The sequence below is a fragment of the Primulina huaijiensis genome, chromosome 10 (assembly GCF_012295235.1).
Source record: "Primulina huaijiensis isolate GDHJ02 chromosome 10, ASM1229523v2, whole genome shotgun sequence".
NCBI classification, from domain to species: domain Eukaryota; kingdom Viridiplantae; phylum Streptophyta; class Magnoliopsida; order Lamiales; family Gesneriaceae; genus Primulina; species Primulina huaijiensis.
Window position 1 is genome coordinate 13,816,327 of NC_133315.1, and position 72,089 is coordinate 13,888,415.

The 72,089-nt window shown below is 36.1% G+C and overlaps 5 protein-coding genes and 1 long non-coding RNA gene across 9 annotated transcripts in view; 2 read left to right on the plus strand and 4 right to left on the minus strand.

The window, feature by feature from the left end:
- Positions 1-574, minus strand: part of LOC140986175 (VIN3-like protein 1) — a 4,927-nt gene extending 4,353 nt beyond the window's left edge. For both annotated transcript variants that reach the window (XM_073454233.1, XM_073454232.1), the window contains exons 1-2: positions 427-574; positions 259-313 (exon numbers count right to left, since the gene is read on the minus strand). The gene's annotated coding sequence lies outside the window, so the exon portion shown is untranslated. The remainder of the gene's footprint in view (positions 1-258; positions 314-426) is intronic.
- Positions 575-19,992: 19,418 nt separating this feature from the next.
- LOC140986872 (uncharacterized) lies at positions 19,993-23,347 on the plus strand. 2 transcript variants are annotated; one of them, XM_073455257.1, is made up of 6 exons: positions 19,993-20,275; positions 20,355-20,414; positions 20,576-20,688; positions 21,239-21,307; positions 21,946-21,997; positions 22,974-23,347. In XM_073455257.1, exons 1-6 carry the CDS (start codon positions 20,042-20,044, stop codon positions 23,097-23,099), a joined length of 654 nt encoding a protein of 217 aa, XP_073311358.1. In that variant the 5' UTR covers positions 19,993-20,041; the 3' UTR covers positions 23,100-23,347. The 2 variants fall into 2 exon arrangements, with proteins under 2 accessions (XP_073311358.1, XP_073311357.1); XM_073455256.1 differs by having other exon boundaries at positions 19,997-20,275; positions 22,971-23,347.
- An 889-nt stretch (positions 23,348-24,236) lies between these two features.
- On the minus strand, positions 24,237-28,611 carry LOC140985793 (uncharacterized). Its single transcript, XM_073453725.1, has 8 exons — positions 28,343-28,611; positions 27,715-27,830; positions 27,492-27,610; positions 26,901-27,063; positions 26,624-26,824; positions 26,457-26,513; positions 25,911-26,174; positions 24,237-25,572 (listed from the first exon to the last, which is right to left on the minus strand). Exons 1-8 carry the CDS (start codon positions 28,493-28,495, stop codon positions 24,369-24,371), a joined length of 2,277 nt encoding a protein of 758 aa, XP_073309826.1. The 5' UTR covers positions 28,496-28,611; the 3' UTR covers positions 24,237-24,368.
- Positions 28,612-30,131: 1,520 nt separating this feature from the next.
- On the minus strand, positions 30,132-54,165 carry LOC140986447 (tubulin-folding cofactor D). The gene is made up of 17 exons (XM_073454701.1): positions 53,896-54,165; positions 52,414-52,961; positions 51,893-51,995; positions 51,188-51,364; positions 50,529-50,720; positions 50,194-50,310; positions 49,011-49,115; positions 45,798-45,968; positions 45,475-45,690; positions 43,562-43,760; positions 42,372-42,577; positions 42,061-42,285; positions 41,391-41,942; positions 41,053-41,316; positions 40,350-40,394; positions 31,313-31,498; positions 30,132-30,676 (listed from the first exon to the last, which is right to left on the minus strand). The coding sequence occupies exons 1-17, from the start codon at positions 54,088-54,090 to the stop codon at positions 30,383-30,385; spliced, it is 3,795 nt and encodes a 1,264-aa protein (XP_073310802.1). The 5' UTR covers positions 54,091-54,165; the 3' UTR covers positions 30,132-30,382.
- A 1,803-nt stretch (positions 54,166-55,968) lies between these two features.
- LOC140985658 (uncharacterized) lies at positions 55,969-59,323 on the minus strand. Of its 2 annotated transcripts, XR_012176817.1 has the most exons (5): positions 58,870-59,323; positions 57,564-58,781; positions 57,329-57,459; positions 57,136-57,211; positions 55,969-57,052 (listed from the first exon to the last, which is right to left on the minus strand). It is a non-coding gene; the product is annotated as an uncharacterized lncRNA (long non-coding RNA). The 2 variants fall into 2 exon arrangements; XR_012176816.1 differs by having other exon boundaries at positions 55,969-57,211.
- Positions 59,324-68,187: 8,864 nt separating this feature from the next.
- Positions 68,188-72,038, plus strand: LOC140985590 (DNA repair protein RAD51 homolog 3). Its single transcript, XM_073453446.1, has 9 exons — positions 68,188-68,455; positions 69,413-69,517; positions 70,312-70,434; positions 70,570-70,603; positions 70,690-70,760; positions 70,862-71,088; positions 71,183-71,314; positions 71,425-71,491; positions 71,796-72,038. The coding sequence occupies exons 1-9, from the start codon at positions 68,344-68,346 to the stop codon at positions 71,972-71,974; spliced, it is 1,050 nt and encodes a 349-aa protein (XP_073309547.1). The 5' UTR covers positions 68,188-68,343; the 3' UTR covers positions 71,975-72,038.
- Positions 72,039-72,089: the final 51 nt, after the last annotated feature.

Below are 72,089 nucleotides of genomic sequence, written 5' to 3' on the forward strand. Positions count from 1 at the left end.
CACTAAATTTTGGGCCAGGACATCATAACAAGAAACCAGTAAAAGTCCAATGAAAACTCATAACAAGCCCAGCTGGAAAAAGCTTATTTGACGTTCTTCCACAAAGAACATGACACAACCACACAAACTTGAGATAAAAAAAATACCAAGAACATGAATAAAACAACAAGTTCAGCCAAGGAACAACAGAATCAGCTAAAATACATCCAAATCAAAAACCCATCAAACAAACTAATTCCAAACAAAAAAGAAAATCACCATGGAAGGCCAATGCTGACCCGTTGCTGCAGCTCTAAACTAAGGGCCTAAACCCCTGCAGAGACACTCAAAACAACAACTTTCAGAAGCCAGAAATCCAGGAAATTTGCAGCAATAATAATGCTATTTAAAAGGAATTAGAAAACAAACACCATACTNAAATCATACCGCCGCGGCTGGCGGGTGGTGTCGGAGTCTCTCTAGGGCATAAAATTGAGGTACATGAATGGGAAATCGGAACAGAGATCGGGAGAAGACAGATCGATTCTGACTGTACATGTGAAGACCAGATCCAATACTATACCTTTATTGATTTATTTATTAGCACACATTTTTTCTTTAATAATAATAATTTTCTATCTAGCCACGCTATTATTCCACAAATACTTTAAAATATATCTAAAATAATAATTAAATATATTATTAATTTTTGTGTGAAATATAATTATATATACTAATCTTTTAGGACAAACTATTAATAACTCTCCATTTCCAAAGATAAATTTGGTCTCACTCTATATTCCTTAAAATATTTGTTTGATCTCCTTAATCATTTAAATTTTTCGAAAATATCTTCTATCTTCATAATTATTGTATGTGATATTGTTATACCAATCGAACATGTTTTAAAAGCATATAGTTCAAAGATATACAGTTATACAAAGTTTCCAACCTATATATCATGTTTCAGATGTTTGATTTATTTTTTTAATAAATGGCATATCATGCTTTTGTATAATAAATTGAATAGTTTACTACTTTGATGGGACCGACGGGTTGTATCCACTGAGTTTTATAAACTGCTTCCAACAGTCCTCCAACCACACATACACAATAGATGGTTCTTGACGTAGATTTTTTCAACAGCAACTGGCACAACTTTGTTTCATTTCCTACATCATGTTGTATAGTAAAGTAGTTCGATTTGAAAATAATATACGAGATGAGCAATAAGTCTTGTTCTTTTTATTCAAACATACAATTATTAATACATATTAACCTCATGTATGAAGAATAAACTTGCTTAGCTACTTATAATAGCTAGAATATAACACATAAACTTAGAAAGAGAAATACTGCAATCTATTTGAAAGAAAATGAAGCTATTGAATGATTCCTTCATCTTTCTTCTGCCTTGGTATTTATAGAAATCTTGGTGGATTTGAAATCCAGATTTCAAATCTTGTAAATTATTTTGTCAGTTGTGGCTGACAACATCTTGTGATTGTGGTCCCTTTAACCACTAGTTAGCGACTTGTCTTTATACGTGATTGAGTGGTTCCTCTTCCACTAATTATTGGAATCGTATTTTAATGGTGGTCCATCCTCCACTAACGGAGTGGTTGAATCACATGCCTACTTTATCTTTTTCGATAAATCTTCTGCTTTTGTATAGTCCCAAATAAATTATTTTTTGTGTGGTCCTTCACCACTTGGTCATGTTTCTGCAAAATACTTTCGGCCAGATCTTGGCCGAAAACCTTTCCCGAATTTTGGTTCTTTCATGTTCGGATATTCTGGACAGATGCTTTCTGACTATCTTCCTACATGAGCCATATTACAGAATTTTCGACGAGTTTCTTTGCTCCTCGGTAGTCTTCAACTCCACAGAAGATTATTTTCTTTTCAGATAGGTCTCCTGCAAAACTTGTTGTTTTTTTGTCGTAGTATTTGACAGAAAATGTCGATTTATAGAATTATGATAAAACTTAAATAAAAATTTGACTTTTTATATCTCGGTTAGACAAACCTATAGACTTCATGTTCTTCTGGTAGATATGTCATTTTCATTTAATGACACAACAAGAGGTGTTTCTTCGGTTGAAGGATATTTGATAAATTTTTGAATATTTGTATATGACCTTTTTAGCTTGATCAAATGAAAGGATTCATATTGTAATGTACCGTAATTTTTAAACATACTTAAAATTTGCGGAAAAATAAAAATTTTTCTTAAATGAAAAGAAGACTAGACTATCAAATTAGACAGTTTGGGAGCTCTGTCATTAGGATAAACTTCTATGCCAAACCTCTGAATCTCTGACTGAAGAGATCTCTGCGCTGATAGCTGTGCTACGAATGCTACTTTCCATCTCAAAGCATCTGCCACAACATTAGCTTTCATTGGATGGTAACTAATTTCACAATCGTAGTCTTTTACCAACTCCAACTACCGTCTTTGTCTCATATTCAGCTCTTTTTGCGTGAAAAAGTACTTGCGATTCTTGTGATAAGTGAATATGTGACATTTCTCGTTGTACAAATAATGTATCCATATCTTCAACACAGAGACAACGGCAGCTAACTCGAGATAATGAGTCGGGTAGTTCTTCTCATGCACCTTCAACTGTCTGGAAGCATAAGCTATCATCCGACCATGCTGCATCAATACTGCTCCTAATCCGAGTTTAGAATCATCGGTGTATAACACAAAATTGCCTTGCCCTAATGGCATGGCCAAGACTGGCGATGTAATAAGAGCTTCTTTCAAAGTATCAAAGCTCTTCTGGCAATCATCAATCCGTACAAATTTAGCATTCTTCTTGGTCAATGAAGTGAGTGACACTGGAATCGAGGGAAACCCCTGAATAAATTTCCTGTAGTAGCCTGCCAAGCCTAGGAAACTACGGATCTCTGACGCGTTTTTCGGCTCAATCCATTCTTTTACTGCTGCAACCTTAGCTGGATCCACTTCAATACCACCGCTAGAAATGATATGTCCAAAAAATGCTACTTTCTCCAACCAGAAATCACACTTATTGAATTTCGCAAACAACTTGCGGCTCTGCAAGACTTGCAAAACTGTACTCAAATGCTGACTGTGCTCCTCATGGCTCTTTGAGTATATAAGGATGTCGTCAATGAATACTAGGACAAACTGATCTAGGTAGGGCTGAAATACTCAATTCATTAGGTCCATTGTGGGGACCCGGACGCTAATTTAATTCTTAATCATTCTTTGGGATTCATTTGGATCAACTAATACATCTGGGTCTAAATTGTTTTTTTTTCTTTTACAACTATAAATGCGGAACATATGTGAATCAATCTGATATATATAAACATCAAAATCAAAATCAAAAGTACAAGTCTTCTACGAAATACTTTCAAATCAAACTAGGGTTCAACAACTACATATCAAGTGTTGAAAGCTAAATCTACATCAAGTTCGGAATCACCACTTTATCTCGATCTCTCATCCTCTTCTCGACCCTGATCATGTCCCACCTGTTGTTATGCACACATACAAATACAACAACAGCCGGATAACTCCGGTGAGAAACATATCCCAGTATAAAATAAAGAAACATGCATTTCATATACAAAATCATGAATATCTATAAAACATGAATCGTAATCTACGAAACATAAATCACTACAAGTCTGTAATTCAATTCTTGACTCGACTCATCTACTCTAGGGATCCCGGTTGAATAAGAACATAAGCGTTCACCTACTCTCCACAGCTAGATTCTACGATGTCTAATATCGCAATAACACAAAATATGTAACAAATAATAATTCCTCCAATACATAAATTTCAACCCTTGCTGGAACATAATAAAACTTACGTCCTTGTGTAGCCTTTGACGATAGAAACGCAGTACCAAACTCGGATTGAAATTCCAACGGCCAGATCTTGCACAAATCACAAATCTATGATGCAAGGAAGGTGGAGGATGTCTAGGAGGATCTCTCGGTTCTTTCTTGCCAATTCTGAAGGGAAATGAAGATTAGATACTATATATTGCATGGGAAGGACACTTGTCTTAGTCTTCTTGATTCTCAGGCGGCGCTCGGGCGGCCAAACTTTACCGCTCGGGCGCGGAATGTTCTGCTCGAGTGCTTAACTTGTTACACACTGGCGCTCGGGCGGTAATTTTCTGCCGCTCGGGCGCCAGACGTTCTGTCCAAGTACTAACCGTGTTCTACACTGGCGCTCGGGCGGTCCTTTTCTACCGCTCGGGCGCCAAAGGTTCTGTACAAAAGATTAGTCTTGTGATGTACCGACGCCTGGCTTCTCCACTCACGTCGTACTTTAGCTCCTGAAATCTCATTTCTGTCAATTAATTTCTATCAAATCAATCTCAAATTACAGTGATCAAATCTCAGGCCTTACAATTCTCCCCCTCTAAGACACGATTTCGTCCCCGAAATCACAGGCAATCGTATCACAGGCAACACTCATATATAAGAAACGAAAATAACAGAAACTGAAGTAAGAACTCACATCAGTGGAATAATGCTGGGAATTTCTGTCTCATATCTGATTCAGTTTCCCAAGTTGCTTCTTCAATGCCATGACGATTCCACTGAACTTTCACAAGCGGAATAGTCTTTGTTCTGAGCTGCTTTTCTTTGCGATCAAGAATCTGGATCGTCTTTTCAAAATAACTCAGAGTCTAGTCCAGTTCTGCCTCATATGGCTGAAGAATATGTGAAGCATCTGGAATGTACTTCCGCAATAAAGATACATAGAAGACATCATGTATCCCAGACAAAGAAGGCAGTAATACGAGTCGATAAGCACGATCTCCTATCTTCTCGAGAATCTCATATGGCCCAATATATCGTGGAGACAACTTTCCTTTCTTGCCAAATCTGACAAAACCTCGGAAAGGTGAAATCTTCAAAAATACTCTGTCTCCTGTCTCAAATACCAATGGTCTTCGTCGACCATTGGCATATTTGGCATGTCTGTCTTGAGCTGTCTTCATTCTCTTCTGAATCAGCTTCACTTTCTCAGTCATATCTCTTATCATATCAGGCCCAAATTCAGGTACCTCAGAGATATCACCCCAATAAAGAGGGGATCTACACTTCTTACCGTACAATGCTTCAAACGGTGCCATCTCTATACTCGTCTGATAGCTGTTGTTGTACGAAAACTCACAAAGTGGCAATGAATCTTGCCAACTAGTGCTAAAGTCAAGCACTACAGCTCTCAGCATATCCTCCAATGTCTGAATAGTCCGCTCTGACTGTCTGTCGGTCTGTGGATGATATGCGGTACTCAGATGCAACTTCGTACCAAGAGCCTCTTGCACACTCTGCCAGAAGTGCGAAGTAAATCGAAGTTCACGATCTGATACAATCGACTTCGGCACTCCATGCAATCTGACCACTTCTCTGACATAAATCTCTGCCATCTGGTCATATCTGTACGTCATTCTATAAGGAATGAAGCATGCTGATTTGGTTAAATCGGTCAATCACAACCCAAATCGCATCACAACCTCTGGAGGATCGCGGTAACTGCGTCACGAAATCCATGGAAATGTGGTCCCATTTCCATTCTGGAATAGATAAACTCTGCAGTAGACCTCCTGGTTTTTTCCTTTCTGCTTTAACCTGCTGGAAATTTAGACATTTAGACACAAAATCTGTGACATCTGATCTCATCTGTTTCCACCAATACTGTGTCTTCAGATCATTGTACATCTTTCTGCCACAAGGATGAATGCTAAATCGACTACAATGCGCCTCTGACAGAACATGCTGTCTCAAATCGGAAACATCTGGCACAACTAATCGATTATTCACATATAACACATCATCACGAACCTTATATTCTGATCGATGTCCAGCTTTGACCATAGCAATCGAATTCTGAATGTTCTGATCAATTTTCTGTGCTTCTTTGATTCTGAACATCAACTCGGGTTCAACTTGAATGGCATACAGTCTCAGAGACTTACAATCTGTTTCAAATTCTAATCCAGAAAGACAGCAATCTTCAATCAAATTTGAAACACCAATCGTCGATAAGGATAAAGAACATACCTTTCGACTCAGTGCATCAGCTGCTGCATTTGACTTCCCTGGATAATATTTGATTTCACAATCAAAATCTTTAAGCAAATCAAGCCATCTTCTCTGTCTCATATTCAGTTCTGACTATGAAAACAGATATTTCAAGCTCTTGTGATCATAATAGATTTCAAATTTTTCACCGTATAGGTAATGTCCCCATAGCTTCAATGCAAATACGATAGCAGCCAATTCAAGATCATGAATCGGGTATCGTGTCTCATGTGGCTTCAACTGTCTCGAGGCATAAGCAATAACATGACCTCGTTGCATTAGAACACATCCCAATCCTCTGTGAGAAGCATCGCAATAAACCACAAAATCACCAGTACCTGATGGGATAGTCAATCTCTTCTTCAACTCAAGGAAACTTGATTCACATTCTTCTGACCAAACAAATGGTGCATTTTTCTGAGTCAGCTGAGTAATCGGTTTCGCAATACTCGAAAAATCTTTGATGAATCTGCGATAATAACCCGCTAAACCCATAAAACTGCGTATCTCTAGCACAGATGTCGGTCTCGGCCAACTGATCACGGCCTCAACTTTACTAGGATCGACAAAAATCCCATCTCCAGATATAATGTGACCCAGAAATACCACCTGTTTCAGCCAAAACTCACATTTCGACAGCTTTGCATACAGTTTCTCTGTTCTCATAATCTTCAATACAGTTCTCAAATGCTCAGCATGATCAATCATATTCTTTGAATATATCAGAATATCATTGATAAATATAATCACAAAGTCATCAAGATATTTCTGAAATATGCGGTTCATCAAACCCATAAATACTGCTGGAGCATTCGTTAAACCAAATGGCATGACAATAAACTCATAATGTCCATACCTGGTTCTGAACGCTGTCTTCCAGATATCAAAATCTCTGACTCTCAACTGATGGTATCCAGATCTCAGATCGATCTTGGAATAAACAGAAGAACCCTGTAACTGATCAGATAAATCATCAATACGAGGCAAAGGATATTTATTCTTTACCGTAGCCTTGTTCAGTTGCCGATAGTCAATGCAAAGTCTCATTGACCCATCCTTCTTCCTCACAAATAACACTGGAGCACCCCAAGGAGAAACACTCAGTCTAATGTATCCCTTGGCCAGTAAATCTTCTAACTGCTCTTTCAATTCTTTCAATTCAATTGGTGCCATTCTGTACGGAGCTCTAGAAATCGGAACTGTACCTGGTACCAATTCAATGCTGAAATCTATCTCTCGAATCGGAGGCAATCCCAGAATCTCATCTGGGAAGACATCAGCAAATTCACACACCACTGGCAGGTCCGCCAATGATGGACTCGATTTCAGTAAATCAACTGAATAGACAAGGAACCCCTCTGCTCCTTTCTGTAACAATCGAGTCATAGACATAACAGATATCAAAGGAATTCTAGATCTAGAACCCTTACCGTAAAATTTCCACTCATCAGCCATGTCAGGTCTGAATCTCACAATCTTGTGGAAACAATCAACGGTAGCTCTGTACTTGGTCAACATATCAATACCGATAATACAGTCAAAATCAGACAACCCAAGCACAATACAATCTAACTCAATCTCATGCCCTTCATATTGCAATGTACAATGTTTAACCGAATTCACAGATATCAAATCTTTCCCCAACGGAGAAGAAACAGACACTACAGCAGATAGGGACTCAACAGGTAATGCATGACTCAATGCAAATCTCTCAGATATAAATGTATGAGAAGCACATGTATCTATCAATACGTAAGCAGGATAACCAGAAATAAAACAGTTACCTTCAACAACATCGTCTGGTGCTTCCTGAGCCTGATCCTCTGTCAAAGAAAATACTCTGGCCTGCTGTCTAGGAGGTTGGCTAACTGTCTGGAACCATTGGAGCTAGAAGAACTGCTGCCAGACTTCTTAAACTGTTTCTCTCTGGCTTTCAACTGGTCTTTCTTTCCACTACTGCTGCTGCCACTCTCAAATCTGGGAGGTGGTTGCTGTGGTCTCGGTGCTGTAGGAACATACGAAGCTCCCTTCTGCCTTATCAGGCCAGCTTCAGCTCCCTTTGCTCTGTTCAAGGCCTCAGCAAAGTTATTCGGTCGCCCGGTGTTCACCAATGTAAAGATCTCAGGATTCAGGCCATTAATGAACTGGTCAGCAACAGCTTCATCACTTTCAGCCACGTGTGGAGCAAAACGTAATAAGGTACTCTTCAGTATTCAACTGACCCTGTCTCAAATTCGCAAACTCTGCGCCCTTGTCTTTCCTGTACGATACTTTGAAAAATCTGTGATAGAATTCATCTTTAAAGACCTTCCACGTGAGAGTCGTACCTCGATGCTCCAAAGCTCTCTTTGTTGTAATCCACTAATTCTTTGCAACGTCATGCAATTGGTACCCAATCAGTTTAACTCGGCGCTCATCAGTGTAATCCAATGAATCAAACAGCATTTCGATATCATCTAACCAACTCTCACACTCAACTGCCGTCTCAGTACCCTTCAGAGTCGGTGGATGGAACGACTGAAATCTCTTCAACAAGGTTTCCATCGGTTTTGCTGTCACATCCATCGGATTCACAGAGGTACTGCCCTGTTCTGGGATTCTTCGAGGAGGCATATCTGATTATCAAAAGGGTTAGCAATCAAATCTGACATATCTGTCTCAGTCCCCTTCTGATCATCTTACCTCTGATCAAGAATCGGTTCTGATTCATTCTCAACTAATACAGGTTACCAATCAATTCAGATAATCAGATAAACATGTATTAAGCAGTAAACATGCTAGCACATCAAAGCAGGAAAGAAAACTCAATCTACCCCGCTCACTAGCTTCTATCTATAGGAACCTACTGCTCTGATACCACCTGTTGTGGAGACCTGGACGCTAATTTAATTCTTAAGTATTCTTTGGGATTCATTTGGATCAACCAATACATCTGGGTCTAAATTGTTTTTTTAATGCGGAACATATGTGAATCAATCTGATATATATAAACATCAAAATCAAAATCAAAAGTACAAGTCTTGTACGAAATACTTTCAAATCAAACTAGGGTTCAACAACTACATATCAAGTGTTGAAAGCTAAATCTACATCAAGTCCGGAATCATCACTCTATCTCGATCTCTCATCCTCTTCTCGACCATGATCCTGTCCCACCTGTTGTTATGCACACATACAAACACAACAACAGCCGGATAACTCCGGTGAGAAACATATCCCAGTATAAAACAACGAAACATGCATTTCATATACAAAATCATGAACATCTATAAAACATGAATCGTAATCTACGAAACATAAATCACTACAAGTCTGTAATTCAACTCTTGACTCGACTCATCTACTCTAGGGATCCCGGTTGAATAAGAACATAAGCGTTCACCTACTCTCCACAGCTAGATGATGGTACGTTCTTATTCCTAGACTCTGGTACTCTATATCGAATATCTGCAATAGAAGCCGATCTGCTCCTAAGCACATCGATATAAACCAATGTCCAATAATCTGGCACATCTGCCAGTTTGGCACCTCTGCCAAGGACTCGCTGATTAATCCATGCTTTCTATAAATCAATAGAACAAGCATATCAATGCAATGAATTCAAATATCTGAAACACTAGCAAATAAGTATGTGGTTTTAGGGAAACTCAGGTCATATCTGACTCGAGTTATCAATCCCGATCTCATATTGATTTATACATTTCTTTTCGTCGATCAATCTGGCTCTGTTCAGTCTTCGAAGCCTTCAATCCCAACTCTGGAATAACAGTATTGAGGAGTACAATATCATAATACAACCCAACACAAGAATTCTCAATCAAATCAACTTTTGACGGCATAACGGCACAATATCGATATCCCGGGCAACTCAGACAATATGCGATATCAATCAACAACTCATAACCCTGTTTTCGATTCTACGATGTCTAATATCGCAATAACACAAAATATGTAACAAATCATAATTCCTCCAACACATAAATTTCAACCCACGCTGGAACATAATAAAACTTACGTCCTTGTGTAGCCTTTGACGATAGAAACGCAGTACCAAACTCGGATTGAAATTCCAACAGCCAGATCTTGCACAAATCACAAATCTATGATGCAAGGAAGGTGGAGGATGTCTAGGAGGATCTCTCGGTTCTTTCTTGACAATTCTGAAGGGAAATGAAGATTAGATACTATATATTGCATGGGAAGGACACTTTTCTTAGTCTTCTTGATTCTTAGGCGGCGCTCGGGCGGCCAGACTTTATCGTTCGGGCACGGAATGTTCTGCCCGAGTGCTCAACCTGTTACACACTGGCGCTCGGGCGGTAATTTTCTGTCGCTCGGGCACCAGACGTTCTGTCCAAGTACTAACCGTGTTCTGCACTGGCGCTCGGGCGGTCCTTTTCTACCGCTCGGGCGCCAAAGGTTCTGTACAAAAGATTAGTCTTGTGATGTACCGACGCCTGGCTTCTCCACTCACGTCGTACTTTAGCTCCTGAAATCTCATTTCTGTCAATTAATTTCTGTCAAATCAATCTCAAATTACAGTGATCAAATCTCAGGCCTTACAATTCTCCCCCTCTAAGACACGATTTCGTCCCCGAAATCACAGGCAATCGTATCACAGGCAACAATCATATATAAGAAACGAAAATAACAGAAACTGAAGTAAGAACTCACATCAGTGGAATAATGCTGGGAATTTCTGTCTCATAGGGCCTCTTGCCCTGTCTATTATTCTCGATGTCTTTCTGGTCCTGTTCAGCCGCCAAGGCTCTAGATACAGCAACGGCATAAGTAGTACGACCAGCCCCTCGAACATCACGGCGCAAGATTGGCCGTAAACCGTCAATAAAATGCCTCAGCTTCTTCGGGCATCATTAGCAATTAGGGGCACGAAATGACACCCCCTCTCAAACTTCCTCACAAAATCTGTCACGCTGCTGTCTCCCTGTCGCAACGTCATAAACTCCCTAGTCAGATGAGAGCGTACTTCTTCAGTGAAGTACTTGGAGTAGAAGACTTCCTTAAAACCATCCCAAGACAGGGTCTGTAAATTCACCGACACAGACGCGCTCTCCCACCACAGCCTGGCGTCCCCTGTCAACAAAAATGTGACACATCTAAATCTGTCTGCATCCTACAGTTCCATGAAAGCAAAAATCACCTCGATGGACTCAATCCATCCCTCAGCTATCTTCGGGTCAGTAGTCCCCGAGAACTCTTTTGGTTCCATCCTCCTGAACCTCTCATATACTGCCTCTGGCCTGGGCCTCGCCCCTGTATCAACTCCAGTATTGGTCCCCGCAAACTGTGTGAAGAACTGAGTCACACCTGCATATCTGGCGGTGGGCGAGGAGGATGGGCCCTCTGCTCATCCCGAGCCTCTCTGTTCTTTTCACCTGCTCCTCGAGCAATGATACGTCTAGGAGGCATACTATTCCAGAATTTACCCAACGTAAACCAACATGCAATAACATAATATTCATAATATAAGATGCACGTAAATCGAATTTAAACATGTACATGCTGAAATAATGACTTTGATGCTTACTACATGAAGGAATTTTAAAACTTTAACTTACAGATTTGAGGCGTGACTTCGTGAGCTTCTCGCAACTGGCAGTAGGCATAACTATTTACAAGAACACCACTCTGATACTAACTGTAACTGAAACGACCTATACTTTTTTTTATATCATAAATCATAAACTCGAAAATACTAAATAAAATAACTTAACATTTTCATAAATCATAATTAATTAACGTTTGAAATCTCAAGTGCATCAAATAAAATCCTAAATCATCAACTAACTAAACTCCTAAATCGACCTTTAAAAAGATCGATTAACAACAAAATAAAGCATAAAAATATTTCTAATAAAATCATTAGCATAAATCTTTTATCTATCTAGGTAGTGCGGAAATAAATGGCCTTCGGGTGTGTACTGCAGCACTCGATCCACTCAATCGTCACCGCCTCCCATAAATCATCAAATCATGCATCATACAAACCTAGTGAGTCTAATGGCTCAACACGTTTAAACATGAGTAGCAAATAATATATATACAATCACAAACATTTAAAAATCATACTTTTATTTTAAAAAAGCTTTTAAACATAAATAAATCATTTAAAAATCATTTGAATTTGAAAATACTTGATTTGATACATGAGATACTCATAATACGTAATAGAATATTGGATATTCGAATATGCAGCGTAAGTTCATCAAGTGTTGATCTTTCTATGGAAGATGCATTTGGATAATATATTCATCTCATTTAATATTTTTTTGTAAAAAAAATCTCAAATAAGCATGGAAATTTTAAAGTACTCAGTTTTACTTGAGAAGTACATAATTTCAGATTGCTAATACATGATTTGGTACATGAGATACTCATAATATGTAATAGAATACTAGATATTCGAATATGCAACGTAAGTTCATCAAGTGTTGGTATATGCAATGTAAGTTCATCAAGTGTTGATTATCTTTCTGTTGAGTGCGTGCTAGAGGAACGATGAGGTATATGATCTTTGATTGCGCTCAAACTCTTTAAGTATGAAGGACTGAAATAATCGCACTGTTGAAAGCTTGATGATTATGTACCTCGTTGTTATTTTTTTTCTTGCATACATCCAGCTCTTCTTATATAAGATGTCATTCCAACGGTCGGAAAGAGATGAGTAACATTAACCTGTAACCTTGAAATGATGTGTCACTATCAGCTGCAAATACATTAACCGTTCCTTGAAGAGCTACTGCTGAGTATCCTTTTATGGCAACTGTTTTTACTATCAGAACTTGTAGGATATGGGTAATATTTCTTTTCTGGGATAGTGACATAAATGCATATCAATATTGGGACTGGTGTAGAACATGATTGACTTGTAGCGGTGCAAAACCATTTGAATGTCCTGAACCGGTCAGAAAATGTCTTTCATTAAGTGAGCAATAAATAGCTCTTTAATGACTCGACATAAAGTCTTCGAACAGCTGATTGGGAAAATTGAACTTTTTCTGCTTCAAACGGTTGAATGGTAGGCGGTCTGAAATTCAAGTAGTTGAAGACTATGCGGTTTGAAAGATAAGACGGTTGAGCTGGTTCCTGTTATACACAAAAGATTGCAGTTGTTTCCTGAAACAGTTAAGTGTTGTTTTGATTTTGTTGATCACCAAAACTCTTAGGTAATTTCCTTAACAATTTCCCTTTTTTGGTGATGACAAAACCCAGCTGCACTACTATACAACAGTTTACAGATAGTTGCAAAAGGTTAATAAAGGAAAAGTTGTATTTCATTGAGTGAATAAATTACAAACTCCAGTTGAAAAAGAACATAAATCAAAACATCTAAACAAATACAGTACATTAACCTTTCTTCTGTTCTTTGATCAGTTTAGCTTGATCTGCTTTGGCACGTTCTGCAACCCTTATTCTAAGTGATTCTTCTGCTCTCAAAAGTTCCCTTTGCCGTTCTCTTTCCCCCTTTTTGACATCACCATGGACAAGGAATTGCATGATTTCAGTTAGTTGTGCTGTTTGTCATCCAAATGCACTTTCCATGGAACGACCAACACTTGGTAAACTTACGTTGCATATTCGAATATCCAGTATTCTATTATATATTATTAGTATCTTACGTACCAAATCAAGTATTTGCAATCTGAGATTAGGTACTTATCAAGTAAAGCTAAGTACTTTAAAATTTTCATTCTCAGGTGAGAAATGTTTTTTTTTTTTTTTTTTACAAAAAAATTATCAAATGAAATGAATATGTCATCCAAATGCATCTTCCATGGAAAGATCAACACTTGGTGAACTTACATTGCATATTTGAATATCTAATATTCTATTAAATATTATGAGTATCTCATGTACCAAATCAAGTATTCGCAAGCTGAAATTAGGTACTTCTCAAGTAAAACTAAGTACTTTAAAATTTTCATACTTAGTTAGGAATTTGTTTTTTTAAAAAAAAAAAATTTACAAAATTTTTTTTAAATGAGATGAATATGTCATCCAAATGCATCTTCAAAATTTTTTTTAAATGAGATGAATATGTCATCCAAATGCATCTTCTATATAAATACCAATACTTGGTGAACTTACGTTGCATAATTGAATATCTAGTATTCTATTATATATTATGAGTATCTCATGTATCAAATCAAGTATTTGCAATCTGAAATTAGGTACTTCTCAAATAAAAATAAGTATTTTAAAATTTCCACACTTAGTTAAGAATTTGTTTTTTGTTTTTTTACAAAAAAAAATATTAAATGAGATGAATATGTCATCCAAATGCTTCTTTTAATGGAAATACCAACACTTGGTGAATTTACGTTGCATATTCAAATATATAGTATTTTAATACATATTGTGAGTATCTCATTTACAATGTCAAGTATTTGCAAACTCAGATTATGTACTTTTCAAGTAAAACTAAGTACTTTAAAATTTTCATGCTTAGTTGAGAATTTTTTTTTTACAAAAAAATATTAATGAGATGAATATGTCAGCCAAATGCATCTTCCATGAAAATACCAACACTTGGTGAACTTACGTTGTATATTCGAATATCCAGTATTTTAATACATATTGTGGTATCTCATTTACGAAATCAAGTATTTGTAAACTCAAATTAGATATTTCTCAAGTAAAATACATATTGTGAGTATCTCATTTACGAAATCAAATATTTGTAAACTTAAATTAAATATTTCTCAAGTATTTTATTACATGNAATTTTCATGTTTAGTCAGGAATTTTTTTTTTTACAAAAAAAAAATATATATATTAAATGAGATAGATATATCATCCAAATGCATCTTTCATTGAAAGACCAACATTTAGTGAACTTATATTGTCTATTCAAATATCAAGTATTTTATTACATATTATAAGTATCTTATGTACCAAATCAAGTATTTGAAAACTCAAATTACTGAATTTTTCTTAATGCATAAAATTAATATTTCAATTTATAATATTAAGTAACAACAAATTTGGGTATCACTTAGGGAAAATAAGTACTGGCAGCCTCTATCCTATTTACTTTTAATTCACCCAATTTGGGAACCAATTTCTCCATTACAGAAAAAATTTTGTTGGAGAATACCTTGAGTAACCTTCTTTTACAGTTGGTCCAACATCTCCATCGTTATCATCTGTATTTTCTTTGGTCTTTTTAGTCTTCGTCATTTCTAATCCACGTAAAAAAAATTACAATGTTAACTGTGAAATAATTTGACAATGTTACAAATATATAATAACTCACCAAAAGTCACAATAATATGAACAACTAATCAAAAAAATTATTCGGTAAAAACATAAATAACTCACGAAATTAGACAAATAATTCGGTCAAAACAAATAAATCATCTCACAAATCTCAAATTATCTAACGAACTTAGACAACTAATCATCAAAATTAATTCTCCATAAAAATATATAATCAATTAATTCCATGCCAAGGTCTTCAAGAATGAATATAGTTCATGTGTTTAACAAAGAGAACACGAAGCTTGAAATAATGTTAACCAACATTGTTCTAATATCATTCTGTCAAACCAAAATAACCCATTCTGTCAAACCAATCATGACAAAACAAAATTAACCCATTCTCAGTAACTATCATTCCAAGCACATTCTCTAAACTAACCCATTTTGTCAAACAAAAATTGTTCTAATACCATGATAATGATCTTACATGCAAAAACACTTTATGGTTCCCAAAATCATGAAAGTTAATTCCAACATTCGGTAAAAACAAAAAATTCAAGTTCAGAATAATGCGCCAAAATTTATTAACAAAAAATAACCCTAAAATTGAATTTTATCAAGCATATTGCCTTGTTCAAGCTTTTCTGCGCAAATGATGTTTGTCTGAGCAAATTTTCTGGCGTAAATTCAAGATTATTTGCACAAATCGCAGCCCTAAACTTTGCTTGCTGCCATCTTGAACTCTCACTTCCGAAAATGTCATTAGTTCTCGGTGATGGGGTGCTGATGGTTTTTTTTGGGGCCAAGCAAAGTGTTTAGGACAACGGCGAATAAAAACGAACAGAAAAGGGGTTGTGAAAAAATGGCGAGTAAGAAGGGAGGAGAATAAGTGCGTACAACGTAATTTGTTACAAGAGAGAGTTTCATCCGGAAAGGGAAGAGGAAGACAAAGTGGATGTGAGAAAACTCATTAATAATTGGGATTTAAAAAAAATGAAAAAGGGTAAAAATGTTAAAATGGTTGAAAGTGGGAGTAAAAATCATTTTCGAGTTTTGTCAGGTATTAAAACACAAAAAAGAAACATGAGGACTGAATCCTAAATAATACACGTGTAGATGTATTTTTCTGCAAATTACGAAGATTTAATTGAAAATCCTTGTAATAATAAAAAAAAGTAAATTAAAAGTAGTCACTATGGGTGTGTTTGGTTTGAATGATAGGATAACTAAAGTATTAGTAATTAAAGTGATTAAAAATTAGAGATAATGATAAATAACATAGTGAGATAAAATATATGAAGTTTGATATGATTTTAAAATTGTGGATTAATTTTGTGCATTATATTGAAATGACCAAAATATCCTCACTATGTATATATAATTACCTTGTGGGGACCCGGACGCTAATCATGTTCTTACTCATCGTTGGGACTAATTAATCAATTATAATAAACAGGGTCTAACATTTTTTTTTAAATATAATATCAAATGCGGAACGTAATGGAATCACTCTATTATACATATCAGTATAAAAGTAAAGTACAAGTCTTGTACTATATACAATCATTTACAAACTAAGGTTCAACTACTAAATATCAAGTGTTCAACCCTATCTCAGATCAAGTCCGTAGTCTCCACTCTAATCACGATCTCTCTCTTCACCTCCTCGACCCTGAACCTGTCCCACCTGTTGTCATGCACACATACAAACACGACAACAGCCGAATAACTCCGGTGAGAATAAATCCCAGTATAAATCAACGAAACATGCCATCATACAAACAATGTAAAAGCATGTAATAGATATTTGTAACATGTATCAACATCTTAAACATAACCAATATAAAATCGTCAATCAACTCATGACTCCATGTCTCAGACTAGACTCATTCCTAGTCTAGGGATCCCGGTTTCCAGACGTTGGCATTCCATATCGAATATCAGTAATAGAAGAAACTCCAATTCTATCCACTTCGATATAACCAAACATCTGGTGTCTTGACCTATCCGTCACAGACTATGGCATTTTCATCAATATACTATCCTGTGACAATGTGCAATGTGCCAGTGACGATTCCATCACTATTCGGCACTACTGTCACAAGATCACTCGTCTAATACTCGTCTAATACATGCTTTCTATAAATCAATAGAACAAGCATATCAATTCAAATCAATACACACAATAACAATAAGTATGTGATTTAGGGAAACTCAAGTATATCATACTCGAGTCGTTCTCCCGGTACCACATTGACTTATACCTTTCTTTTGTTGCGGTTCTGACGACGTTCCCGTCTGGAATTCAAAGTCTGTCAATACACGATCTGGCAATGGACAATATCAATTAATCCCATATCAATATACTGTTCAAATCAATACCAATCTGATCAATCTGGATTTAACTCAAAATCAACGGCATAACGGGACAATCTCGATATCCCCGTTAAGACAACATCAACAGATAACAGTTACAATCTATAATCAATATCCAATACAATCTGTAATTCAACCATAATCCAAATCTGTCCAATACCACTCGATATAATCTGAAAAATCATAACAAATCCGTAATCAATCTGTTTCTTAATCTGACTTCGATTCTATGATGTCTAACATGTTAAGAACATCATATATGAATTTTATTCAATTCTAGCAATAGCATAATTTCAACACATATCAAAACGTAACAAAACTTACGTCCAGTTGTAGCCTGCGTCGATAGGAACATACGTTCACATTTGGCTACCGAACACCCCGCGCATATGCGCGCCAACTCTTGGCGCATATGCGCCACATTCTCTGGACTCGGTACATGGCAATGCACCTCTTCACGCATATGCGCGCCCTCAAGCCGCGCATGTGCGCGCAAAGTTCTGTCCGCGCAAAAAGCTTCTCGTACAGCTCGCGCATATGCGCGCTATCTCGTCGCGCATATGCGCGAGACCTTCGGGTCTCACACCCTACTCAACTTATGTCATTCCAATTCCTTCCTCGAAGTGGTCCGTCTATCATCCGATCAATTTATAATTTAATCAATCTCAGATTACCGTGATAAAATCTCAGGCATTACATACCTAACCTAGATATAATAAACAGAAAATAAATAAATAATAGAAAATAAAATAATAATAATAATAAATAAATAAAAATTTTAAAAATATCCGATTAGTTCTTATTATTTTTTATTATTATTTTCTTATTATTTTATTACCAATTCATTTCATTTCATTATTATTATCTTTTTTTATTAATCTTTATTATATAATTATTTCTTATTACTTACAATTACTTTGTTTATTATACATTGATCATTTTTTATTATTTGGTTACTAATTCATTCTTATTTTATTAATTATTTTTCTTACGACTCGTCATTGTTATTATTTATTAAAAAAATATTATTTATTATTTATTATTAACTTTTTTTATTATACAAATTCTGATATTAATATTAAAACTTTATTTTTTTATTTTCTAAAATTTATTTTTTATACAATTATTATTCTCGTTATAATTAATGATATATTCTTTAATCATTAATTTATTTTTTTATTATTGATATTAATTTGTATCTTCTCATTTATTATTATTATTATTTTACATCTTATTATTTATTATTATTATTATTTTGAATAATATAATTTGAAAAATAATTAAAAATTAAATATTGAGTAGTAGTAAATCCGTTAATTGGGTTTAAGACAATGTTTAAAATTGTACAATTATTTTTTATTGTATAACCTTTTATATTTTAATATTTATTTTGAATTTTCAATTTAATTACAATTTTCTAGTTTCTCTATTTGTTTTTGTATTGCGTAATAAAACAAATGGTAAAAAGTCCTAGTTAAATATTATATTAATTTATAAAGAATAAAATAGTAAAAATACATGTTATCATGAAAACTGTAAAAGTAATCAATCACTTGACGAAGAAGGGTTTAATTATCTCTTTTTTTGTGTGTATAGTGCGGGCCACATGCGGGCCTCGAAGATAATAAAAAATCTAAAAATCATACCAGACAAATGATTGTGGATAATTATTTATTAATCAACCTTTTATCATTCAAACCAAAACTATATATATAATATGTGTATATGTATAGGGGTAAGCAAGATTTCGGTTAAATCGAATTAACCGATCGAACCGAGCCAATTCGAAAATTCGGTTCGGTTATTTCGGAAATTCGGTTTTTCAATTAAAAAAATTCGGTTAATTCGGTTCGGTTACGATTTTCAAAATTTTGAAATCGGTTAACCGAATTAACCGATATAATAAATACTATTATTTCATAAATTTATATTTTTTTAATCAAATTTTATATATATATTAATTTTTAATTTTAAAATCAACCCTAATTCTAATTTTAATCAACCCTTAATTTTAAAATCAACCATATCAATTTTTATATATTTTTAATTTTTAATTTTTATGTTTTTAATCCATATATAATTAAAGTTGAATCACAATTTTTTTTAAAACTAATCGCGGTGACCGAATTAACCGATTTTAATTCGGTTCGATTTTCGTCGGCTATGAAAATTAATTAGGTCGGTTCGGTTATTGCTAAATATTTCGGTTCGGTTTGGTTATTGCTACCGAACCGACCGAATGAGTATGTTTTTAAGTATAGAAAACGTTTCTAGCGAATGACAACTTATTTAGAAAACAATAGCCAACACGATTTTAGTTTCTAATCCGAAACCCGTAACGGAGGACTTTTTTTCTTCAAAAAATGAAACGAACAAACGAATGGCACTACAAAGCAACTTTCTTCACTTTGCAAACGCCAATTCAATTTCCATTCCTCGAAGAACCCAATCACGGGCCTCGCTTTCAGTGCCATGGGAAGAGCAAATTCCTCCAAATGCTGTCCTCCGAAGGCGTAATCCTTCGTGGCGGGGAGGTTTCAGCCTCGGAGTAGACATGGGATTTTCCCGAACCGGACTGGCACTTAGCAAAGGCTTTTCGATTAGCCCGTTGACGGTATTCTCACATTCATTCTTGCTGTTTTCGAATGTATATGAGTGTGTTTTCGAGATGGGCTCAGTCCATTTTGTTTCAGGTTTTGGAATTGAGAGGGCAAAAGCTCGAGCTACGGCTTCTTGATATTGCTGAAAACCAGGTCAGGGTTTACAGGATTTTGCTTCTACATTTTTTGTCCGGGATTTTTTTAATGTTTTTCCTTTGTTTTGCATTTGTTAGTACTGCGTAATGTTATCGCGAATTTAGTGTCCATGCGATTCGTGTCTGTGTAAAAATGTTTATTTTATGCGCATTGTTTAGGAAGTTGATGAGTTTATAGTGGGGATTCCTAAGTCTAGTGATGGTAAGGAGACAGAGCAATCGAATAAGGTGCGTAGTGTTGCGGGTAGACTTGCAGTTCGAGCAGCAGAAAGGTATATTGCCTTCTTCTTTCGTTTTCGCAGGGTATTTATCAGATGACAGTTTTAGAAGGCGCTGAGACAGTGCCACAACATAGAGATTCAACTGGGGTTGTAGTATAGTGTTATGAACTGGGACAAACTTATAGTTTTTGAGAAGTTTCGCATGAAATTTAATATTTTATATATTCAAGGAGCCAAGCCCACTCACCCAATTAGATCCCTCTCCTGACTTGACATGTATGATTAGCTTTTAGCTCAAAATTGTCAAATTGCAGAGTTTTTGAAGTATGTTGATTGAATGTCGTGAATGATGGATAGACCTGCTTTGATGTGCCAGTTCTGCAATTTCTTGAGGTGTATTTAACTCAGTATAGTTAACATGGCAATATTTTGGGATTAAAAATGAACTTTAAGTTATTACTTACACGCTTTTATCATGTTAACTTTACTGTACCCTGCATTGCTTTTGTATCTCTGACTAAATGATTGCTGGTCCTACTAATCTCAATTCATGCTATTTAGAACATTGTTATATCGACCATAAGCCTCGATTTTGTACCAGGGGATGGAGAGTATACCTTCAGGATGAGCATGGAACATCAACAGAGGCTGTTGACCATATGATTGCCCAGTAATTACCTCTTCGTCTTGGTACTTGTCATATTGTTTTTGCCAAGATAGGTTGGATATGTTTTTCCTTTGGTAGGGAAGTTACTTTGCAAGAGATCGGCTTGAGAGAATCTCAACCGATAACTTTAAAAATTGTCTGCTTAATCTTAAAAAAGGCTTGTGTGGTGTGGTTGGCTCCAAGAAGATTTTCATAAGAAAACTTTTCTCAAGTAAAATAGTATTTGCTCTTAGAATAAATGCATTTTATTTCTTTTTCGAGAATTTGTGCTAGATTTTGCAATATCCTTTGTTATGAGAACTTGAAGTTGAATCTACTAAATTAGTTAACTATTTCCTATTTGCAAGTTTATTAGTAAGCAAAGAGATGCTCAATGCACTCTGGATTTAGCCTTCATGCACCCCATTGAGGTGGAGTAGAAGAAAGGTTAAAGATGAAGAGCAACTAACATTTCCAATTACGGAGTGTGATTGGTGAAGAAGGGCAATTCACTCCCGCAAATTGAATTTATGTTGCATATTTATAATAATTTTATTATTTTTTGAGTTTTTTTGGTCACCGTGGAAATTAATGGTATAAATTCTTTATTCCATTTAAAATCTAGACGACAGCATATCTTATTGTTTGTCTCAAAATATCAGGGGTCTCAGTAAATCTGCTCGTCAGGGGAACATTGATGCCTATGCTGCTGTGGTGAGCAGTAAACAAAATCATTCTCTTTTCATATTATTTCATCTGTATTTGTCCTTGATTACTTCATATATATTTCATTTACAACACCATTATTCGTGTACTTTTTTTCCTTTAAACTAACTAAAACCAGTAAATATGGCATAAGAAATTCGTGTGTGAGACGTGTTTTATATATTAAAAACTATTTTTTTATTTGCCGGAATATCAAATTTAACAAATACAAGGTATGAAGCTTCATTTAATATCATGTGGATAATGGTTTAGGAGAGGATAAGACCATCATCTCATCATTTTGTATCATGATGAGAAGGGAATAGGAATGAAATTGATTTAGACAATTAGTGTCCTAAAGTTAGTTTCTCAGAGGTGTCATCGCTTAATAAATGGCATAGATTATCTTGAATATAATTAGATCAAACTAATTTCACTCACGTGGACTAAAGTTTGAATAGTTTTATACTTGAGATTAAAGCAATTAGTCATGGCGTTACTCAACCTCGCCCAATTTGTCAATTACTATACTTGAATCTGGTTCTCATGTAAGCTTTTGAGTTATTCAAGTTGAAGCTTGAAAAACTCCAATTGTTTGAAATGTGGAAATGATTACCTTTCCCTTTTTAAGTATTTAATGAGTTTTTGAAACAATAATTATAAAATTTTCCGGATACAGTACTAATTTAAACAAGATGGAAAAGTAAACCAAATAGATCAATGTGAATCGAGCTCAATGAGCATGTGAACGTCGGTGGAGATTTACTTGAGCTCAATTTGCAATCTTGATGAAAACAAGTTCAAACCGGTATCAACTTTGTTGAGCCACTCACAACTAACACCCGTAAGACGCAGCTCTTTTACACCTCTATATCAAATGCCTCGAGTGAGATTGGTATTTTCTTGTTGCACGTTGGATGGTACAATTGTCATAGCCGCCCTTTCAGCACGTGATCGATCCATTTCCTTCCTTTGATTGCAGAAGGTGCTTGAGAGATACTTTTCAGATTCAGGATATGGAATTGAACTTGTTGTTCCGAAGCAGGTTGAACTCCAAAACAAGCTGCGCAAAGGTCCCCCAAAGGATACCGATTTTTTTCCAGAGGAATAAAATGGTTGATTATGAACTATATGTGGTTCTCATGGCAAAAGGCAGCTGCAATGTTTATTGACTCTAGCTAGTGTTTTGGGGTCACAGCAGTCTAGTTTAACTTGGATAGATGCAAGTAAATAACTTGACTTCTTTCTGGTCATGTAAAATTTTGAAAGCATTGGAAATTCTGTTTCCAGGGTTTGCAAAAATATGTTTTCTAATGTATTCAAGAAATTGTGTTGGAATGTGATCTATGTTTAGTTTTACCTTCTGGTTGAGAAGTTCTTTTAGATGTCACACGATGTAAGATCTTATATGTTGCGTTATTCAATTTTCACATATTTTATGTGTTATGATTTAAATTTTCAAAAATAAAGTTTAATGCTTTATAATGTAATATGATAAAATGATTTTTCAGGAAAATGTGAAATATAATGGTTTTGAGAAAAAAAACGTGAAAATCTATGTATTTTTGGAAAACAAAAACATAGATTTTGAAAAGAAACCAAACATAACATATGTTTCTTGCGATCTTTTTTGTTGTATGATTCCCACAACCAACATTTTTTAACACGTCGTGCAATGTTTGTCTAGTACGACATATATGACTAGCATAATTTGTAGATTATGCTATGTTAGCCAAAGAGTGTATCCAATATTCCAAAAAGTTTATCCAATTCGAACCGAATATTAGCGACCGTGAATTCCATCGTATAAAAGATATCTTTAAGCAAACATAAGTTCAATCCAAATAAGATTTTCGATCATGACAACAAATTAGATTAAAAAAAACATTATATTTATCATTTGGTATTTTTAGTGTCAGGAATGCACGACTTTGAAAAAACTTCTAGTAGATTCCTTCCAAATAAGAAGGGAAGAGTAGAAAGATTACACTATATTCGGAAGTCCACAAAATATTATTGCCTATTTATTTTCTTCATTTTGTTTTTATAATATTCCTGCTTATTCGTTTTTTTCCTGGAATTTATTTCATTTTTTGGTACGGTTGCTCATTTGAACTTAGAACAAATAAAGTACGTGACAGCGATCAATTAAAACTTTTTCCAGAGTGCAGCTGCGGACAAACATGTTCTTATACATATATAAACAATACACAATAATCCTAGAATGAGATGTTTTTAGAAAGACAATGAATTCTGTCGAACAACAAGAAGTTATATATTACATGTATTTCACAACCAAACATGAACACAATTATTTTCATGGATGCACCTCTCAACAAATAATGTAATTGTAAAAAGAATGAACTTCTACACAAAAGAGCTAAAACTTCACTGCTTTCTTGATTGTCTTGATAGACGATTTAATGAAGCTGTTCCTGGCAGAAGCATAGTATTCAGAGTCATTGTCATCAAGCACCGAAGGTTTCTTTCCAATGCAATCCACTCTCTTCTTCATGCCTTCCAAGATCAAAGATGGAGAAGACGGGAATCTTCTAAGCTTGCTTTCCTTGCAATTCTTTCCCTTTCTCTTATTCTCTTCACCACCATCACTGGTAAAGGAAACCGATTCTTTTACTTTATTTCTCTCTTCGTCTATACGGTAAGGAGGGTTCTTAAAGAGACTGTTGTCACCTATGTTCCTGTCAAACATGTTGTTCTTTTCCATGTCTTCTTTACTTTTACTTGATGACACTGAGCTCCTAACTTCTTCCATTTTACTGACCTCTTTTAAAATCTCAGCCTCCCTTTTCTCTGAGACTAATTGCGGAACGATGACTAATGCGTTGGTTCTTGGGGATATGGATCCGGCAATATGTGGAGAATCATCAGCATCACCTTCTGTTGTGTTCTTCTCCAGCAGAAACTGCATCCATTTATCTATATTCCCCTTTCCACGTAGTTTTCTCGCCTCTTCATCCTCATCTTCCTTTGGTTCATGATAATCGGGAAACTGAATATTGTGCAACTTTGTCCAACTATCTAGCATCTCCAACTTTTCGCCGTTCCCTTCTTCAGTTTTGCTGCCATTCTCTTCGTTGTTATCTCTATAAGGCTTCAATATTTTAATATTGGTAACGATCTCTTCTGTTCCTTCAAGTTCTTCTTTTTGTCGTTCTTCGCTGAGCAGTAAACTCTCTGTAGAAGCTCTCTGCTCCTCTTCCAAGAACTTCCTTAATTCCTTTCGTAAAGTGGCAGCAGATTTAACTTCTGGCGAACAGAGAGCCTGCTCGACCTCTTTTCTCAAGAAAGTATTATTCATTCGAGTCTCTTTTTGCTGCAGGTTTGGCTCGTTTCCTGTCAAAAACCGTACAATCTTGTTATCATCCTCTTCACACATTCTTGACCTTTTCGGTGTCTGCTCCCATTCGGGCTGTATCTGTTTCTCTAGCTCATCTCTTTGTTCATACTTCCTGTAGAGTTCTCTCTCAGCAGAATCACAAATTGCTTTCTGTGCTCCGAGTCTAGCCAAAAGAGCACTGCTTGCTGCTTGATTTAACCTCACTTGTTCTTTGTAAACAACACTCCTACAAAGATAAATATTGACAAAATCCAGACCGTCACCTTGAGACTCATGTATTTTGGTTTTATTAAGGTAAACTACTGCAACACCTCTCCTTCAAAATTTGACTCACACAGAAACTCTCTGTTTAAATAATTACAACACCGCCTTGAACTTACACCCTAATCTTACATTTATGCCCCTTAAAGTACGTAAACCTTTGAGGATGTGAATGTGAGGTTAGAATATCCTCAACATGCTGTTGTAAATATTATCAAACATCGAGGGCAGTTTTTGTAATCAAGCCAAATTTCAATGACCATAGCTGTTGTAATTTACGACCCTTGTTTATAACAAACTTACTGGTGCATGGCATCTCGAATCATCTTCTCCAGCATCGCCCTATAGAAAGATTGTGCCTCGGCTACACGTCTGCATTTCTCGGCCCTCCTTTTTCTCTTCATCAGCACCAATTCAAGGTCGTGTATTGAAGCCTTCTCTTCTTCAGTCTTCTGCTGAAGCTCATTTACTTCATCATCTAACTTCTGTATTTCTGCTTGTATTTTTGCAGTTGCTTCTCTGTATTTCAAAGAATCTCTCGCTGTAACAATGGCTTGATATGGGTTGAATTACAGAGAACAAAGATTCAAGGCCCAAATCAACCAATCAAAGTCCAGTCCATGATCAAGCACTTAAGTCTCGGCCCATCAAGAAAGATACGGATAGATGTGCATCTCCAAATATAACAGATTAGATTGTCTGTCACAGTAGTTACAACAGAAAAATCCATGTGTCATGTTTTCATTTGTTATACTTGTTATAAATCAAGGATCAACAGTGTAAACAAATAATACACGATGAATAAACATATTCCAGCTTGATCGCATTTAAAGCTTTTCTATCTGGTTGCTCACCATTAATGGATCTTCATTTTCTTTACGGACGAATGGTTGTACTTTCCTCATAGTTGACACAAGAAAAAAACTATGTGAAACGAAACAAAACTGGCACGGCATCTGATTTGTCTGTATATCTGTCGGATCATATAGCCCAGACCTATTATGGGAGTACTTGATCTTGACCTTCTGTTGGCATCTAGAGATTTCAATGCATTGTCAAATGACTCCCTTCGGGAGAGAACGACCGCTGCTGGAGCCAGGCCTAGTTTTTCTTTCGTTTCGGCAAAGTGTTGTGGAAAAATGTGAGATTCAACAGTCTGAGTGGCATTTATTTCTTCACTTTCACCATCTGAAAACAGCCAAGAAAATGCTCTATTCCTGGAAAACATGAAATATGAGCTCGTACACTGGGACATAACTCCTTCTCACTGTATCAAAGGTCGCATTTACAAACCTGAAATCTGATTTGGATGAAGCAAAAATGGACAAGAACTGGTTAATAGATACGCCCAGTTGAAAATCCCACCAAGGAATGAGATATTCCAGCTTGTTATCCTTTCCCTTGCGCACTTGCCATTGTAATATTCTAAGGTTGCTAGGAACAGTCAATCCTCCTCCTGTATGATTCGATATTACATCAGTGTACTGATTGTCTGAAATGTATTTCACTATCTCAAGAATATTAGATTTACATAACCAACTAAATCGGCATTTATAAACTCTTAATATTCGAAAATCCATCGTAAAATTAATTTATCCCAACAAGCCAATGAAATTTATTATCACGAGCTTGAAATCCTTAACTTCAACTTCATCCATTCAAATACACAGTTCACATTTGTTGAACAAATTTGAGCATCTTGAAATTAAAATCGACTGGCTAAGTCCATCATGAATGTTTGGATGCTAGGAAAAGCTGAGAAGTTTCTTTCAAATTCCTTCAAAAAGTTGTTTAAAATCCATAGATTTTCAAATCCCTAATTTTAAAATTCATTGTGTAATTAAAATAAGACCCAAACGTAGTTCTCGAGCAAACAGAAATTACTTGAGCAAGGAAACCAATGATCAATCTCCCATGCCAGAGGAGAAGCAGAATCAGCATGATAATACAAAACATTTCCAAATGGATCAACTCGGATTATTTCTGGATCAAATCCAGCATTCCTGGAATTATTAATGGGACATTAATGGTGGGATTCTCTTGAATTCAAAAATATATATCATTCTTGATTTTGAAATAATATTCAATAAATTGAAAAATTCTCTACCCAAGATGATTGAGCTGTTTCCACAGAAGAGACACAAAAATCTTTGGCTTGGTTGTTGGTTTTGCTTCCTTGTCAATGATTGGGAACATCTCTTCCAATTCCTTTACTCTTAATTCCTGCAATCCCCATGAATCTCAACAAAACATCCAGCAAAATCCCCCGTAAAGTGGAATGATTTGGGATTTTTGGGTGTCGAATTTAATCAAGTATGCTCCACAAAACCAAAAGAAAAATCATGGCATCTACCAACTTAAGAGGGCTAATCATCAAAGAAGATAGACACATACCAATGCAAAAATAACTTCTAAAGCTTTCGAATTTGTGAAACTATTACACATCAAATCGTACGAGTATCAACGGATTGAAGGATATGATCTCACATATTTCAAATTCATAATTCTTAACCCTTTGCATTTATAAAGATATTTTTTGAATTATACACAAGTTTAAACCTTTCCTTAACAATATTGTAGTATCCCTCAACTCAAATTCTTCCATCCAATCACAACCTAAAAAAGTTACAATCTTGTTTTCTTACTCAAAAACTGGCATCTTTCTCTCCAATTAAAACCTGGGTTTCAGTACGAAGTAAACAACAGAGAGAGCAAAAAATCACTCAATCAGCTACCTCTTGCTGCACCAAAGTATACGGAGTAAAAGTGAAAGGGGGGCCATTGCTATACGGCCCGAAACTCCGATCCCGACAGAGTTTCGCATAGGCTCTTGGGTAGCCCAGGCCTTGATCTATGCACATCTCTTCTTCCGTAAACAAGATATCCATGGCCGCAATTTCTGAAATCTTGTGTCCTCTTTAATAAAAAATTTCAGAACTGAAAACAAAGGATTTTTTCCTGCTGTAGAAGTACAAACAGAGGAGAAAAGCTGTGATCTTTGGGTGTTTTGGTGAAGCAGAGTGACAAGTTAACGGTCGTTTTTTAAAATTTTTAAAATGATTTTTTTTGGGAAGTTAATGAAAAATCCCCAATCAAAATATTTCTTTTGGTTCACTCTCTAACCACAAAATTGTGCTACTATGTCATACAAAATGTGGTACACTTCATGTGATACTAAAAAAGTACCTAGGGACTGAACACAAAAAAAATCGACGGCTGGAGACTGAAGGGCAATTTCCCGTTTTTTTTTTCTTTGTTTGACTGTTTCAAATGCCTAACGGCTACGTGCGCTGACCCACACACCCCCTAACAACACTTGAGAGACTGGAAAGACCATTTTGCTCCTGAGAGAATGATATTAATGTTTTTTTACATGTACATACAGAATAATGATACTGATGTTTTATTATATTGTTTTTTTCACAGTAAAATCTTATAAACTTTATTAAGAATGAGTGAGATTGTCAATTACAAGATTAACAAACCAAAACGGAAAATTCACTGGCTCCCATACAAAGGAAGAGAGGGAAGAAATAGCAAAAAAACGTAAGTGATTGAGCAACCACATTGGTCGATTTACTTATGTGGTTAAAGTGCATGTATGCCTTGGTTGTATCCAATAAGGTTTCAAATTTCGGTGGCATTTGCTCCAACGTTGCTAAAGTCTATTTCTGAGTTCAAGACGACTTGTCGGAAGAAAATCTGTGTTATTTCATAGATCTGTAGCTTGTGATCTTATACAATCTGCACCCTTCTTTATTATTATTGTTACTCATTTTAAAGTTGTCTGATTTCTTTTTTCGTCTTTACAAAGACAACTAGGATTTTGATGTGATACACTCACTAAACAAATATCTTTTATTTAAAATATAAAAACATTGAGTCGTCCAAAATCTAACCTAATCCTAATCATTTTTAACTCGAAAAACTATTTTTCAAGCACAAGAAACTTCTATGAGACTATCACACAAATAAATTTTATGAGAGATTTTTGAACTAACCCGATTTATAAAAAAAATATTTTTTATATCGAAAGTAAAATTTTTAATTGCAAATATAGATCGAATCGATATGTCTCACGAATATAAATTCACAAACTATTTTCAAGTTATAACTAAAATTACTCATGTATCCTATTCACCAGGTGATATTGTAATGCCCCGAAAAAGTGAGGTGCTCGGGAAAATAAATCAAACGTTACTTTTTTAACAAAGATTATTAATAATTTAAAATTCATTATAATTGTATTATTTTCAAAATTTATTTGAAAATACATGAAATCAAGTAAAGGCATGTCTGTGTATTCTAATATGCGTTTAAAAATTGATTTTATATGCACAAAGTATAGAAAAACGTATATTTATATGATCAATGTATGCGGCTATTGCATACAAGCAGAAGCAGGCTTCTTTAGGTTGACTTTCGTCAAAGATATACTGAAAAATTAGTGGATTTAGTTAACGAGAAAGTTGGAGAGAAAAACATCGGGAAAATAATTAAAATAATTTAAAAAAAAAATATTGGAAGGATTCCAGAAAACCCACATTCAAACCAGAAATATCATAAAGATGTCTATAAATTCTCAGCCAAATACAAGTTTTAACCTATAAACAAGTTCAATATTATGATGTTTCATTTGACTAATTTTACTCCCAGAGAACGAAGCATTTTCAAGAACTTGGATAATGTTGCAACTGAGGAACAGCACAACAGACAAACAGGCAGAGCCTTGGTCTTGGACTACGTTGGAATCAGCATCAACCACGCGATAGATCCTAAAATCCAGCTGACCCTACCAACGATGAGTACAAAGCATTCTCATCTGCAGTTTTAGGGGTCTGATCCATAACCCTTTTGGGTTCTCCACGGCCTTCCTTTCCCATGACATAAGAGCTCACTAGATTTGCCATATTACAAAGCTGCACCTTTCTGTTTTTTGCTTCTTCTGCATCACCTTCCCAGCAAGTCTCAGTTATAATTTCAACAGCTCCATCGACTTTGTCATCTGCCACTAGATTTCCATTTTGCAGAAGGACCAAGTACGCTTGTTCAGCTGCAGACTTCCGAATCTAGAAGAGGGGAAGTAAAATCTGATGAGCAAAGGGGCTGGTTAACCAAAGAGAATTTATCATACTTGTTTCTCAAGCATTATATTTAATTCCACAACCTGAGTTGGGGTTGAATATCCGAATCAAACTCTATTGTTGTCTTTAATCTTGTTTTAAACCATATCAAGGAGGTAAAAGCTCCACTAGAACACAATACTCACGTGTATAGTTTATATAATATGTTAGAAAAGAGTTCCTAGACCAACTTATTTAGTGTGATTTCTTCCACAACTGGTTTGTAGGATTGAATTTGGCATGACGATAAGCTAAAAGTGACAAAACTATCAGATGAGTAGTTCTCAAAAAATGTAACATATAAAAGAACTGGTGACGTAAAAACAATTCAAAAACATTTAAAAATAAAAAATAAACATGTCGATCAAATTTGAGTAGCTTGTAAGCGCCAGTTCAACTAGGGATCGACTCAAAGAACTCAACTCAACCATCAAAATTGTCATACCATATAAATGTACAATGAGATTCATGAATGATCTAGTGGGTATCATTTGGAATAAATGGCCATAATGTAAGATCAACAAGTTGCGCTTTATGCAATTATTAAGAAACAAAATAACGTAAAGTCTGAGTAGTACAGACCTTTGGATACCGGTGGGCTAGGAAACTCAGTAGATCTGCAAATGCCCTCACGTTGATAGGATCTAATATTGAAGCAACATATCCAAGTATAGCAATTCCTGCATACAACTTAGAGAAGTCCTTTGATCCTCTCAGCTCTGTCGCAAGAGAATCCAAAACACCTAAGCAAAAGACTGGAGTCTGGTCCTGAAATTATAATATAGGATGCATTATTATTTGAGTCGTGCATACTCGACTGTTCATCAATTAAAAAGCCCCGTTAAAAACTAAATTGAGGACGAGATTAATGACAATAGACCGAAAAATTACAGGACGAGCATAGTTATTAAAAGTGTGTGCCTGGGTAAACAAGCGTGCCTCCGCCTAAGCGCGAGGCATTCGAGAGGCGCAGAAACTTGCGCTTTAAAGAAGTGGACTGATATTTTGTAGTTAAATAAAAATTAACTCAAGCTCAACCAATTTTGAAGCTCAATTAGCAAAGTTCATGACTAATTAATGATAAAAAAACCTATTGTTACTCATTTTGCAATATCAAGTTTAGATGTTCTCTATGCAAACTTTTGTTGCAATCTTCCCCCTATTGTCAGTCATTTTATTGAATATCATTATCTACAATGTTTCAGCTCCTTCCAGTATCACCATGATAAATCAAATGGTGTTTTTTAGTTGAATAAAAAAAAAACTAAAACAGAAAAAACAAGAAGACATTTTTGAAGAAAGATAAGCCAATAATACAGTTCACTGTAACACAAATATGTTTTCCATCACAAGGTAAATCCTTGTCATTCAATGATCTAATTTCTTCTACACTCATGACTCACCGTTATTTTGGAAGATAATGATGATATAGTTGAAGAAGATGAAGAGAAATTTAATGATTTAGATATTTGAAACTTTTTTCTTAATATATTATGAATTTATGACTACCTAATGAATTTTAGATGATTAATGTTTTTTTGTTATGATTTACGCTACATTATCTATTGATAAATTTTTATATATATTGTTTGCATCTTTGTGACAAATATTTAATTTATATAATATTATAGTGTAAATCATTTTATATACAAATGCACTTTCCTTCGATAAAGTGCGCACTTCGTCTTGCGCCTTGTGCCTCAGGCTCCAGGATACCTTAGCGCTTTAGTGCGTCTTGCGCCCTAAATAACTATGGGGAAGAGACCTAGTTGGATGAGTAGAAACAATTTCAAATTTCACAAGGAACATCATTTAAGCCCAAGTCTTTCTTTCTAAAACAAACTAGGATTATTTCTCTAGAAGGATTCAATTTGGATGAAGTATTTGAGTTTGGATTTCAAAATTATACGAATGTTGTACGTGCGCATTTGAAATATGTACTTGATACAAAGCTTAAATTAAGAAAGGATGAATTTGAAATCCCTATAAATCAACACATGCATACAATCAGAAACAGATTCACAATTATATATTTCAAATCCTAGTTCAAGTTAGTCAATCAAACCTCACCCAAAGGCCCGCATTCCGAGTTATGGATTTGAGTTACATGGGTTTAAAATCATTATTCAACTCCAGTGACTGTTTGTCAACAAAAACGAAGGTTTTAAAAAGCACAAAGTATGACAAAGTGTTATGGTAAAGTATTAAGCGTATAAACTCCAGCATGCTTGGCCGAAGTTCAAGTGTGACAAAGGAACTTTTTATTTCTATATAATTTTAATTATCTCAAACCAAAAGATAAATAAAAATAATACATAAACATAATAAAACTAACTGAAATGCATAAAAATTTAATATTTGGAGGAAATTAATGAAGTCAGGTCCTTTTAGAGGAAGATTTTCAGCTTGTTCAAAAATCAATTTGAAAGTTTTAAGAAATTTCATTTACTAACATTTTAAATTACTGTAATGTTATATTAAAACTAAAAAACAGATGTTTGATCAGATATTTTTTTTAATAGAAAACTAGAATTTTATTATAATAATGATAGAGTTTACAAAGTTAGTGGATAAGCGATCCACAAGACAACGCATTAATCAAGGATTTAGAATGACTTAATTATCAAATAAAATTCCAATCCCTAACTAGGTCCGATATGAGCAAATGATGAAACTGTGGCATGTTGGTCGTCCAACTCGCTACTCTGTATTTAATCTTCTCCCAAACTTCTTCCCACGACTCCTTTTTGTCATTGAAAATTCTGATGTTTCGCTCCATCCAAATCGACCAAAAAATACAGTGAACAACTATGTACCAAAAATTCCTACGATCCTTTCCTTTGAGAAATCCCGGCTCCATGAGAAACATGTCTTTCGAACTGCTGGAGAAAGTCCATTCGAATCCCAATTCTTGCATGACTTTAATCCAGATACGTGTCGTGAAAGAACAGTGCAACAGTAAATGGCATCGATTATCCTCATTTTCCTTACATAAGCTGCAGCATTGTGGACACAGAACACAGCGAGGCCATCTTTTTTGCAAAACATCACAAGTCTGCAATTTCTCCAAAGCGACGATCCAAGAGAAAACCTGAACCTTATGTGGGATTGGTACTTGCCAGATGTTAGAGTAGTAGGTGAATAAAGGAAAATTGCAGATGGGAAAAAATGAAGAATAAAGAGAAGAAACAGAAAAGACTCCAGAAGGATCCCCGACCCAAACCCGAACGTCCTCAGAACCCACAGTCAACCTAATTGAGTCTAAGACACCTAAAAGATGCTGAACTCTCCCAATTCGATTTGGTTAAACCCTCTTCTGAATCTCACATCCCATTGCCTGATAGATTGACCTTCAGAATCGATGACAGCATAAAAATTGCTAATTGGCTTATTAATAGACGTTGAGATAAGAAAGAGATGAGGAAAACGCTCTCGAAAAGACAACTCACCCACCCACTTATCCTCCCAGAAACAAATAAGATTCCCCCCTTTGAGCACCGTCTTAATCAATAGATGACAAGTCGAGTGAGAACGAGAGATAAACTTCCAAGGACTTCTAAAGGTCGAGTTCCTTGCCCTCCTGACTTCCCACCCATTATCTTGAAGTCCATAAATACCTGCCAAGACTTTTTTCCACAGAGAACATTTTTCCACGGCGCACCTCCACCACCATTTTCCTAAAAGCGCCAGATTCCTCAAACGAATATTACCCAATCCCAGACCTTCCCTATCTTTCGGTTTGCACACCTGTTCCCAATTGACGAGATGGCAATGTGTATCCCCATCAACACCATCCCACACAAAATCCCTCATCAATTTTTCCATTTGCTTTTCCACCCGATTCGGTACTTTCAAAAGAGACATGAAATAAATTGGCATCGCACTTAACACTGATTTTATCAGTGTTAATCGACCGCCTCTTGATAGAAATGACTTCTTCCAACTTGCAAGTTTTTTGGACATTTTTGACACCACTGGTTCCCAAAACTCAATGCTTCTCGGGTTGCCTCCCAATGGTGCCTCAAGGTATTTTATTGGCCACGGCTTTTTTTTGCACCCAATTGCTGACGCCAACCCATCAACCTCCTCCTCTGAAAAGTTCAACCCAACACAACGCTTTTTTCCAAGTTAATTTTAAATCCCGATTTGGTGCAGAACAATTTTAATAAATCCATCAGATTCATCATGTCTATCAGATTCGACAAAAAACAGTGTATCGTCTGCAAATTGAATATGTGAAATTTCGATTTTGCCTCTTCCGACCTCAAGTCCTCTCACAACGTTCTCTGTCTTAGCTTTATCCACCAAACTCCCCAAGCCATCAATAACTAGGTTAAATAGGAAAGGAGATAAAGAATCGCTTTGCCTGAGCCCTCTTTTCCCTTGAAACTTCCCTCTTGGTCGCCCATTGATAAATATCGAGAACGACACATTAGATACGCACCCCTTAATCCACATCCTCCACTTTTCCCCAAACCCTTTCTTTTGAAGCACAAAATCCAAAAATCTCCAATCGACTTTGTCGTAGGCCTTTTCCAAATCCACTTTCAATACCCAACCTTTTTTCTTTTTTTGTCTATACTCCTCTACAACTTCATTGGCGATTAGGCAACAATCTAGGATATGTCTTCCTTTTATGAATGCACATTGATTTTCTGCTATTGTTTTCCTCAATACTTTTTTCAACCTGTTCGTCAACAGTTTTGCCAAAATTTTGTACAAACTCGTTACGAGACTAATTGGTCTAAAATCTTTAATCCTCGTTGCTTCTTGTTTCTTTGGGATGAGGCAGATGTAAGTCTCGTTTGTAATTCCATTAACAATTCCTCCCTCAAAGAATTCAGCAAACACTTTCAATAAATTCGCTTTTACCGTGTCCCAATTCTTCTGGTAGAAAGCCAGAGTAAATCCATCCGGCCCTGGAGCTTTGAATCCATCACATTCGAACACCGCTCCTTTGATCTCATCCTCCGAAAAGGGCTGTTCCAGTTCTTCGGCCTCTATCATATCTATGGGGCTCCATTCCATCCCATCGAGACCCACTCCATCCCCTTCCGATTTCCTATAGAGATGTTTATAGAAACCGATGATTGAATTCTCAATGTTGACCTCATCTACGATCACTGATCCATCCTCCAACTCTATCTTATCTATCATTGCTCTGTTCCTTCGGTTATTCAATAATGAGTGAAAAAATTTTGAGTTTTGGTCCCCGTCTTTCAACCATCTCACTTTTGCTTTTTGACTCTCCATCTATAGCCATCTAATCAACATAATTTCCAACTCGCATCTAGCCTCTCTTCGCTCCTCATGTAAGTTATCTGACCAGTTTCCCACCGCCTCTCGCTCATCCAGCCATTTAATTTTATTTAACAGCTCTGTATTTCTGACGATTACATCTCCAAAAACCTCTTTATTCCACTTGGAAACTTCAGTTTTGATTTCTTTGAGTTTTTTCATAAACTTGTAACCGTCCCACCCTTGATAATTCCCACTGTTCCACCATGTGACGACTGACTCTTTAAACTTATTGTGTGACAACCAAACATTCTCGAATCTGAATGGAGCAGGACCCCATCTCAACTTAGTAGTGTCAAACATAATCGGGTGATGATCTGAGGTAATTCTGGGCAACACTGTCTGTCTGAACGTAGGGAACAAGTCCTTCCAACCCCCAGATATAAAGAATCTGTCTGATCTGCAGCATATTGGGATGGCCCTGAAATTTGACCAAGTGTACTTTGCATTAAGTAAAGGAGGATCGTGTCAACCCAGTTCCTCGATCAAACTATCAAAGCAAGACATACTGGTGGTATTTGAGGTGCTGTTCATCTTCTCGCCCAAGTTCCTGACCATGTTATCTCCTCCCAAGCACCACTTGTCCCCACAGATGGAATTCAAACCCGCTAATTCATCCCAAAACATTTCTCGATCTTTTGGTTTACATGGCCCGTAAATGGCTGAGAACCACCATTTAATTTCTTCTTTCCATCGGATTTGAATTGATACAGAAAAATCGCCAATCAAATTATCGCTTACCAGCACCACTCTAGGATCCCACATCACTAAAATACCTCATGATCTTCCCGCCGCGGGTAAGCTGACCCAGTCCAAAAATCTTGATTTCCATACACTTGCAACGAAACGACGGTCCACAACCATTCGCTTAGTTTCTAAAAGCACTACGATATCCGGATTTTCATTTCGTATAATCTTACGAACTAATTCCCTCCTCACTGCCCCTTCCCCCTAATATTTCACGAACAGATCTTCATAGCAAACGATTCAAACCCTTCGAAGACGATCTTTTCTCATAATTGATCCCACACCTCAGCCTTCCAAGTTCTCTGCTTAAACTGCTAGTTGGTTTTTTGATTCCTTCCGTCAATTTGTATTTAGGATTCACATCTGAAATCTTTCTTACAGCACTGAAATTGATCTCCACTTCGTTTCCTACGGAATTTTCTCTCTCGGGACCCAACTTGTCATCTTTCGTCGATTGCACTCCTAATAATCCACTAGACAACCCCAGAACAGAGAAAGACGCAGGTAGAATAGAATGAAGTTTGAATGAATGATTAAGAATCGAATTATGGAAGCTAGAAAGTACCTCACCCACAAAAGGTTTATCGTTTTCAATATCGGGTGGCTCTGTGTTAGGCAGAATTTCTTCCTCTTGTGAGAACAGCCCCTGAATGTCCACTTCGTCTTTGTCTGTGCTTGCCGAGTAATCTGACTGACAAGATAGTTGACTATCTTTTTTTTTATACATAAATTATAATAATAGTGTGGATTACAAAGGATAGTAATCCTAATAAATTAAATAAAAATTACAATAAAAACAGAGATCTTAAATCAACAACAGACATAATTCCAATCCCTAATCACATCCGCAATAAGTAAATGTTTGAACTCCGGTAACATCGTTGTCCATGTCGCGACCCTGAGTCTGATCTTTGCCCATACTTCGTCCAGAGACTCTGCCGAATCCGCAAACACTCTATTATTCCTTTCCAACCACAGAGTCCAAAAGATGCAGTGCACCGTCAAGAGCCAGAATCTGTTATTCCTTCTTTCGTCTGCCATAGTCATGTCCATGATAAACAAGTCCCGAGCCTTTCTTGGAAATGTCCAGTCGAAATGAAGTTCTCGCAGAACTCTTGTCCAAATTGCATGTGAAAAAGAACAGTGCACCAGAATATGATCTTGGTTCTCTTCATGTCTCCGGCATAGATTACACCATTGCGGTCTTAATGCGCAATCAGGCCACCTTTTCTGCAAGATGTCGCTAGTCGGTAGTTTCCCCAACGCCACTATCCACGAGAAGACTTGGACCTTGTGTGGGATCGGTATTTTCCAGATATTTTCATGGTATGGAAATGAAGGGAAAGCTGTAAGCGGGAAAAAAGAAGCATAGAAAGACCGAACAGAAAAAACCCCGACGGATCCCCCAACCACACTCTAAAATCAGTCGTACCATTCACCAACCTAACCGTTTCTAAAATCCCCAATAGTTCAGCAAATTCCTCCAATTCTTTGTAATATTTTGTCCACTTTTCTTCCCATGGAAGGAACTGCCGGCATGCTTTTTCCTGGTATCCTTTCTTTTACTTTGTTCATAGCCGCATTACCCTTCCTTTCTTCTTTCCTTTCCTTATGACAGCGTGTTGACTCCCTATGCTCTTCAATGGTCCTACGAATGTTGGAGTTGCCCCATCCCGCCGCAATCCGCTTACCATTAACCACGACTTGGGCATAAGTTTGTTTTTCGTAAATCTCGTAAGCTGTTAAATCGAAAGAATGAACCCAAATATTCAGATAATATGAGAGTTCCTCCTGATGAGAAGGCCACCAAACTGCTTTGTTAGCTTGGAACGGACATAGTTCAATTCTTCTCTTAACATCTTTACCTAAGGCCATTTCAATCTGCTCCCACGATACATTAACCCTTCCTTTGGTGACAATGAGGGCTTCATTCCATTTCCTTTCTATTTTATGCCTGCCGCTGACCTCTGTGACCTTCTCCAATCCTCGGCGGTGATCCCTTTCTTCCTTAAGCTTTGACTGGTTAACATGTGTAGCTCTGATTGGGGCTTTTCCGTGAAATTTAGTAGGTTGATCCAATCTCTGAGAATTCCCTGACAACATATTGATGAGGATGTTTGATATTCTCAACCATCCTCCTGAATTTAATCCACTTGGCACGATGATGATCTGTTTTTTCCCCAACATATTAAATCTGGAAATCTCTAGGAATCGTCCTCTCCTGTTTACAATTCTTTGTAAGATAACTATAGCATTTTTGCCCCTAAACCGATAGAAATCCGAGCCCGAGTGTGGATTGTGGATGAAATTCCTCAGTTTTGAGCTGAACCAAATAGCCTCATCTCGGTCTAAATCCAGTAGGTAGCTCGCATTTCTTGTTTTTTCAGACCACCGAAATGTTGAGCCTCCATTAACCATCCTCAATGAGAACATCTTGAACTCAATCTTGACCACTTCATCTCTATCCATTGGCTTAAAGATAGGTGATGATCGCCCACTGAACCTGGCTTGCATTACGAATAAGCAGCTGGAGAGGAAGAACGCTGCGCAAAATCAGAAGTTTGAGAACTGAATCACTGCGTCCAGAGTGGAGGTGAGGAAGATATCGAAAGGAACAAGAAGCAACTAAATGAGCACGGAAAGGCGAGCAAGTCGGAATCCCTGATTAACCGCTAACGGTGGTCGGTGCCGGAGCTGAAGAACTGGTACGAACGACAGTGATGTTTAGTGGAATTTGTTTATCGATTATGAATGCAGATCGATAGTAAGGATAACGGTTGAGAGAGAGCATTTTTTAAAAATTCTCTCTCTAGGGTTCATTTGCTTCTCGCATTTTCCTCAGACCCACTTCTTCAACATAGGGGACGTCCAAAGCATCCATCTGACTGGTCAATCGGGCATGATGTTTGATCAGATATTAATCACGCTCGATGCGGTCAACCATATGTTGACCACTTTATTTTTTCTTTTGGCCGAATCAAGGCCTTTTTGCCCATGCTTCATGCTTATTCCAATTTAAGAGCCACCTAAAATCATTTTTTAGAACATTGATAGAAACAAAGTTGAAGATTTGAAATTCCTTTCAATTTGAGGAAGTTGAAATTCATTCTAATAGTTATCATCTCAAATTCACAGATTCTCAATCCATGTTCATTTAGACTACTTGAAATCCAAACCTATCAAACCAAACACAGTCCAAGGTGCCCTGAAAAATTAGAAAACTACAGATACCTTACTAGAAAATATGACAGATGAGTGATATTAAGAACTGAAGTGCTGACAAACTAATATCCATTTTCATAAAAGGAAGCACGCGGACACCAAAAAGCAAATCAGGAATGGGGCATTATTCATATGCATGGAAAAGATACGACTAAGTACAAAAGCTTATTAGCCTGGATGTTTGTTTATCAAATAAATGAAGAGAAATGTCATCGTACTTCTTTTTTATGTAATAAAAACATTTGGAGTAATTAACAGACCAACTACAATAGTAAAACCGAGAGCTCAATCAAGCCAATGGAGAGAAAATAAATTCACAAAGTTCAAGAATTGAAGGAAGTAGCAGACTGACCTTCATGTTCAACAGTATTTTTTTGCTGAAAAGAATCTCTATAGTCTGATATAAAGATTAATGAGAAAGATTAGTTTTCAGGGAAACAAAGACAAAAAAATATGCGAGCATGAAGAGGAATTTCCAGAATATATTATAAAAATTAAACAAGGTGGGACAAGAATCTTAAATTGATTTCAATTATTAATATGATGGTGACTTTTTCACATTAAACGTTTTGTGAAACAAAATACTTCCAAACTTCAATTTTGTAGGCCATTAACCAGATGGCTTGTCTTTCAGTTTTTCCATTCAACTTTATCTATACATGCAAAACTTTAGAAGTGAGTTAGTTTACTCTTTGTATTGGTTCACAAAATTGATCAGTTATATTATTTGGGATTAAATTAGTAGCCTTCAGGGTTTTTCTTTTTGTTCTATGTATCTTGCTAATAGTTAGGTGGCTGTGCTATGGCATATTCCATAAAATCTGGTGTAAATGTACATATAAGTATTAGAAATAATAACGTTTTTTTCCCTTTATTGTTTTCAATACATAACTCTTTCCACCCTTTATTTTTTCTTGCTTCTTTTCTTCCTTTTTTCATCAGGGAGAGTGGTTGTAGCTTTGGCTGGAGTAATCAAAGGTCATTATGTGCCTTATATGGTTTAAACACTATAAATGTACCATTCACACTGAGACAATAAAGTTCAACCGCATTACCTTGAATGTGGGTATGATGACTCTGTCACATTTCCTGTACTGCTGAAGAACCCATAAAATGTCCTCCGAAAAACTAACAACTCTAGAGTCATCGTGGATTTCAGTTTCCGCACTCTGAAGATAGTCTAACAAAGCACCAAGAGATGCTTTTCTCAAAGAATCTTGCAGTCCGCCAATAGAAATGACCAATCCAGACACAAGATATTTACTATAACAACTAACTTGAAGTAGTTGAACAAAGCTAGGGAAAGAGAAAGATGGCATCTGTATAAAAAAATGGTATACATCAATAAACTGAAGAGTCGACATTCTACAAGAAATTTACGTTCTTGTCTTACCCCCAACTTGATATTGGCCTCGCTGCGAACCATACGTAGAAGAACTTCCCTTTCGGGTATATGTGGAACAAAAGTTGTTTCATTATGCAGAATCCTATGGAGAATCCTTGCCGCAGATTCTCTTAATTTGTCCATCTTCTCTACAGCCTGCTTTACAATGCTTCCAACTATTTTATTAGCCAAAATGGAATCAAAGTACGTGTTAGTCAAACCACTGTCTGAGCAATCTTTTTTGTGAAGTTCTGTAACCGATCTTTTTTCTTGCTCTATGGAGTCTCTTTTGCACAGAATATATGTGCACCTCTCAAGACCATCCATTGCAGCTTCACGAACCCAAGAACCTACGTCGCCCCTGTTATCAGTGGAGTAGTCATCCAGAGCTTTAAAAAGACTGTTCATCACTTCGTTCCTGATTAAAAGGAACAGGGACACCACATCTTCTCCATTAATGTAGCCAGACAATTTTTCGTCCTCAGTCAAGGTTTCACAAACAAATATGAGTCCTTTGACAGCATTCACACGTGCTTCAGCATCTCTATCTCCAGGATTCTCCTGGGAACACCAAAAAATTCAGACAGAAATTGTTGGTTAATCTTAGATGGCTGAGTTGCGCGTGGTTAGTAGAAACTTCAGATCTTATTTTCCCAGAAGCTAGAGCAACCAATTATACCTCAATTTCACATGAATTGCAGAGCTTTATTATCACAGATTTCCACCCTTTAACCAAAAATTCGAAAGGCAGGACACCTAGAGCTAGGGATGAGCCTCGTCTTGCAGCCACATTTGAATCAGCCAACTGCTCAAGATATTTTGACAATATATCATTGATTTCCTTGCCATCAGCGGATAAATAGTAGGCACTGATGTAATGTTTCAGGGCTTCAACAGCAACATTCTGAAAGATGTAGAAAATTAAGAATTAGGATGTATTATGAACAAGCGGTCTGAATCTACTAGAGGTTATTTAGTGAAAATAGAGACCTGTATGTGAGAATTAGGATGTCTTAAATTCTCATTAATGGCATCAAGCAAACGTTGTTTTACTTTTGCAGTCAAATATATTTGAGCTTGAGCGATGCAGTCAATGAAGCGAGAAACGGCAGAACGCATTATTTCTCCTCCTTTGCCACGATATAGCCGTGCTTTCTCAATGGCAGGAACTATACCAGCAGCAATTTTTTGCTTTTCTGAAACAAGAATCTTACAAGGTCAACTCTAAATTCACCCTCCTAAGTAAAGTTTCTGTTACAAATGCTAATTTCATATGAAAAAATGCCAAACACCACAAATGAACTTGTTATTTTTAGACATAGATTACAATTTTTAAAAAAATCACTCAGGCTCCCGGTCTGAGTCGAACCCAAAACCTGAACATTAGTAGACCAACTCTACAACTTAACTGTTACGTTTTCCCTCAGGATGATGGTCATGAATTTTATCAACCCCTTGAAGGAGGAAAAAAGGTTAATCATAACATACTGCAGCATTAATATTGTTAATAGGAGCTACATAAACTAAAGAAAACTTGATCATAAATGGAGAAAATTTTTGCCATCAAGAGATGATGGCTGGAATCGTTTTAGCTGCTTTAATCAAGACTTAATTATTAACAAAATGACTCTAAAGGCAGTAATGAAACTACAGCATATAACATATTTCCTTTACTTTTAGCAGCTGTATTAGTTCAATCTATTTAGTTCTACGCTTGTCTAGAAGAAAATATAAATAATACACCAACAAGCATTTCAACAAACATATAAGCAGAAAAATGAAAATAAGATTAAATATTTTTGCCTCAAGAGAAAATGGAGACGTCCTTGAAAAGAAATGCTGAAAATTGAAAAACCTGAACATGCTGCAACATGAAACACTTGCATAACATGTAGTTTCAAAGTTTTGAGCCATGCACAAAATAGTGAACAACATACTATCGATAAATTAGGCATGATTTGATTAGAAATGATTTGATCAGATTAAATATGTCATGATTTTATTTTATTGAAGTAATTTTAGGATTAGAATTATTTCCATATTTATGAGATTTGGTAGTGTAAGTTTCTTCTATTTAAGTGTGTATTAAGATTAGAATCATATATGAAAAATGAAGAGTAATTTTCTGCCTTTCTCCTTCATTTTCCTCGGTGCATTATTTATACATACTAATCACTTACCTTCAGAAAGGACATAGTTCAGCTCATTTAAAGCTAAAATGAGCTCTCCAGCAGCTAAAGTTGCACCATGCCGCATACATAAATCAGTTGATAGAGTACAAGGAACTAATCTCTCCAAAATCTTATTGGCAAAATAATCAGGCTCATATTTTACAAGAGCAGCGAGGGCACTGGCTGAAAGCTCTCTCAAAACTTTATCCTGCATATTTTGACATAAGTCGCATGCGTGTTACAGAAGCCAACCAGGACCAGCACCAACTTACATAGATAAGCAGATAAATAAGTTATTTATTTAAAAAAATTACAGATGTTACTAGTTCCATCAGTCAGGCTGAATCTAAGTATGAAATTCTCATTTTAAAGGGCGCTGCAATGAACTAAACAGAGTTGTAAACAAAGCAACTTAGTTAATTTTTATAGACAAATTAATAGACAGCTGTTCATACAGCTACTTTAGAATGATGTGAACTCATAAGATCCATTTGAGCAAGACAATGTTATTGCGTACCAGATATAAGACAGGCATATACACCTAGCTTAAACATGTCTTGAGAACAAGCTAGCACCATAAACACCCAGATACAGCATTTGAATGTACTCGAATGGGACTATATTTTCGAAGATATATTTGTTTCAGGCAAAGCACATAAAACCACTGCCTTGTAGACCCAACTTCACAAAATTCTCAACTTCACACGCTAGTAAAAAACTAAAGAACAAGCACTAAACTACTTAGTCAGCTGCAGAAATAGATATCAGAACATAAACAAACATCAGCCAGAAATTTTTTTGGGGTCTTTAATAACAAAGGTCAACTGCTGCAAGATAATGATCAAAACAGCAGTAACCAACTGGTAGTACAATGTGCTAACAGGAAGTTGAATAATGTACAAGAGCGTAAAGTATGTAAACTTTTTCAAAACCCATATGCCGCCAGCAAGGAAAGAACTTCAAAGATCAAAAGCACTTGATTGTAAACACAAAAAGACACAGATATGAAGGCGTCAACTAAAGGTGGCATTGATCTCGCATAAATTGTTTCAAAGTTCTTCAATGTAACTGAAAAAGAGCCTTGAGCAGAGCAGTCAAATGTTCTTATTTGAATAAAATTATATTAAATAAATGGAAATTTCCTGGAGTACTCTGTCCCAAGCTATTTGGTGCACCTTCCATTTGGCAATATCTCAAAAAAAGTCTCAAAGATGATAGACTCTGTGGCAAACTATTTAGTGCACCCTCCATTTTGAGATATCGTAAAAAATGTTTCAAAGATGACAAATGAAAGACGAAAAACATTTAGAATCCAACCAGAAAAATTGAGAACTGCAATCACGTAACTCGAGAAATTTGAATATGCAAGAGACTGGAGGGTAAAGAAAGATTTGAACTTTCAAGCTGAGCTGCTGAGTTAAGCCACAAAGACCGCAAAACTTGCAATTTTGCAAGTGGAAGTGTGAAAATAACCTCAGACAGAGAGTGTTAAGCAAATGAAGATCCAAACTTGTGAATAATACTGATCTTAATAAGGGTGATCTGATTTGGCTGAAAATAAATGTGGGAACAGAAGCACAAATAATTCACTTTGAACTCTTTTCATACCATCTTGGTGTCGTTAATTTGGATGAATAGATTTTTGTTTCAGTAAATATAATTAACTTACTTGTCCGTACCTTTTCGTGAAAGTGAGAATGATTATTGCATCGGCATATTGGCAAAAAGAAACAAAAAGGCCACATCATATGTGACCCCACGTCTAACTCCAACTCCAAAGCATATCATAAGAAAGAAAATGGAAAAGGATAGATCTTGCAATTCTCCATCCCAAGACACAATGTTCATTCAGGAATAAAAGATACATCATAACGAAGCGAGAATAATACATAAAAATAACACGCAGATCAGACTGTACATACCCAATGACAGATCTTACTTTGCAACAGTTCATTCACAAATTGATAAAGGTAACCATCGTATTGAGCAATGCAGACAGCAACGTGAAGATATGAGTTTGCTCGAGAAGAAAGTGCAAAATAATCAGCTGTGCTAACTATATCGATGCCATGAAGGAAATTTCCTTGCCTCCCAACATTTTCCTGGAAAGCAGCTGCTGCTGCTCTTCTGCAATTAACCTAAGCATTGTGCTCAAAGCTTAAAAATTATTGATATGACGAGCAGAAAAGGAAATATGAATATGATTGTCCTCTTAGCCAGAAAATTGTGCTATAAAGTTTAGCACCTCACGGTCATAGCAGGCGACTGTTAGAAGATGTGGTGAAAGCTGCTCCAGCACAGTTTTCATGTCTCTATGAGAATATGCACGACCAAATGCCCAGCAAACATAAGCAGCAGCATCACGCACATGAGATCCCACACTATGAGGTCCTCTTCGAATATCATAATGCAATGCCTGCAAGAGGAGTATTTATCAAACCTCTTTAGAAGGAAAAATATGAGCTTCAAGCGGAACATATTTATTCACCTTGAAGGAGAATTCCCCAAGTTGGTAAAACCAGCTCGACAGGAATGACAATTCAAGGGATATACGAAAATTTAATGTATTTGTCGCACATGAACAGTAAAAAAATGTCTGTAATATTTGATAATGCATAGAATTGCCACAGCACAGTGAAGTATACTAGAGGTGTAATAGTCCATTTAAGGGACAGGTAATTAATTACACTCATTTAAGGGACAGGTAAAATTTGCCACTATCGGTTCTGAAAGCTTTCCGAGGTGTCTATAGAAGTAATTCTGCATTGTCCAACTGAGATGTATTGCAGTGGCAGCATGCGTCTCAACATTTGGAATGCAAGGAATCGAGCTCTTTTTGAAGAAGAAATGTTGTGTCCCGAGGATATCATTTGGAAAATCAAGATCCTTACTATTTGATGTTCGCCAAGTCATCTAGATATAGGCTTTTGATTGTATTATTATTATTTATGTATGTTGTGCGTGGATATGATCATCTTTGCTTGTTTCTAGAACCGGGGTATGCCCCATGCAGTTGGTGATGGTATCGTTGGTTCTATTTGTTCGATATTTTCTGTCTCCTTGGGATGTCCAATTTCACTAAAAAAAATTGCCACACCACATTGAATTTGATTAGGTGCAACGATCAATTCAAGGGACAGGTGAAAGGTTTACCTCAAAATTTCTTGTTATAGAAAAGGAGTAACTATAGAATATCATTCTAGAGGAAGTATTCAATGTTGGGAAATTATATCGCACTCTCTTTTTATCAAAGCTGAAAAGCTTTTGATTTTGGGATACAATAACTGAAGGAATTGAGCTCTATTTATAACTAATTCTCTCGTTCAGTTTTATAAAAAAAAATACGATGTGGGATGTGGTTTTTTTATTATTTTATTTAATGTGGGCCCCACCACATTAAATAAATCTCACCTAACAATTATCCCACTTGAAGACTTGATTTCAATCATGTCTTCACACCATCAGTGCAGCAGCACATACCTCCTTTGTTAGTCCAGGAGATCAACTGAAGTCAAACACAACTTCAGTTTTTCAATGATAACAGTCTTCGTGAGCATATCGGCTGGATTCTTGCTTCCAGGAATCTTCTCAAGCTAATTTATTTATCAAACTGGAAGTCATACAAAGTGTTCCAGTTTTCTTTCATCGAACAACAATCATGGCTCCCTTTTTCACTTTCCAAAAACCATCACCAAAGGTCACCTTATGACCTTCGTCGTCAAACTGTCACACTGAAATCAGATTGTGTGTCAATTTTGGTATATGCCTTACTTTGTTGATTTTTCGGACAAATCCATTTGTCATACTCATCCGGATATCACCCATACCAATTATTTCCAAAGGTTTTCCATCAGCCAGGAAAACTTTTCTGTAATCTCCCGCAATGTAATTATTGAATACATCACGATTACCAGTGGTATGAAACGAAGCCCCCGAGTCCATAACCCAAGAATCAACCGGGCTTTCCATGGATAGTAATAGAGCATCATGTACCTCCTCAATAACAACATTAGCGTCGTTCTTTGTTGATTTGCAATTCTTTTTCAAGTGACCATTCTCACCACAGCTCCAGCAGTTCACATTCTTTTCAAATGTGTTATTGTCTTTTTCATTTCTTGACACCAAGTATTTCTTTGTACCGCTTGCTACCATCATGTTCTAACCGGTACTCCCACTTGCTATGTAAAACGTTTTTACCTTCAGGAAGTTCTGACAACTCCCACATGTGATTGGATGACAGTGAATCCATCACATCTTCCATGGTTAACTCTCACTGTTTAAAAGGTCTCATAAACATCCGATTTATTTTTCACAAATTAAACCCAAAATTTCCTGCTCGAATCGTCAACAGTAGTGGCATAATATCTTGAGTGATCTCCAAGGGATGTCACAGGAGATGGTCTACATACATCAGTATGGACCAGCTCCAAATCCGTCGATTTCGGTTCTCTGACCTCTTTTGAAAAGCTCACATTTTTCTGCTTTCCAAAAAATACAGCTTCACACAACCTGTGTTCAACGATCTTTAATTCCGGTAGCTTTCCGTTTAAAACAAGCATTTTCATTCCCTTCTCACTCGTATCCCCAAGCTACTATACTATAGACTTGAATTAGCTTGAGAAGATTCTTAGAATCAAGAATCCAGCTGATATGCTCACGAAAACTGTTATCATTGAAAAACTGAACTTGTGTTTGACTTCAGTTGGTCTCCTGGACTAACAAAAGAGGTATGAGCTGCTGCACTGATGGTGTGAAGACATGATTGGAATCAAGTCTTCAAGTAGGAGAATTGTTAGAGGAGATTTATTTAATGGCGTGGGGCCCACATTAAATAAAATAATAAAAAAACCACATCTCACATCGTATTTTTTTATAAAACTGAACGAGAGAATTAGTTATAAATAGAACTCAATTCCTTCAGTTATTGTATCCCAAAATCAAAAGCTTTTCAGCTTTGATAACAAGATAGTGCATAGAAAAAAAAGTGTATTTTTTTCTTGAGTGCGGGAATTCTCTTGTGTGAGTTAGAGAAATTATTTTCTCGGTATACTCGGGTTGAGAGTGAGAAATATTGAGTGTATTGGTGTATACACTTGTAATATTTCTTCTAGTTATAAAAGTTGCAGTGTTCCGTGGACGTAACCTATATTGGGTGAACCACGTAAATCTTTGTATTTTTTTTGGTTATTTTATTCCACAATTTTTGGATATTATATTATCATCGTGGTCGGCATCGCTTGAGTATAATTTCCCAACATTCAAAACATAAGCCCAGGTAAGTGTTGCATTAAAGACCGAAAGAGAATACAAAAACTGGCAACCTTGACATGATATACAGAAGCAATTAAATAAATGGATGCACCATAAGTAAAAGGTGGGAGAGAGGGAGGAGCATAGGAGAAAAGAGATGTGTAAGTCACAGCAAAACTTAAACTATCCCATGAAGAGGAAGCTTAACCTTCACAATTACTGGAACTACTTTAGAAAGACTGGTAGGTAAGAGCAATCCTCTACGCGCCAATTCTGCCAATGCCAAGCATCCACCATGCCATGAACCATCTCCCTGCAACATGACAATGCATAAACAATCCTGATGAAAGAATAAGTCATAACTATGCCATTATTCTCTTAGATGCCCTGATAATACTGAGCTACATAGTGAATAAACAATGACAACACATCTTACCTGTTTTACAAGTGGTTTATATGTGTATGGCATGATAAATCAAATACACCAATCCTGAGCTGAAAATTTTTCTTTCTTAACCCAGTTCGGGTTTCTGGTTCTTCCAATTTTAAGTATAATATTGCATCTCAATTTAAAACCGCCTTGTTGGAATGGCCAACTTGACATTATTTCCTAACTTAGGAAACAATTTCTTCTCTGTTCATGCTATTCATCAAATGAGATTTCATCTGACCATTCTCTATTCTCCTAATCACACTAAAAACTATAAATTATTCAGATTTACAGTCAACCACTTCAATCAGTTTTAATTTTTTTCGCTGCTGGGGCTCCTCGTGAAGAACTAGCATCCCAACCATTCTCTAGAATAAATGTTCTACTAAAACCAACATTAGGGTTTGTAGTCATGAGCTGATGCAAACTAATCATCAACTAAATATTAGATATAGATAGCACTGGTGGCTCATCCAGAAAATGGACAGATATATGGAGGTAGAGGGCAGAGGGATGGAAAACAACCAAAACATAAAAAAAATTGAAACAGGTAATCCATCCTTTCCTAAGATCTCTAGTATTTACCCATCCATGTATAATTAAAACACAAAACAATACATTCATTTTGGGTTAAATAAACAAAATGACATCAAATAAAACTGAAGCCTAGGTTATCTATCACATTGGGTTGCCATACTCATAGTGGACGGTAGTTTCAATTGAAAATTATCGATCACCCAATTATGTACTTCAACCAGATTTACTCTTACGAATTTTCAAACGAGTTGTGGTATTCTGCAGGTTTTGCACAATATAGTTTCATTTAAATTTCATGATAGTGTTTCCAAAAGAAAATATCTAATCAATAAATGAATTTATATTTAATTATGCAGTGCACAAAAAATCATCCCATAAAAATTGAAAAACACCTGTAAAATTGAAGAAAAAATTGCCTCTATACCTCACCAGGGGAAAAAAGCTCCAAAACAGATGACAGGACTTCATCTGAAAGACAATATGTTAACCGTGACGTAACGCGACCAATACCTTTAGCAGCAGACCATCGTACAACAGTGTCCTACATACGAAAACAGAGCACAAACTAAATATATCAAGAACACAGCTATTGCAATCACGCGATGAGATGAATAACGTTACTTCTACACACTTACGCTATATATATAAACATCAAAAGAAAAGAGTGAGATGATACATCATATCGTAACTATCCATGAACAAACCACCTCAAAATATGCGATGTGGTCAGAGCAGTTGAATCTCATCCTCTAAACATACCGTGTCTCTCAATCCTGCCAATAATAGTTCGATAATATCTTCTAAGATTTCTGGAACATCCATCTGTTCCTCTTCAAGGCAGCTTGTATCTTCAGAGAGATTACAACTTCCAATATTCACAGAATGACTTTCTTGATTACCATCTTGTTTCACTTTTGAAGAAATACTATCTCCCACAGTGCTGTTACTACCCTGAATGAAATGCAAAAATAAAGGGATATATTATTTTAAAAACTCAGGAAAGTATTGTAACAGAAACCAAAGATTTGTTCGAATGAAAAAACACTTTCAGATATTTCCTTGCAAGAAAAAGTTAATTTAAGTAATTGATAAGCACAAAACTGAATCTTAGTCAACAAATGCAAAAATGTTTTGTTAGTCTCAAACATCAAGCAACTAACAATGCAAAGAAACTGCTGTTGAAATTAAACTGGAGTCAAAGAGAAGAAACTAGAAAAAAAATTACATCAGAATTTAACATAGAGTGCAGAAACTTGAAACGATCCTCCGATATAATTTTATTCCTTATAGAATCAATGTTGTGGCTATATACAGATGCACTGAGTCAGCAGTCAAAGATAGGGAATACAGATAAAATTATAACTATTTTCCCTTCCACGAAGAAGGAATGGCATAGATTTCTATTTATCTTATCTTACCACATATCGCCATGCTGGTGAACGATGAGGCAAGCAAGTAAGTCCAATCCGTTGAGTTAGCTTTACTAGATACTTGCGAAGTAATGAACTTCGAGAAGCAGTAGGAGACTTCATCAAAGCCGATGTGTCATTCCATAAAATTGGAACCACATTCAATAACACTGGAGGGCTACCAGCCTGCATTTAAGGAAAAGTACTCAATAAACAAGACCGTTGCATTCTGATTGGAAGGAGGGATCAGCAACAAATATTATTATGATCATTATTTACAATACTGGAGCAAAACAGCGTTCAAGTTGATCCTTGATCAACTATGGTAGTAATGAACAAAAAAGCTAGCATGTGAAAAGAAACTTTTTTAGAAATTCATTCTTTTGCACAGGTCTAGACCTTCTTTTGGTGCAATTCCAAATCACAAGACCACTTTTACACTGTTTTTGTCAAATTCCTTTTCCAAAGTGAACAGCAAAAGTTTCATTGTGATTTTTATTTTGACTAGCAAAAGAACTATAAGTGAAAGAAATTCCAATTTTCGTACACATGTAATTAACATTATAAAAAATTAGAACCAATAATCAGTGGAAATTGGCCCCTGAGTAAAGCCAGTTTAATACATATATCTTGATCGTCGGGACTGAAAATAATGGACTTCTTATCTCGCATAAAAAATTAGTAAAGAAAATTACATGCCAAGTTAAAATTAACCTTGAAAATGGCAGCAAGAGCTTCCACTACTCCTAATAATAGGAAATGATCTCTCACAGTGTCCTCCATGGATGAGAGAATTTCATGTGACCAGTCAATAAAGCTGAAAGAAAACAAATAAAGCTAAAGAAATAAGTCAGAGCATCTTTATATGACATGATATATTTGTTGATAGTCACTTCAGTGTTGTATAATCTATTTAGGTTGCTTTTGGTAATCTTCCTTCTGAGGAACATGAAAATGAGCTCCACTTGGTTTAAACGAAACAACTAACTCTGGTTCTCAGAGTTGGATTAATCTTAAAAGAAATCAACAATAAGTCCAAACCCTTTTTGAATATAAAACTTTGAAATGATAATTGGCAAAAGGCACAAAAACTTAGGCAAGGATTTTTCTCAATCATATCATTAGTGTTATACGTACAGAAATCAATTAAAAGGTTCATGGTTCCACTCTTACAAAATGAATTTACATGCACTTGACAAAATGGTTCATGTTTGCCACTGACAATGATAAAACACCTGGTAAATGCCTTCGACATATCCGGGCGTGTTAAAAGCTTAGACAGCAGCAATCCAGCCATGGTGCGCATAGGTCCTGCATTTGATAAATAGTCTTTACATAGTCCTAAAATCCTCATCACTAATGGAGGCAGCTCATCTCTGCCAGCATAACTGTCATTGGCTATACTAGTATCAACAGAGGATATATCAAAAGGAATCAAAACTAATATAGAAAGCCACAGCAATGTGATGCACTTTGTCTCCATCTCTCCAGTACTCTCTTGCCTCAATGCTGTTGCAGCACCTGAATCATGGCACTTCTTCAAAAGAGCTACAGCAAGTTCTAAATCAGAAACCTGATGGGGGAAGAACTTGAGAACGGACTTGTACCCACAGACAGTTACCAGGGAATAAAGTACGATACATATAGGTTTGAGTAGCTCGAGAATTTCATCAGAGGTGACCCCTAATTCGGCAGTTCTTGTGCGAACAATTGACATCAGAGGTGAAACTATAAGCTCAAGATAAGGCTCTACCAGTTGCCCTTGCTCTTGGTATTTGTCCATCTGCACAAAATAACCTTACGATAAGTAAGGCATTTGCCCAAACTCCATTACATGTGACAAAAATCAGAGTTCAATAGCCAACCATTTGTAAGCAATCTTACTTGCACTAAAATCCATCACCTGCGAAATACTAATGCTCCCATTCAAATTTTGTAACAAACATTAAGACTATACAATAAATGTGTCCATGATGTCAATTCTATCAAAATTACCACAATCTTCAGATAAAACAGTATTTAGTAGGTGCAAAACACAATTATATCTCATTCAATGCAAATTGTGAAAACTAACATGGAATCAGAAATAATGCCAGGGGCTCAGAAATACAATTTTTTTAAGTGATCTCGTAGAGGATATATTAATTTGAACAAACATATCTGTTACATCATCAAACTTCTTACTCTCTTTCTCCATCTAAATACTAAAGGGTCCAAGATTCTTCCCCATCAACCACATAATTCAGTCACAATCCGGTGTGACAAAGTAGTAAGCACCGAAGCTTCAGAGCCTTACATATACACATCAATAACACAGTCTCGGCCGTTTGAATGGGTGATTAAGTTCGGCAACTAAAAAAAAATATAAATAAATACTAGTTGTAAGTATTATGCCGTACATTTCATACTTCATACAGAAAAAAATGTCCAAATAAACAAACTTTTCTTAGAAGCAAATAAGCACATGCTTCACCAATGTAACTCTCAAGTAAATTTACTTCTGACCAAATTTATTCGACATTTAATCCAAAAAGGAAATTAAAATGCAACTTATTTTCCATTTTTTAGTCGAAGAACACACTTTTCACATATCAATCAGTTAACCCAACACAGCAATGACGCAACACGCATTACAACATCAAACTAAGCTATAGTCGAAGATTGTAATTCCAATAGTGTAAGCTTGAAGTATAGTTTGTAAAGAGAATGAAGCATACAATAGACCGGATCTTGTAAGCGGCAGAGAGATCCGAGAAGCGGCGGGCGGAAACGACGTCGTCGAGGATGGACCTTACGGTGTTCCATTCAATGAGGAAGTATTTGAGCAGAATCGTTTCTTTGGAAGCAAGCTCGTCGTCTTCTTCTGCTTGAAATGCTACTGATACAGATATTGGCTCCTCCGCCATCACCATTTTCGAGCTCTGATCGCTGCCACTGGCCGTCGGTCGTACTTTGGGAAGTCTGGGAGGTTCAAATAATAAATTTCATTCCCCTTGCCAGCATACCATATAAAATTCCCATAATTCACATTAAAAAAATAAAAAAAAATCTATTAAATTATTATTATTATGTTGATATTTTCAAAAATAATTATTTATAGTACATTAAATTAAAAGGAGTGGGACCCGTTGAGATGCTCAAATTTTATTAAAATTCATAACTAGTCAAATCGCATCCGACCTAATATATTTCATCCCACCGTATACTTATTTCATCCCACCGTATACTTAATTTAATTATTATGTTATATATATGAATGCATAAGCTTGTCATTATGGCAGGAAACGAATCGAACTTATTCGCGAATTTTTTGAGATGACTCCATAAATATTTCATTTATATTTGAATTTATTGAACTCGAGCATGTTGATCTTTTTCGACCTGAACTTGAGTCAAAATTATTTTGTTCGATAGTTTACGAGATGCTCGTAAGCCTTAATACTTTATTAATATAATATAATTATCATATATTAAATATATATACATTTCTAGTTTTCACACTTTTCGAACATTCAAACTTTCATTCTCAAACTTTGTTATCCTAACGAATAGATCTGAAGTTTTCGAGTCAAACTCGAACTCGAATATCCTTTCGAACCAAACTCAAGCAAAAATTAAAAAAAATTTCGAGATTCAATAGAGCTCGAATTCGGATATGCTTAATTCGAGCTTAATTGTAATGTCTGCTCATTTTAAAATTCTACTGAACATTTTTTTAAAAGCTCACATTTTCAAAATAACATTTAAAATAATCGTAATTATCTGACCGTAAAAATAGTGCAGTTTAAATTAATCAAACTCATCCAAAATCATACGTAAACATAAACGAGTAAAAATCTTAAAATCATCAACGTATGAAAATGTTCATCCACTCTCAAATCTCATAAAGCGTAATGCGGAAAACATGTGGTCTTCGGGTCGTGTCACCGAACCAGGTCTGCCTACTCAGAGTTCGGCACCTCCAGTCCCCTCATCATCTAGCTCACCTGCATCACACACGCCTAATGAGTCTGAAAACTCAACACACATGTACCATAAGTAAAAAGTACATATACTTATCATGCAGCAGTGAAAAATATCGTAATCAACATATATTTCATGTTCGTGGTAAAATTGTGCATAATCGTGACCTGTCAAAACATGTTAATAATCATAGCATGTATCATCTTATCAGCATATACATGTTAATTTTCTTAATTTGAATTCCGTTGTTTAGCTGTGACTTTTGTATCATCATGTCAGTCGATGGATCCATCTACGTGTAAGTGGTTCGCCGGAACGGTTGCGGTGCTTGGAACGGCAACAACCGTTCCAGTTCCAATGTTATGTTGCGGAACGGTTGCGGAACGCTTGTATAAAAAAATTAATAAATTCAAATAATTGGTAAAAAAAATTTAAATACAGATTACATCATTCTAAAAAATAAAATATATGAAGTTATTACAAATTAATATATCAATACAAAACTATTTTACAATAATAGCACAATAAGAAATACACACTAAAAATTATAGCATACCAAAGCTAATACCATGAAGAGTGACGCAGAGGAGCGAAATCATTGTTATATTCTTCATCAGTATCTCGTAGATTAAATTGATTTCGAACATTTGGATATTGACGTGATTGTCCATAGGGATATTGATTAGATTGAGATGACGAAAGATCATTAGAATGGGATGACTGATTTTGTAATAGTGTTTCGTCATGACGATTATAGTATCCGAATCCACGATACACAGTAGAACTATCAGCTGTACTTGAAGATCTATACTCGGGACCATGACGTCCAACACCACGCCATATAGATGATGAAGATTCATTGTATCTATCACCAATATATTGAGACGACCCATAATCAAATCCACGATGTCTAATTTCATGTGTACCAGATGTTGAAAAATCAAATGATCTATTAAAAAAATCGTGTCTAGAATTATAATTACCCTGATATCCATATCCACCTGATTGATATTCAGTCGGATCATACTCAACATGCTGAGAGTCCCAATTGTAACTCATCGATCCATAATTATCTGTCATTTGAATTTGTCGATTTCCCCCCCAATCCAAGACATCTTATATGTTCTTGGACACCCATGTATGGTTGAGTAGAATCAGCTTAATGTTCTTTATCATTAGCACTAGAGAATTCTGATAAACTTTCCAAGAAACGACGTTGTTCCTCAATTCCAGGACGATAACCATGATCAGTATCTTGTGTTGCATAATAATTTTCATCTCCTTTTGCCCATGTCATACCTGCGATATGTTGGTCATCTTGATGACTTTGATCATTTGTTGTATCTTGTGATTTATGATATTTTCCACGTCCTTGTTGATTATTTCCGTCATCTGTATCATCACTATCACCACTATTATCATTATCTTCACTATCATCTCTCGATATAACTTATTTTCCTTTCAACTTTGATGACATTTGGGCATGTTTCTTCTTTTTTCCACGACTCTGAACACTAGTGGTTATGTTGGTTTCTTCAGCATCTATATTTTGAATTCCTTCATCTAGCCATGCCAAATTGTCATCTTGTAAAACAGGATGTTCATTATCCTTTATCCATTCGTTTAAGATATTGTCATCATGAAAAATGTGGTTGAGGTCTATAGGGCTGTAATAATCGTCATCTTCTTTTCCACACATCAAGTTTCGTACCCTGAGCCACATGTTATAATGAACATAAACTAATTTGTGTAGCTTCTCTACAGCCAAACGATTACGAAGCTTTGTGTGTATGAGAGACCATGTACTCCAATTTCTCTCACACCCAGAAGATGAGCATGTTTGGCTTAAAACTTTTGTTGCAATTTTTTTAAGGTGTGGAGCGTCGTCACCATAGTCATTCCACCATTCAGCTGATACAAATAACATAATAAGATATATATTTTTAAATTTACGATTTATATTAAAATCTAAACTCAAATAAAAAACAATAAACCTGGGAGACTTTTTTTTACTGCCAATTTTGCGAGTGATTATCCAAATTCACCTATCTGCTCCGTGAACAATTTAATCTCAAAGAAAAAATGAAAAATTTATTACGATTTATATATGAAATATATAGTAAGAAAAATTAATACATATAATATATATATATATATATACATATATATGTATGTATATGTTTACACCTCACTAATCGCCGAAACTTGAGCACTCAAGTCTGGTTCAAGTCTCTTGATTACAACTTTTATTCCTTGTCTGACCTCGTCATTATAAACACAAGTTCCAGAATACTGAAGTGATGGATTTAGAAAATACGCTGAAATATCATAAACAAAATCACAAATTAGAATATGGAAGATATAAATGATTTCGATGACATGCTCTATATTTTATATTTAATCATATAAATTATATTATTACATGCAGCATGCAAATGTTGGTGTAATTGATTGTACCACCGATTATCAATAACATCCCAATATGATTGCCAGTCTTTATTATTTTCTTTTATTGTCAATTTCGCTCTATCCATTGCTTCATAGATAATTGACATTGTTGGCTTTTTTTCTTGATCAACCAACTTTAAAACTTTTACAAGTGGTTCCATTGCAGCACAAATATCACGAGCTCTCTTCCAAAATCTTGTTTCCATTATAATCCCTGTAATTTTTTCGGCTTCTTTTCTTCTTCTACTGGTATTATTGATTTCTTCCCACTCAGTTGAATTGCACATTCTATTCAAATCTGAAGCATGCCGAACAAGACTTTCAATTGAGATAAATTCTGTAGCAAAGTGGGTTATTCATGGTCTCAACAATCCACGATCGTTGGTAAATGTTTTCATCAAATTCACAACTTTATCACTATTATAGATGAAACTTGTGATTTGCTTGGCTTTCTCGATACATTTTTTCACATTTTGCATCTTACATACATCTTCTAAAATGAGGTCAAGACAATGTGCTGCACAAGGGGACCAAAACAAATGGGGTCTTTCCATCATCAATTTTGCACCTGCAGCCTTCATTGCACCTTCACTATCTGTAACCACTTGCACAACATTTTCTTCACCAATCTCGTCAATAACTTTATTCATTAGAGACAAAATGAAATCAGCAGTCTTTGATTTGTTGGTGCAATCAACTGAACTATGAAATTCCATATTACGATCACAGTGAATCATAAAATTAATGATAGGATGCTTGTTGTGTGTGCTCCAACCATCGCACATAATCGTACATCCATACTTGGACCATTTAGATTTCAAAGCATTTAGATAGCCATTTATCTCATCAACCTCTTCTTCCAAAAAAAACCCACCAATTTGGCGTCCCGATGGACCTTTTATTCCAGGTTCAGCTTCTTCAATGGTATTAATCATAGATTGATAATATGGTCCACTATCTGCTGTGTTGAATGGAATAGCATTATATATAAACCATTTTGAAATAGCATTTCCAACTCCCTTAACTTTTTCCGTACCAAATCAATTTTTTATACTCTTATGCTTTGAGGGAAACATAAAAGAGTCAATCCCCTTTGATGACAATTTAGATTTTTCTTTTACACTCAAGCTACGATGCATCTCTCTTTTCAAACCAGGATTCAAACCAGACGATGAACTAGAACCGATAAATCCTACAATTAAAAATTTACTATCATACATATAAAAAAAATTATTAATTGCATACACACATGATTTAATGAAATTATATATATTGTTTACCTTGACCATATCGGTTACGCATCTCTTCCTCAAAAGCTCTAGTGTTACAGCTTTCTTTCAACGCTTTTCGCAATTGTTGAGTTTCAATATCTTCTGAAGCGTCTTCACCACTACTTTCACTTTCCAATCCATGAACGCTTTGTTGAATTGATTCTAAGCCAAGTTCTTTTTTCTTTTTCAATATATTTCTTTTTGTCTTTGAATCTTGAAAATGTTTTCGGATCATCAATGATATTTCCTTGGGAGATTTATAACATGCCTGGACATTTCCACTAACAAGTGCAATATGTTCTTTGAATCTCATAATTCCTCCGTTTATGGTTTTTCCAGAAAAATTTGCATATTATTATCTTCCGATCATCACCTATGATGTGACCGAACTCCCAACCAATATCGGGTTTTGGAGTCATTCTACAAAATCAAGAGAGGGATTTGGGATAATTAAAATTTGTCGATGATTATATTTTCAACAAGGTTGACAAACAAGTAGAGAGAAAAAAACATCACCTTGTTTAAAATTTATCGATGATTGGCTTGCAAATCCAAATGAAAAAACAATCCGCAAATAAAATGATGTAGCACCAACTCGGCAAAAGGCAATCAATGAGAAGATTTTTAAAAATTTTATGTGATACCGAAAGAAACCTTTTTTTTTTTGAAGCACATACCGAAAGAAACTTGAAGAAGAAAAAAGAATGGGAAAAAAAAACACCTTGTTCATACAGCTCACACAACACAATTATTGTACAATTACACATATTATTTGTTTTATAAATTGAAAACTTTCTTTATTTTATATTATATATTTTTTGGCTTCATTTGTTTATTATTTACATCACAAATTTACTTCTGAATCGGATGATCTTTTTTGTCTTTTTTTATGTAGAGCAATTAGTGTCATGTCTCACTTCCTCTTTCCAACTCACCACTTCAATCATCTTCTTCTCCATCAACAAAAACAAAACTCATGTCCATGTGAAAGTTGAAAATTCGAATTTCCCGTTCCGCTCGTCTATTCCGTTCCGCATCGTCGTTAAATCGCCGCTTAAAAGGCGAAGAATAACGCTACAAAACAATCACTGATTTGCCCTAGAACTTTGTAACGGCGGTCACCGTTCCCGTTTCGGAACGGCCGTTCCGGCGAACCATGCGTGTAACCGTGGTACCCGGCTACGAGGATCATCAGCGACAGCATTACCTGCCCACTGAGTCCCGGCCTTACATTTCATCGTGTCATCGTGTTAGTCACAACTAAATCACTTCCTTCAAAAACGTATCATCATATTCATCACTTAAATACAAACATGCATATACACATCTTTTTCCTTAAAACCAAGCATGCACCGCATTTATCATAATTTCATATAAATCATAAGCGTGATGCATAAACATTTAAAATATCATAAATTTGTGCCCAGGGCGCTACCATGACCAAAATCTCACCCCGATTGCAAAATGACCATTTTGCCCCTGGAAACCCAAAAATTACTGTTTCACCCATGGAACTCTAAAATTGACCCGAAGCTTACCAAACTCCTTAAAATGTCCCAAAACATTTTTAAAAGCATTCCTAGATGTAAACTCGAGCCCAATTCATAACTTAACCGATTCGTTTTAAAACTTGGAACGGGGTCCCGGTTTTAACCCGAACCGACTCGAAACTTAACCAAATTTTACCAAACTTAAAACATGACTTAATAACACTATACCAGACCTGAATCCACCCAATTCGAACCCCTTAGAACCCTAAAAACCCTGCTGGTATGCTGCTAGAAATTACAGCACATGCGCGCCTCATCCCTAGTGAGCTAACCCCCCATTGTTTCGTTCCTAGCCTAGACCCGATGAGCCAGCCATGACTCGGCCTCCCCTAGACCACCTTAGGACTACTCTGGACCCCAAGAACTCACGCAAATCACCCCATGCAAGCCGCAGCCCCCTACAACTCGCTATTCTCCCCAAACTATTAAACCGAAGCCAAGCTTCTACCCTCTTGATCCACAGCGCTTGGGATGGTTCCAGCACGATCCGAGCCCTTCCAAGCCTAGTCTCAAAACCACCAGGGTCTGGTCTAAGCCTCAGCGAGGTCCCTGCAATGCTGGTTGAACCCTGCAAGCTGAAAAATCAAAGATCGAGCCACCCCATCAAAGCCTTGCTCTCGGTCCCTCACACTGCACGATCTGCCAAAGGTTCTCAACCCCAAGACAATTCCTTGACACCCTTTTACAGCCCTTAACAACCGACAGCAGCAGCCCCTTGCACAGCAACCAGGAAAACGTGAGCAACATTCGAAAAATGAAAGAAACGTGAAAATAAAAACGATAGCTTTGCATCCTTGTTGTTAGATCGAGAGTTTTCATGCAAAACACGTTCACCAGCATATATGACAGGTATGATGCGTAAAAGATACAATGCGTGATTTGGTGAATAATCTTGGACAAATGATCGAGGAGCCAACTACCGAAGGGAGGAGCTCTTTGCTTGAGGAGGAAAATGGTTTCACTGAAACTTTGCAGCAGAAAATCACGAGAAAGCTTGTGAGTGGAGGGGGTGAGCGGCTGATGAAGAGTGATTAGGTTAAGTGGAGAGCTTAGGGGAATAATTAGGTGCTAATTATATGGTTTAAGATTAAATAAATGGAGCCTAATTGTTATTTAAAAGTTTAAAAAGATATTTAAGCCTAATAAGCTTAAAAGTAGGCCCATTAAATCCCAACACACTCCCGAAAAATATTTCGTGTCGGAAAGATTTTGAAAATATTAGTCGAACCCTTAAAAAGTCCTCCGATTCGATAAAATTTACGTACTGTTAAAAATAAAATCCTTCGGGTAAAAATACCAAATAAAATCTCATTTTTGGAAAAAAAAAACTCTTTAAAAACACCTTATATTAGTTAATAAAAAATAAATCATGTAATTAAAATAATTTTCCTGGTAATTCTCCGGTCTTCGTTCCTCGATCGAACGTGAAATGCATCTAGAAACCTTAATGCATAAACTTTTAAAATTTCATAAATAACTATTACCATGCATGAATTATGCATAAAATGCATAAAAATAATTAAACACAAATTAATAAAATAAACATGCATTTAATGCTTTAAAACGATTTAATAAAATATCAAAAAAAATTAATAACTTGCATGCATGTGGTTCACGTAGACCTTCAAATTTTTGGGACGTTACACTAATTCTAACATTAAATTTTATTAATATTCGGCTTGATTCAGTTCATTTATACATTTACTTTTCATATAATTTTATCAGTAATAAAATTTACAAACTTTTCCCACCAAGAACTTGCATTATTTCTTTTTAAAAAGTTCAACAAAAACTTTTGATATGGCTCACGAGCATTGTTGTAAAAATCATGGATTAAACGGGACTGAGTATGAAACGTGGAGAACCGTCAACCTAGACTGAAGCACAACAAAATATGATTAAACACTATTAAAACGTTAATTTTTTAGATAAAATTTATGTTGGAAATTTGAATAAAAATTATATCTCATGAATGTTGGAGTGCCTTTTGGCTCTCCACATTCTTGAGTTGGTTATGACTCATTATTGTGAAGTGTCTTTTGACTTTCCACATTCTTGAGTTAGTTGAAGAGTTTTGGCTCTTCGTATTCTTGAGTTAAAGAGAAGATTAATTGAGTTAATTAATCTTGCATGACTCTTGGTGTGCATTTTGGAGCTTATAAATAATGGAGTTCATTTTCTCATTTCAAGTACATGAAAATCTTTTCTCTTTCAAGCATTCTCTTGCATTTCATATTGTTAGCTTTTCATTTGGACTCCGTTAAATCTCGGTGATAAAGTAAAGGTACGCTTTCAGTTCGCTGTAGTAGTGTCTTGTGCTAAGTCACTGCTGGTTATTCCGTTGTATCCTGGGAAACAGACGTCCAAGACGATCCTCGAAGCACATACAGGAGGGGACGAATCTGTTTTAAGGAAACTGTACATGCTACAGGCCTCGGTTTGGTTTTGCTTTCTTTTACACGATAGTCATACTGTAAACATCACACTTGTTTCGATTATTGCTTTATCTCTACAAATTCGTTTCTACGCTATTGTTGTTAGCAATTTCTCTAACAAACTTAAAACAGATTACTCATTACGTGGTTTGTTTCATATATGGCTACTGAAACCAGCGTGCAAAGGGAAACTGGTTATGTTGTCCCTACTGTGGCTCAAGTTGTCCCTCATGTTACCCCACGTGCTGCTGCGGTTGCTGTCCCAACCAGTCATGGTGAAAAGCGTAAAAAGTTCACTGGTGTGGACTTCAAAAGGTGGCAGCAGAAGATGCTGTTTTACTTGACGATGCTGAACCTGGCCAGATTCTTGTCTGAGGATGCTCCTAAACTCACAGAGGGTGAGGGAGATGTTGAATCTGTTAGTGCGGTGGAGGCATGGAATCATTCTGATTTCTTATGCGAAACTATGTACTAAACGGATTGGCCGATTCGCTCTACAATGTGTTTTGCGAAAAGAAAACGGCTAAAGAGCTGTGGGAATCCCTTGACAAAAAGTACAAAACCGAGGATGTCGGGGCCAAGAAGTTTCTTGTTGGCCGCTTTCTGGACTTAAAAAGGGTGGATTCAAAGCCGGTTATCAGTCAAGTTCAAGAACTCCAAGTGATTCTTCACGAGATTCACGGTGAGGGGATGACTTTGAGCGAATCATTCCAAGTGGCTGCTATTGTTGAGAAGCTACCACCAGCTTGGAAGGACTTCAAAAATTATTTGAAGCACAAGCGCAAGGAGATGAATGTTGAAGAGCTCGTTGTTCGATTTTCCATCGAGGAAGACAACAAGAGTTCGGAAAGACGATTGTTTTCTCCTATTGCTGCTAAAGCAAATGTCGTCGAGCATGGTCAAAGCTCGAAAAAGAGAACCTTTGCCTTCTCCAAAAGGTTGAACCTGGGACCCAAGGGAGGCATTTCGAAGAAAAAGTTTTTTGGGAAATGCTACAACTGTGATGGTATGGGTTACAAGGCCTCTGAGTGTAAGAAGCCGAAGAGAAACCGAGAGTTGAATGTGGTAGAGAACATTGCTCAGGAGGTTTCGAACATGAATATCTGTGCTGTGATATCAGAAGTTAACCTGGTAGGTTCTAACCCAAGGGAGTGGTGGATCGACACTGGTGCCACTCGCCATGTTTGCTCCAACAAGGAGATGTTTGCTATTCTTGATGAATCTTTGAATTGGGAAAAACTATTCATGGGAAATTCCGCCACTTCTGAAATCAAGGGTCAAGGAAAAGTTGTCCTAAAGATGACATCTGGAAAAGAACTGACGTTGAACAATGTGTTGTATGTACCTGACATCCACAAGAACTTGGTGTCCGGTCGTTTATTAACAAGCATGGTTTCCGCATTGTCTTCGAGTCAGATAAGGTGGTTTTGTCGAAAAGTGGAATGTTTGTTGGCAAATATTATGTTTGTAATGGGTTATTTAAACTCAATGTTATGGCTGTTAAGCCTGTGATGAATAAAGATAAAACTTTTGCTTACTTGCTTGAGTCTTCTTGTTTATGGCATGGTAGACTTGGACACGTTAATTACGATACAATTCGTAGATTAATTAACATGAAAAACATTCATGCATTCCAAATTGATAAACAACACAAATGTGAAACTTGTGTTGAAGCAAAACTAACAAGATCATCTTTTCGAACTATTGAAAGAAATAGTGAACCACTTGATATAATTCACAGTGATATATGTGATTTAAAAGGTGTACAAACTCGTGGTGGAAATAAATACTTCATTACTTTTGTTGACGATAGCACAAAATTTTGTTATGTGTATCTCCTCAAAAGTAAGGATGAAGCTATTGACAAATTTGTCCAATATAAGAGTGAAGTTGAAAACCAACTTAACAAGAAAATTAATGTGCTAAGAAGTGATCGTGGAGGTGAATATGAATCACCATTTGCTGAGTTTTGTGCTCAACAAGGTATCAAACTCGAAAGAACTGCACCTTATTCTCCTCAGCAAAATGGTATTGCAGAGAAAAAGAATCGTACCTTAAAAAATGATGAATACGTTGTTATTAAGTTCTGGTTTACCACAGAACATGTGGGGGGAAGCTGTTCTAACAGCAAATTACCTTTTAAATAAGGTGCCCCAGAAAAAACAAGATAAAAGTCCATACGAGTTATGGAAAAGTAGAAGTCCTTCCTACCAATACTTGCGAGTGTGGGGGTGTCTTGCCAGGGTAGCAGTACCCACTCCAAAGAAAGTACAGATAGGACCAAAAACTGTTGATTGTATTTTCATTGGATATGCTCAAAACAGTAGCGCATATTGTTTTCTTGTACATGAATCTAAAATACCTGATATTCACAAGAATACGATAATGGAATCAAGTAATGCTTCGTTCTTTGAACACATGTTTCCATACAAATCTAAGGATGAGCCATGTTCATCCAAAAGATTATATGAGACAATTGATGAAGAACAAGAGCTTGATCAAGACATTGAACCTAGACGTAGCAAGAGAGCTAGGACTAAGAAATCCTTTGGCCCAGATTTCATCACTTTCAAGATGGAAAGTGAACCTCAAAGCTTCAAGGAAGCAATGAGTTAATCTGAGGGACCTCTATCGAAAGAAGCTATCAATTCTGAAATGGAATCCATTTTACAAAACCATACGTGGGAGTTAGTAAATCTTCCTCCGGGAAGCCAACCACTAGGCTGTAAATGGGTTTTCAAAAGGAAAATGAAATCAGATGGAACCATAGATAAGTATAAAGCCAGATTGGTAATTAAAGGTTGCCATCAACGTGAAGGACTTGATTACTTTGACACATATTCTTCTGTATCAAGAATAACATCTATTCGTGTGATACTTGTGATTGCCGCCTTGCGGAATCTTGAAGTACACCAAATGGACGTAAAGACAGCTTTTCTAAATGGTGATTTAGAAGAGGAAATTTATATGGAACAACCTGAAGGATTTTCTGCGACTGGACAAGAAAATAAGGTTTGTAAACTGGTGAAGTCTCTGTATGGCTTAAAACAAGCACCAAAGCAATGGCACAAAAAATTTGATAAAGCCATGATAGAAAGTGGATTTAAATTCAGTGAATGTGACAAATGTGTATACATAAAGAACACTGAAATTGGATATGTCATTTTATGTCTTTACGTAGATGACATACTTATCATTGATAGTAATGATAAGATGATCAAATCCACCAAGAAGTTATTGAACTCAAGATTTGACATGAAAGATTTGGGCTTAGCCGATGTAATCCTTGGAATTAAAATCCATAGAACATCAGAAGGACTAGTCCTAAGCCAGTCACATTATGTTGACAAAATACTTGAGAAATTCAATAATGATGACTCTGCATTGGCTAGAACCCCGATAGATACCAGTCAGCATCTATCAAAGAATCGAGGTGAAAGTATGTCTCAATTAGAATACTCTCGAGTCATTGGAAGTTTGATGTACTTAATGAGTTGTACAAGACCAGACATAACCTATGCAGTAGGAAAATTAAGTAGATTCACGAGTAATCCAGGTGTTGAACACTGGAAAGCAATTACCAGATTGCTAAGATACTTAAGGTACACTCGGGATCATGGGCTGCACTATACTAGATATCCTACTGTTATTGAAGGATACAGTGATGCAAATTGGATATCTGATATGAAAGACTCAAAATCTACAAGTGGATTTGTATTCACTTTAGGAGGTGCACCAATTGCGTGGAAATCTTCTAAACAAACTGTAATAGCCAGATCCACGATGAAATCTGAGTTTATAGCTCTTGACAAGTGTGCTGAAGAGGCTGAATGGCTGCGTCACTTCTTAGAAGATGTTCCAAGATGGGAAAAACCGGTGCCGACGATATGTATACATTGTGATAGCCAATCTGCAATTGGAAGGGCACAAAAAAAAATGTATAATGGTAAGTCTAAACATATACGTCGTAGACATAATACCATTAGACTACTACTCTCAACTGGAGTTATCTCTGTTGACTATGTAAAGTCAAAGGATAATATTGTGGATCCGTTGACCAAGGGGTTAAACAGAGAGTTAGTTGCGAAATCGTCAAAGGGAATGTGGCTCAAGCCTATAGAATAAATTGGTGCGAAGGAAAACCCAACCTTCGCTGACTAGAGAACCCAAGAACTAGGTTCAATGGGACAACCTAATCGCACTAATTTGGAGAATCACTGTAAGGGTTATCCCTAGTCCATTCCTATTATAAAACAGTGAATGTTGAGGATAAGCTTATGGCTTTTAATGATTGTGATGAGAAGCAATATAGAATCACCTATGTGAGAAAGAAGTGGGGCCACTTCGAAGGAATTGCAGGGCTCAATTCTAGACCCTCTCGCAGAAGTGTTCATGGCCAAAACGAACACGATCATGAGAACTGAATAGTATCAGGGAGAGTCTTGTGTGAAATATATCTTAATTTACATAAACGACAGAACAGTTCAAGGACAACATGTCTACTGGTCAGCTAATAAAGCAAATATATTTTATAAGAGAAGGTTCAAAGGGTAACACCTACCTATCCTATGCAGGATTCAACTGTAGAACTTTGTCACCAAGATTTGTATCATTTTCATTCATGTGGGGGATTGTTGGAAATTTGAATAAAAATTATATCTCATGAATGTGGGAGTGCCTTTTGGCTCTCCACATTCTTGAGTTGGTTATGACTCATTATTGTGGAGTGTCTTTTGACTTTCCACATTCTTGAGTTAGTTGAAGAGTTTTGGCTCTTCATATTCTTGAGTTATTGAGAAGATTAATTGAGTTAATTAATCTTGCATGACTCTTGGTGTGCATTTTGGAGCTTATAAATAGTGGAGTTTATTTCCTCATTTCAAGTACATGAAAATCTTTTCTCTTTCAAGCATTCTCTTGCATTTCATATTGTTAACTTTTCATTTGGACTCCGTTAAATCTCGGTGAATAAGTAAAAGTACGTTTTCAGTTCGCCGTAGTAGTGTCTCGTGCTAAATCACTGCTGGTTGTTCCGTTGTATCCTGGGAAACAGACGTCCAAAACGATCCTCGAATCACATACAGGAGGGGACGAATCTGTTTTAAGAAAACTGTACATGCTACAGGCCTCGGTTTGGTTTTGCTTTCTTTTACACGATAGTCATACTGTAAACATCACACTTGTTTCGATTATTGCTTTATCTCTACAAATTCGTTTCTACGTTATTGTTGTTAGTAATTTCTCTAACAATTTATAGGTTAGATTTTTTTTTTTCTATCAGAATCCAACCACCCACTGTGATAGGAACTCACCCACAAAATTTTACAACGGAATACAAAGAAATAAATCTTTTTTCTGCAATTTCTTTGTTTATTTTCATGCCAAGATATTTATTGAAAATGGATTTCTACTTGTTTAAGGGATGAAATTCATTTCCCGGCACAATAGAGCATAAAATCTCCACCGAAGATCACTACCCACGCATCCGTACCACCCAGATGGAAGTATCGAGCCTACCCATTTCGGCATCGCAGAGAGGGAAGCTCATTTCAGCGGGATACATTTCTATTTCATCCCTTTTCTCTGTTTCTCCTTCTCACCTAGCTCAAGGTGAGTGTGTGATGCGAATTCTCGTGCATAATGCGCATATGAATCTTTAGATTTCTTGATTATAGTGGCCATCTTGGGAGAACAATGTTTTGTTTTTGTTTTTCAAGTTATTGTCGTCTGACAGCTTGTTATTACGCCAAGTGCTCTAGTTCAATGGTGGTTAGGTTTCGAAGATTCTCACGCTTTAAAGAAGAGGTTGGCTCCTCTATCAAACAAAACATGAAGTGATTTTAAGTTTGTGTTCAAGTACTTAAAAACAATAATCTTTCAATTTGGGACCCAATAATTCAGGGGAAAAAAACACGGTGAATTTAGACACTATATCTTTGTGTCTTGCAAATTCATAGCATCTTTCAAGTTTAAGATACGGGAAGAATTTTGATTTTCATCGGGTGTGACCGAAAAGAGTTACAAACTTGTGGGAAGCCGACTATATGTTTGAAAGAGTTAAAAACATTACAAAAGTTATGGAAGTTGGTGATAATGGCAATTTATTGCGAGGAGCTTTGGAGAAAAAGGAACAAATAGATCTATGAAGGACTAGAAGAAGCTATGTCCCAACTTATGGGATATCATCAAATATTGGGTCGCGATTTGGGCACAACTGGATAAAGAACTCAAAGAATCCCTATTTAGCTCGTTATTATTTGGTTGGAATTCTTTATTGATCTGCATACACAATGTTGTAACTTATTTGTGGCATGACTAATATTCTTCTTAAGTTGTGTACTTATAGTTTCGATAGATGGATTGGAAAGATAAGTTATCCTTCAACTGTACATTTCTGTTTTTCACTAATGAATTTCGTTTTTTTTTAATCAGAGAGATGATTTAGTCTAGAGGAAAAGATGGCAGTTTTTTATTATGTAATTCGTGATGGCAAGGCTTACTCATCAGTGGTCATTCCATGTCCTTTTGAGCAATGTATTAAATTTTTTTGTGTGATGTGTTAACCAGATCTGAAGATTTCTGAAAATGAGGCACTCGAGATTCTAAGAGTTGCATCCGGGAGGAGTGGGGTGGACAAAATTGACCAAGGAAGAAGCCGGTCAATTGTAAATGGTAAGTATTTGCTATGATACCATGTTCTTCTAGACAACTAAAATTATGGAGTGATTGTTGGAAGAGAATCCTTCTATAAATTCCTTAAGATTGTCATTTTCAGAAGCTTCTGAATCTTATGGTGAGACTTATTCAATATTTTTGGGCGATTCTTCGTTATGTAATTTATAATAACAAAAATAGCTAGTCGAGCAGCACTTTTGAGTTTCTGGTTCTTGCTTATTTTGATTTTTTAATAGATTATTATTACTGCAGTAAATATGATCGTTGCTTGCTTTTGCCATCGAGAGACCGAGTGCACATATGTGAAGGAATGTCATATCACTGTGGATTTTCAACCTGACATGCTGTAAAGTTTGACAAATTTGTGCTAAATCAATTCATAGAGAAAGGGGATATAAAGAGAATTGCAACCCTTTTGTTCTTTCTGTTTTATCATGAATGATTTTTTACCTAGTTAAGAAGTATGATATATGTAGTTGTTATAGGATTAAATGCTTAAAATTTCAGTTCTATTACATCAGGAAGGACACTAGTGAACTCATCATTCATTGATTATCTGGCTCTGATCACCAGTTTATTTCGGGGAACCAGTCAGAAGAGCAGCTATGCTCAATAGTAGAATCTCTAGAAAAACACTTTAACTTGTTGCAATAAGATTTCAAACAAAGTGATGACGGCCAAATCAGATACTCCTTTTTTCTTTCATATCTTTGTGATACCATCTCACAGCATCAGTCACTCCTCGTTGTAGAAGTTATCAATCGATAGCTCAGCAAAATTTCATTGTTCAGGAGCACAGACAGCCTGGAATATGCTTAACGAGGAAGAATCTTCTATATGTATCACCACATCTTGCTCGAACTTGGATGACATCCTAGGAGGAGGAATTAGTTGTAAAGAAGTTACCGAGATTGGTAAATCTCTAAAAAAAAATATGTTATCTTATGTTGTCATATACTGAAGTTTATTTTAAAATTTTTCCCAATAAGAAGTGTTATTCTTCTGTATTCCTGTCTATGTCAACATAAATTATATTCTTATTCTACTAGGTGGAGTTCCAGGCATTGGTAAAACACAACTTGGGTAAGCAGCGTCTCCTCCCCCACCCCCTGATTATTTTCTGCACAAAAGCTTCATATTTACTTCACTTTTCAACATGGAAAATTTAGGATTCAGCTAGCTGTAAATGTCCAAATTCCATCTGATTGTGGTGGGCTTGAAGGAAAGGCAATTTATATTGGCAAGTTTTTGCGATGACTATTTTATCGGTAACTAGTATGAATCTGTTGTAGCTATTCTCTTCTAATGTTAAGTTAATAGATTGTATTTTGCGATGGTCAGACACCGAAGGCAGTTTTATGGTGGAGCGTGCTTTACAAATTGCGGAGGCATGTGCAGAGGACATTAAAGAATATAACAGCCTCCCAACAAAGGATTTCCATGCATGTCAAGTGAATAAAGAGCCAAAGGATTTTCTTGACAATATATTTCTTTTCCGTGTGTGCAGTTACACCGAGCAAATTGCGGTTGTAAATTATTTGGAGAAGTTCATTTCTGAGCATAAAGATGTAGGTATAATAAAATTACTGGTGGTTCTGACCGCAATGTTTACCATTTGAGGTGTCTTGTTTCTGATGTTTCGGTGTCCTGCTGTTGTCACAGATTAAGGTTGTCATCGTTGATAGCATCACTTTTCACTTCCGCCAAGATTTCGAGGACGTGGCTCTGAGGACTCGGCTTCTTGGTGGACTGGCCTTAAAACTCATGAAACTTGCCAAGAAATTCAGTTTGGCAGTAAGACATCTGACTATTTGTTATCACCTAGACAAAATAATTCCTTCTTATTGATACAGCACAGAGACGGTTATACTCTACAACTTATGACTACCTGAACCATGATGCAGGTAGTTCTGTTGAATCAGGTCGCCACGAAATACTCAGAAGGTTCATTTCAGTTGACTCTTGCTCTTGGTAAGTATCCCATCATCTATGAATAATTTTCATTTGCCTTTAAAAATGATTTTTCATGTCTTTGATTTGCCGCCCACAATTGCACACAAACAGTGTAGCACTTAACCCCCTCTGCGTTCTCAAGATCGGACACATATCTTCTTGAACGCACCCAGCAGGGGTGCGTCCCAGCTCCAACTCAGTGCAGTTGATGCCATAATATACTTGAAAATACAAACTTTGCCACCTTTTATTTTTAAACCATGCTTTGATTCCAAATGTAACTCTGTTCATCCCAATGGATTATAAAACTTTGCCTGGACAGGTGATAGTTGGTCGCATGCGTCTACAAATCGGATCATCTTGTACTGGAATAGTGATGAAAGATATGCATATATTGACAAATCACCTTATATGCGATCAGCATCGGCTCCATATGCAGTAACACGAAAAGGTATCCGAAATTCAACTTCTTCGAAGTATAAACGAGTTAAGTTAATGTAGTCTTTCACTTGGATTGTCATAAGCAGCAGAATAATTAGATTATGATACATATATGATTAAAATTGATATTTTGCATTGTTTGAATAATTAGATTATGATAGATACTCTTGAGGTT

Coding starts and splice junctions, on each gene's coding strand:
- LOC140986872 (XM_073455256.1), top strand. CDS start 20,042: ATGGCACTACAAAGCAACTTTCTTCACTTTGCAAACGCCAATTCAATT. Junction 20,689..21,238: donor GCAGTTCGAGCAGCAGAAAG/GTATATTGCCTT, acceptor ATTTTGTACCAG/GGGATGGAGAGTATACCTTC. Junction 21,998..22,970: donor TTGATGCCTATGCTGCTGTG/GTGAGCAGTAAA, acceptor CTTTGATTGCAG/AAGGTGCTTGAGAGATACTT.
- LOC140985793 (XM_073453725.1), bottom strand. CDS start 28,495: ATGGATATCTTGTTTACGGAAGAAGAGATGTGCATAGATCAAGGCCTG. Junction 27,611..27,714: donor AAACAGCTCAATCATCTTGG/GTAGAGAATTTT, acceptor TAATAATTCCAG/GAATGCTGGATTTGATCCAG. Junction 26,514..26,623: donor GATGCCAACAGAAGGTCAAG/ATCAAGTACTCC, acceptor TCTTGTGTCAAC/TATGAGGAAAGTACAACCAT.
- LOC140986447 (XM_073454701.1), bottom strand. CDS start 54,090: ATGGTGATGGCGGAGGAGCCAATATCTGTATCAGTAGCATTTCAAGCA. Junction 52,962..53,895: donor CTTACAAGATCCGGTCTATT/GTATGCTTCATT, acceptor TATTTTGTGCAG/ATGGACAAATACCAAGAGCA. Junction 50,311..50,528: donor TGGCAGGATTGAGAGACACG/GTATGTTTAGAG, acceptor TTTCGTATGTAG/GACACTGTTGTACGATGGTC.
- LOC140985590 (XM_073453446.1), top strand. CDS start 68,344: ATGGAAGTATCGAGCCTACCCATTTCGGCATCGCAGAGAGGGAAGCTC. Junction 70,761..70,861: donor AGGAAAGGCAATTTATATTG/GCAAGTTTTTGC, acceptor TGCGATGGTCAG/ACACCGAAGGCAGTTTTATG. Junction 71,089..71,182: donor TCATTTCTGAGCATAAAGAT/GTAGGTATAATA, acceptor CTGTTGTCACAG/ATTAAGGTTGTCATCGTTGA.